At 49.8% G+C, this 60948-nt stretch overlaps 2 protein-coding genes across 6 annotated transcripts; both read left to right on the top strand.

The window, feature by feature from the left end:
* The first annotated feature begins 10896 nt into the window (after positions 1-10896).
* Man2b2 (mannosidase alpha class 2B member 2) lies at positions 10897-38166 on the top strand. 5 transcript variants are annotated; one of them, XM_057772330.1, is made up of 19 exons: positions 10897-11138; positions 11774-11920; positions 13902-14007; positions 17174-17346; positions 19142-19257; positions 21509-21686; positions 22495-22693; positions 24439-24629; positions 25668-25809; positions 27014-27147; positions 27802-28070; positions 28822-29013; positions 29431-29683; positions 30031-30141; positions 30221-30434; positions 33684-33800; positions 34978-35090; positions 36242-36359; positions 37080-38166. In XM_057772330.1, exons 1-19 carry the CDS (start codon positions 11001-11003, stop codon positions 37172-37174), a joined length of 3006 nt encoding a protein of 1001 aa, XP_057628313.1. In that variant the 5' UTR covers positions 10897-11000; the 3' UTR covers positions 37175-38166. The 5 variants fall into 5 exon arrangements, with proteins under 5 accessions (XP_057628313.1, XP_057628314.1, XP_057628315.1 ...); XM_057772331.1 differs by having other exon boundaries at positions 11007-11138; positions 11581-11920; positions 37080-38165; XM_057772332.1 differs by lacking the exons at positions 10897-11138; positions 11774-11920; positions 13902-14007 and having other exon boundaries at positions 17301-17438; positions 37080-38165.
* Positions 38167-46725: 8559 nt separating this feature from the next.
* On the top strand, positions 46726-48602 carry LOC130875911 (MORF4 family-associated protein 1). Its single transcript, XM_057772215.1, has 2 exons — positions 46726-47278; positions 47521-48602. The coding sequence occupies exon 1, from the start codon at positions 46894-46896 to the stop codon at positions 47266-47268; it is 375 nt and encodes a 124-aa protein (XP_057628198.1). The 5' UTR covers positions 46726-46893; the 3' UTR covers positions 47269-47278; positions 47521-48602.
* Positions 48603-60948: the final 12346 nt, after the last annotated feature.

Here is a 60948-nt window from a genome sequence, read left to right as displayed (position 1 = left end):
TCAACATTAGTTCTGAGGCGTGCTAAAAATATTCAAATACAGATGGGGTGTAGAAACCAGGCCTCTTAGACTAGGCAGCTGGGAAATACAAAAGCAGCCACATGAACGAGCCCCAGATTCACTTTATGGAAGGAAAAACTCATTTTCCTCCTTTTCACATTTTTTTTTGTCTTTTCAGGAAACACAAAGCCTGTTATAATTGGATTATTCTTGTCCTATTTATCTAAGTATCAGGTGGAAAATATCCTGCAATTAATCTTTTCAATTCTCTGAACCTATGATTGTAAGAGAGATTTAATTTCATTTGCTGAATGAAACAACTGGAAGGCTCAGGATTCTGTTCAATTAAAGAAGTATTTATCCCAGGCTGGAGAGATGGCTCAGCAGTTAAGAGCACTGGAGTTCAGTTCCCAGCACTCACACCAGGCAGCTCACCACCACGTACATGTAATCCCAGCTCCAAGGGCTCTGACACCCTCTCCTGGCTTCTAGGTACTGCATACATACGCCATATGACACATGACACACAGACACATAAATAAAAGATACAAACAAACCTTTACAAAAGAAAACAGAAATGTTTACCAGCCATCCTGATGACCCAGATCTTCACTCTTAACTACTTCAAGAACTGAGGCAGGAGGATTGAAAGTTTAAGACTGGTCTGAAGCCGGGCGGTGGTGGCGCACGCCTTTAATCCCAGCACTCGGGAGGCAGAGGCAGGCGGATCTCTGTGAGTTCGAGACCAGCCTGGTCTACAAGAGCTAGTTCCAGGACAGGCTCCAAAACCACAGAGAAACCCTGTCTCGAAAAACAAAAACAAAACAAACAACAAAAAAAAAGGCTGGTCTGAATGACTTAATGAGACTCTGTCTCAAAAAGTAGAACAAACCAGGCAGTGGTGGCGCACACCTTTAATCCCAGCACTAGGGAGGCAGAGGCAAGCAGATCTCTATGAGTTCGAGGCCAGCCTGGGCTACAGAGTGAGTTCCAGGACAGGCTCTAAAGCTACACAGTGATATGGGATTCCCCTCCATATGCTGTGAATACCATTGGTTAATAAAGAAGCTGCTTTGGGCCTATTGTAGTGCAGAATAGGGCAAGGTGTGAATTCCAAGCAGAAGTCAGAGAGAAGTCATGTAGCCACTGAAGGAGACAGACACCCTGGAACTTTGCCACTAAACCACAAACCCCGTGGTAAAATATAAAATAATAAAAATGGGTTAATTTAAGATATAAGAGCTAGCTAGCGATATGCTTAAGTGATTGGCCAAGCAGTGTTGTAATTAATACAGTTTCTGTGTGATCATTTTGGGTCTGGGCAGCTGGGAATGAGCAAACAGCTTCCACCTACAATACAGAGAAACCCTGTCTCAAAAAATCAAACAAACAAAAAGTAAAATGAATACTGGGAACAACTGGTCTAGTCTACAAAGATCCTATATCTAAATTATGACTCATTTGCAGGTATTAGGAGTAAGGACTTACCAAACCATTTGAGGGCACATTGTTCAACCACACCAGGATGCCAAGTAGATGGTGCTGGTTGGGGACACCTCTTGAAGGAAGTGACATCTTAAATATTAAAGGTAGCATCCAGTCAGTCCTGTTTCTATAGACACAAATACTAGGACTCTCATAAGATCCAGAACCTTCTCAGGCCTGGGAGAGCAGCAAACAAGTCTTGGTGGCCAGCATCTCTTGAGTGCCAGTCTTGTGTGGGGGCATCAGGATGGAGAGGGGGATGTACTGTTGATCAGCAAAGGCTCTGCCTTCAAAGCAGCAGTGAACGTGATTTTAGCTGGACAACCTGGTGTGACTTGGGGCAAGAAACCCACCCAGCTCCTCCTGTTGGTTTACTCAAGCATAACCTGAGAGCCACAGCAGAACTCACCTCCAACCACCGATTATTAGTTAAAGTTAGTGCAGCAAGGGAACTCACAGGGATGCCTGCAAGGTGTGGGAAACAGGATGGATTCTGCCAGAAAAGTTAGCTGGGACCCCTACTCAGCTCACACTTACCAAACCTGCCACATATCACAGAATATCAGAGGCTTGTGACTATGTCTGTATATTGGAAAACAAGGTGTGGGCTGGACCACATCTCTCTGACACCTGCAGGCCTTTCTGGCACACACGGGCAATAGCAATTCTTGGCACTCTCTGGCTGGTAGCCACAGCTCAGCTGTCTAGCTCTCTGATCGTATGTGTGTGTCTCTCTCTCTGGGGTCTCTCTTTCTGAGGTCCTCACCCCTGTTTCACTCTCACGACATCATCTTTACTAATCATACCTACAGTGACTCACTTCAAAACAAGTTCAAAACTCTGAGGTCTGGGGATCAAGGACCATAACAATATACCTTTGAAGGACACAATTCATGCTATATAAATATTGGGAACATTTTTCGGCATGTGACCTTAGGACTATCCAATGTTTTCCCAGTTGCTTCATGGTCCCAATGCTTTCCCCCAGAGTCCTGCCCCAAGAGATCCAAGACCCTGGGAGCATCTCTTGATTCTGTGGTCTGTGAAGAAGATAATTAGAAGGACATCTTGTCAGAAAGCTGAGTACATCACAAATCCCTACTGTGCCTCTTCCAACCATCAACAACCCTGCCTGGTGGAGATGGCTACCCTACTTGTAGAGGAGTTGTTTGCATCTCAAAGTCAGACCTTTAAGCCTGTCATGCATGGGATCCAGTCCAGTCCAGTTCCCAGCCACACCTACCCTCCATCTGTCTATCACTGCAGGTGTGAGTAGCACCCCAGACTTCAGCTTTAGGAAATCTCCTTGCAAGGCACAGTCTGTCTGTCCCAGTTTGATTTCTGGTGCTATGATAAAAACACTGAGGGAAAATCAGCTTGGATAGCAAAGGGTTTTGGTGCTGGAGAATTGTCTGTATTCTGTCAATCATGTTTTAAATAAATGCTGATTGGCCAGACAGGAAGCATAGGCAGGTCAACCAGATAGGAAGTAGAGGCAGGGTAATGAGAACAGGAGTATGCTGAGAAGCAGGAAGCTCCCTCCACAGTCCCGCCCAGACCACCAAGAAGCAAGATGTAACCTACTTGGCTGAGAAAGGTACCGAGTCATGTGGCTAACATAGTTAAGGATTATGGGGTAATACAAAGCCTGAGCTAATGGGCCAATTAGTTTATAACCTAATGCAGACTCTCCGTGTGATTTTCTTTGGGGCTTGCTGGCTGTGGGAAACTGGGCAGGACATAAACCCCAACAAGCCTGACCCTCATGTTATGGGGTTTATTTGGCTTAGAAGTCATAGTTCATCATCAGTGGGAACCATGGCAGAAATTCATGGCAGGAGTGTGAAGCAATAACCATGGAGGGATGCTGTCATGGGCTTGCTGCCTCTGGCTTGCTCATATCCTTCCCCTAGCCTGCTACCATCTTCCTAGAGATGGAACCCCAGACTTGGGCTAGACACTCCCCACATCGATGAGGAAGGAAGAAAATGCCCCACCGACCAGTCTGAGGAAGGCAATTCCTCAGTTGAGACTCCTTCTCACCTCATGAAGCCTCTGGGGCCTGACCACACCATGGCAAACGTTATGAATTAGAGAACATGGATCCTGACACTTCAGGCAGAAGTCATTGAAAAGTCATTTAAGAAAGCTCTATTGAGGGCTGGAGAGATGGCTCAATGGTTTCCAAAGGTCTTGAGTTCAATTCCCGGCAACCACATGGTGGCTCACAACCATCTGTAATGAGGTCTGGTGTCCTCTTCTGGCCTGCAGGCACATACACTGACAGAATATTGTCTATATAATAAATAAATAAATAAATAAATAAATAAATAAATATTAAAAAAGAAAGCTTTATTGAGGCACCAGTGTGCAGACAGACCCCCCAATAACAACAAATGACTGAAGCCATTCGACACTGTCACTCAGAATTGCTATGCTAAATCAACTCTGCTTACAAGGTGCTTCAAATGTGTGTGTGTGGACATCCAAGTGCACCAGGTGCTCAGCTCAGGAGAGGCCAAACCACTGTCCAGTGTCTTCTTTTCCCTATCAAGTCCATTTATTGTTGTCCAGCTATGCATGGGAGCAGAGCCTGCTTGGTCTTCGTCAGCCTACCTGGAGTCACCAAAGAAAGCTGACTCTGGTTCTCCCAGCAGCTGTCAAATGTCAATAACTCCTCAGCTGGTAGTGGGAGTCTGCACTCATCTTCCTACCCACTCTCTGTGCTGGGATTTTTGACTGACTTGAGCTTGCTCAACGCTGGATGGGTAAGGAGGTAAGGTGGAAAGAATGGTCGTGGGAGGAGTGGGGGAGGTAAATATGAGCCAAATTCATTATATGATGTTCTCAAAGAATTAATAAGAATATTCTTAGATTACTATCCAGAACTAGTGAAATGGCTCCGTGGATAAAGTTGCTTGCCAAAAACCCAATGACCTGAGTTTGACTCCTGGGACGCGCACAGTAAAAGGAGAAGACAGATTGCTGCAAGTTGTCTTCTGACCTCCACATGCATGTTGTGGTGTCCTCATAGGCACACACAGACCTGTGTGCAACTATGTAAATGCAATTAAGAAAAATCACCATAAGGGGCAGGAGAGATGGCTCAGTGGCTAAAAGCACCGAACGCTCTACCAAAGGATCCAGGCAGGTTCAATTCTCAGCTCCCACAAGTAACTCACAACTATCTGCAGCTTCAATTCCAGGGGATCCAATACCATCACATGGACATACATGCAGGCAAACATGAATGTACATAAAATAAAAATAAATAATTTTTAAAAAGAAACAAAAAGAGAATCACTGTGCCAAATCTTAGTAAAGCTATACTGGACTCTTCAACATGATCCTATGTTTTTATGATAGCATGAGGCTCAAGCAGAAAGCAAGAGTCCATGGAAACAAGGAGCATAGTGCAAGAGACTTCACTCATAGTCAGTGGAAGATCACAGGTGAGATAAGGTTGGTAGGCATCGCCTCTCCTGACTTCACACATGAGAGGACATCCCTGGAAGACTCTTGACACAAAGGACATGCTCAGTAAGTGTTGACTCATGTTTCTGTCCCACCAGGTCCCCACAGTCATTAAGTCCCAAAGAAATTACATAGAAGTCTACATTAATTATAAACTGATTGGCCTAGTAGTTCAAGCTTCTTATTCACTCTTATACCTTATATTAGCCCATAATACTTATCCATGTTAGCCATGTGGCTTGGTACCTTTTTCAGCGAGGCAGTCACATCTTTCTTGCTCTGTGTCTGTGTGATGACTGCAGACTGAATCTTTCCTCTTCCCAGAATTCTCCTATTCTCGTGGCCCCACCTATACTTCCTGCCTGGTTGTCCCACCTATACTTCTTGCCTGGCTACTGGCCAATCAGCGTTTTATTAAAATACAATTGACAGGGTACAGGGCATTGTCCCACAGCAAGTAAGCACCATGCATGGTCATAGAGACATAAATGACGACATTGAGAGATCACCCTACCCCACACAACCTCAATGAGATTCATAAGAATTCTTTAAAATGGTTATCCTGGGAGCTGGAGAGATGACTCAGAGATTAAAAACACATACTGATCTTCCAGAAGACCAGAGTCCAATTCCTCATTGCCCAATTATCTTGCAACCACCTGGAACTCCATCTCCAGGAAGATCCAACTCCTCTGGTCTCTATAGCACAGTACAAATGCACGTACCTACACACAGTCACACACACATATACAAATACTTAAAAATAATAAAATTAAAACATAATGCAATCATCCCCATCTTACATATTATAATATCAAGGATCAGAGTGGCACTGTAACTAGTCTATAGCCACACAGCTGGTGAGGGTCAGTTCCAGCCAAGACTCTCAAGGTGTGTATATGTCACTAAGCATTTCAGTAACCCTTCTAACCTAAGTAGTGAAAAAGTAAGGGACCACAGATACTTGATAACTTGATAATATAAGATGGTTTTCTTTTTAACCTAAGAGTGTGTTTTCAAAGAGGGGGGAATGAGGATGAAGGCCCCAAGAGTTCATGGGACCCGTAAGGGTCTCCATGCAGGATTAGAATTTCAGCACCAAGAACAGCGCCTGTCTACATCGCAGCGCCCTCTGGTGGCAGACATAGGGACGAACAGGATGCAACACGAAAGAAGAGTGGGAAAGAAAAGTGGGGGTAGAGGAACAGAAAATGGTGCAAGGCACAAGAACAGAGGCCTCTAAAAGCACCCGAAGGCTCACACTCTTCAGAGACCCTGGTGGTAGAAGCTTGCACAAACCAGACGTGGGTTTACACCGTCGGTCTTCTGTGAGGGTCAGCTTTAATAATTGACTCATTGCATTCTAGAACCATCTGGAAAGAATCCCAGGGAGGGATTTTCTTCATTGAATTGCTTTGTGGAGATCGTCTTAATTAAATCAATTGAGACAGAAGAATTGAGAGAGCACCATTCCCTAGGCAGGGGACCTTGAAATGTGTAAGAGTAGAAACGTCGAGTAGAGCAGTCGAGCAAGCAAGCATGCACGCATGCATTCTCTCCTGCCCTTGACTGTGGGTGTCAGGGGTCTCAGGCTCCTGTCGCAGCGACTGCCTAACCCCATTTTCCCTAAGTGACTTGGTGTCTGGTATCTTCACCGCAGCAACAGAAGCACAACTATGGCCTTCTTCAAGCGCACAGATCACTGTGGTGACCCTGCCACACTTGCTCCACCTGTGCCACCCCCTCCTGCCTATGTCAGGCTCCTGTGCTCCAGAAAGTAAACACAGGGCTCTCTGTACATAACCACAGCATGGCTGACACTCTAATAAGCAACAATAGCTCTTTGTTCTCATCCACCAGAGGCCCTGACCACTAGACAATGGGCCAGCAGACACGGAGTATTCACAAGGAACAGTTTGGGACACTCACCTCATCTATACAAAGAATTCCTGCCAGGAGAACAGGGTGAGATTCCATGTAATAAAACCCCTTCTCAGGGCTGGAGAGACGGTTCAGTGGTTAAGAGCACTAAGCGGGGCGGTAGTGGCACACACCTTTAATCCCAGCATTTATGAGGTAGAAGCAGGTGGATCTCTGAGAGTTCAAAGCCAACCCAGTCTACAGAGCTAGTTCCAGGACAGGCTCCAAAGCAACACAGAGAAACCCTGCCTCAAAAAAAAATAAAAAATAAAAATAAGCAAACAAAAGAGCACTAGCTGCTCTTGCAGAGGACCCAGGTTCAATTCCCAGCACCCACCTGGTGGCTCATAATCACCATAACTCAAGTTCCAGGGAATCTAATGCCCTCTTCTGACTTCCACAAGCACCATGCATACATGTAACAAATAATATACATGCAGACAGAACATTCATACACACAATAAATAAATACAAATATTAAAATAATAAAACCCCTTTAGACTCCACATTACAGAATGCAGAGAAGCCTGGGAGACTGTTGACAGAGGCTGCTAGTTCATTTCCTGTCTGCCCAGACTTGAGATAATCCCACTGAAACTATGTCAATTGCAATACTGTTTGGCTGATAGCTTAAGCATATTTCTAGCTTGCTCTTACATCTTAAATTAACCCATTTCTATTCTTTTATATTTTACCACGAGGCTCATGGCCTACCAGAAAGGTTCCAGCTGGCGGCTCACGTCTTTCTCCTCTGGCAGCTACATGGTGTCTCCCTGACTCTGCCTACTCTATATATATATCTCTTCCAGCCTGGCTATATTCTGTTAAGCCATTGGCCGAAAGTAGCCTTATTCATTAACCAATAAAAGCAATACATATACAGAAGGACTTCCCACACCAGGAGACATGTCCACGACCCTGCATGAAAGCTCTGTCCAGAAGGTAGGGTACCCTCTGGGGCTGAGGACTAAGTGTTTGCAGTGGGTTCACACGATATGTAAAAGGTTTATCTTTCTAACCTGTGGTGCAGAAACCCTCACGCACCCACGCAAGAAAACACAAAGCCATCTTGCCTCTCTCACATCTCACAGAGGACATTGTACAAAAGGGACCAGAGGACTAATTAAAAACCAGTAGCTAGGATTCAGCATTCTAATCTTGGGGCGAGTATGAATTGGAATCATAGCAGAAACTACTGGGATGGCAGATGTGGTCACATGACATTTAAGGGTCCAACAAGAGGCCCCGTATACTCTCCAGCTAACTGGAACAAGAATATATGGCTTTCATAAATGACACACATAGGATATATGAGACTGACGTGTTTTCCCAGCCAGGGTGTGCTCTGCAGCAGACACTGCCTTGGAAGGTTTGTGGCTGACCTGGCCCTGGCAGCTCTAGTTTGAGCTTTTCCCAAGACAAGATCCCAGGCAGATACTGGAAGAAACACACTCAGGTGACATTGCAAAACTGAGCCTTAAAAAGCTTTTTTAAAAAAAAGCGACAAAGCAAACCCTCACCATGTGCCACCACCAGACACTTTTTTTTTTTTTCAATTTATCACTTTGCTGTTTGCAGCAGAACGTGCAACTGAGATCTTGGGGACGGAGGCAGTGGTTAATCCCCAGGCCAGGGTTCCAGAGCCTCTTCACCCTTTGCCTGTGTAACCTTGGACAAGTCATTCTGCCTCTATAAGTCTTGTCCCCATTGGCAAAGTAAGACTGAACGTCTGCCTTTGCCCTCTCTGGTCCCTATGGCTCCCAGCTGCCATAAAGGATCACAGTTTTGATCCGTTCTATTTTCCATTTACCATTCCACATCTCCAGCCAGGACCCTCAGGACCTCAGCCAGGACCCTCAGGACCCTCAGCCAGGACCCTCCAAACCCTCAGCCAGGACCCTCAGGACCTTCAGCCAGGACCCTCAGGGCCCCCAGCCAGGACCCTCAAGACCCTCAGTCAGGACCCCTCAGGAGCACATGAAGTCCCATTGACCTCTCCACCCTCACCTCCCAGTGTCTCCTCCACTAACCTTACCCTGGCTACCCCCAACCCATGTCCTTCAGCAAACACCAGCACTCCCACGGTTTGAGTCTACACTGTTGCTGACCCATCTGCCAGGAATCTCCTCCACCATGACCCCCTCCTCCATCCTCACTGCCCAGCTTCATGGATCTCCTCTGGAAGGACCCCCTGCCCTGGATAGACCTGGCAATCCTCACTCCCTGCAGCAGGCTCTGGGCTGCCAGGGACCAGGATTTTTCCAAGGCCTTCCTCCACCCCTTCCCATTTTCCCAGCTCTCCTCGTCTCTAAGCTGGGCAGCCTAGTGGTTAGGCAGGAAGCTCTACATCTCAAATCCCAGCCACTCCACACGTGAGTACCTCAAGTAAGTTTTGTACCCTTTTACCTGTTTACCCTTGACCCAGGCAGGGACAAGAAACATGGAGGGCCAGGCAGTGGTGGCACACACCTTTAATCCCAGAACTCATTAGTCAGATGGATCTCTGTGAGTTCGAAGTTAGCCTGGTCAACAGAGTGAGTTCCAGGATAGTCAGGGCTACACAAAGAAACCCAGTCTTGAAAAACAAAAACATCAAGAGAAAAGAGAGAAGAAAAAAGGAAAAGGGAAACAGAGGGTTCTCAGGGAAGTGGGTACTTGGTTGGTCCTGACGTGCATGACTGTCCAGGGCCCTGCCTGAGTTTCTTTCCCTTGTTACTACGGTAAGATAGATACTCTGAGAAAAGCAGGGTGCCTGGAGGGAGGAAGGGGGAGCAAATGACACTGGCTCACAGTGCAAGGTTCGGGGGCTCGGCCACCTGTGCTTTTCTCTGATTCTAACTGTGCATGTTTCATGTGGCCACTGTAACAAATCTGCACACATTCAATGGCTCTGGGCAGCACAAAACACCTCGCCTGATAGTTCTTGGAGTCAGAAATCTGAAGTCCGTGTACTAGTCCCAGGTCCTAGTGTGGTACATGCAGGCCATCCCCATGGGGGTCTTGTGGAACTGGTTCTCCTCACCTACCAGCTCCTTGAGGCTGCCCATCATCATGGCTTGGCTCCTCTCTCCCCACCTAAAGCCAGCAATGGCCTGTTGAGACTTCTGGAGACTCTTCCTTCCTCTTTTTCACATCAGTTGCTTCACTGTCGCAAAAAAAAAAAAAAAAAAAAAAAAAAAAAAAAAAAAAAAAAAATGCCCTGACAAACACAATTAAGAAAGAAAGGCTTTGCTTTGCTTCCAGTTCCAGCAGGGAGAGTTCATCAGAGCTGGGAAGATATGGTAGCAGGGGCTTGAGGCTGGCCTGGCAGGAAACAGTGGTCACATTTCATCCCTACTCAGGAAGCAGAGAGAGGAAGAGAGAGGAAGGAGGATGGGGGGAGAGAGTGCTTACTCAGAGAACAACCTGTTTTCAGGTCGTATTTGCCGAGGGGGTAAGTGAACAAGTCGAACAGGCCAGAGTCACAGCTCTGGCCCCACACTTCCCAGGAACCCCAAACCACAGGCCCCCTGCTCACCAGAAAGGGACGACAGAGGTGGCTCCGAGTACTGATCTCCTACTAGCTGTGAGACCATCAGTCCTAATGGGCAGGTAGACAGGCACTTCACTCATTTAGATCTCATTCCCCTCACAGCCCATGTGTCCCCTGTCATCACATTCCGCCTTATGGAGAGCAAAGAGATTAAACACCTGCCCCAGCTCACCATCCAGAGCACCAGATTTGATTCAGAACCTACCAACCTCGACCCCTTTATAGCAATGTCTGTAAAAGCCAGTTTTACTCCACTGAAATGGACTCAAAAGTTCCAAGTCAAGCCACACTGACACTGGGAGTCTGCATGCTGACGATTGTTGTCCTTGAAGGCTTCCAGGTGTGGCGACAACAGCAGTCTCCAAGGCTTGGGGCACCAAACTTGGACTGCAAGGCCACCAGCTAGGGACGAGAGCTGCACCGTGCACTCCAGCCGACAGGGGCGCCGCACCGCGCCAAGCTCGTACCCTACCCTTCGGCTCGCTGCGCTCGCGCACTCCCACCGACAGGGGACACCGCATTCCACGGACCCGGAAGTGGGCCGTTCCGCCCGGGACAGCCGCCCGGGCAGCGTCCCGCCTGCCCAGACATGGGGTCGCTGCGCTGGCTGCCGCTGCTCTGCCAGCTGCTGCTGCTGCGGCCGCTAGCGGCCCACTCGGCCGGCCCCATCCAGGCCTTCGTGGTGCCCCACAGTCACATGGACGTGGGCTGGGTCTACACGGTCCAGGTAAGTGGCGGGCGTTCCTGAGCCCCTTGCACAGTCACTGCCTCCTGCAGGGGACGCACGGCTCAGCCGGGAAGCGGGGCGGCCTGGGCTCCAGCCTCCACCCTGGGTCCCTGCTGTCTGAGCCGCAGCCTCGGTCTGGCTGGCCACTTCCTGCCTCGGAGTCCTGGTATCACATCTTATTGGATGGTCCCCGCAAAAGTCAGGGCAGGGGAGTGTGTCCCCAAAGTGTGGGTTGGCAGGTAACCAATCTCGGGAGTAGACCTGGGGTAGCATAAGGTGGGGCTGACTTCCAAGCAGGTGAATGTCAGCTGACTACTGGGAAGTGGGCTGGCCCTCTGTGGTGCTGACACAGGGGCTAGCTAGTTCAGCTTCCTCTACACACCACCAGCCAGCCAGCTAATCTTGGCGCTGGGCCTGTAACCTCGTGGTTCTTTCTGTTCAGAACCTTGGACAGGGCGGCGTTTTCCGTCCTTTGCCTCAGTTTCCCCATCTGTGAAAAGAGAGTGGTTACTCCTACTCTGGATGCACTGGGGGCTATTAGGTACCAGGACACTTGGTCTCTGGATCTTCTCTTTGGTCCTTTGGGCTCACCACCATCCTCGGCCTCTCTGGAGCTGCTGTGATGGCCTCCTCAGGAAAGCATGCGGGCCTATGCAGCCAATGTCTACACTACTATGGTGGCAGAATTGACCCGCAGGCAGCACCGGCGCTTCATCGCTGTGGAGCAAGAGTTCTTCCGGCTGTGGTGGGATGGTGTGGCCTCTGAGAAGCAGAAACACCAGGTAAGGTAATGACAGGGGATGGCAAGCTATGGGTTCCCAGGTATCCCAGGTGTCACGTGAAAGTCCCAGACTAGATAGGGAGTTCCGGACATGCCAGCTGTGAAAAAGGGGCGCGGGGTGGCGGGGGATGGCTGTGGTCAGGGACACTGCCCAGAGAGAGGGTAATGTAATATTTTCTTTTTCTGTCTGTTTTCGGGGAGGAAAAAAATTTCCCACAAGCCAGCACTCCTTCCCAAGAGTCATGGGGGTTGGTGTTGAATCAACTCCCAGGTGAACCTTGCCCCCTACCCTATTTGCGCACACTGACTCTCTCCTGCCCCTCCTGGCTGTGTTTGGGATCCTTGTGGCTCAGGGGCAGTTAGTGTCACACAATACCAAAAATCCTGGGCAGGTTTGTGCCTGGTCCTGCCACTGGCATCTGTAAGCCATGGCTTCTTCTTCTATAAAATGAGATAGCTGCCCCCCCCCCCGCCCCACCAGACAGCTCATGCCAAGAATGAGTCTGAGGAAACACCTGGAACAATACTTAGGAACTCTTCGTGTTCTTCCCAGCACTCACCTTTCTTTTGCTTTTCTTTCTTACCTCTTTTCTTTTCTTTGAGACAGGGTCTCTCTGTATAGCACTGACTGTCCTAGAACTCTCTCTGTAGCCCAGACTGACCTTGAACTCGCAGAGATCCACCTGTTTCTGCCTCCCAAGTGCTGGGATTAAAGGCGTGTGCCACCACTGCCTGACTGCATTCCCCTTTCTGAACAACCACTGCATGTGAGCTTAGAAGACCAAGCAGGCTTAACAGGAGTCTTCTAGGTCTTACTGGGGCTAGACTGGGGGTCTCATCAAGTCTGTCAAGTCATGCATGGTGCATAACCTCATGTTTGAGGTTCCTTGCATATACAAGATGTGGAGATTGTCATGTAGACTTGCGAAGGTGGTCTGGCACCAGCCTCAAGGATTTACAGTTTATAAATAAACAGGTGTGGTGTTGAAACAGGGGTCTCGGACTTTAGAGCCTTCCTCTTCCAGTGGGGTCTGTCTTCAACTCTCTGTGAGGGGCGTGGCTTTTGGGTAAAGCCCTCTGTAGGAATCTACTGGTGCGGTTCCCTGGAGGCCAGGATTTTGTCTGCTGTGTTCAGTGCAGAATCCCCAATAGCTGGACAGCTCCCCATATGTAGTGGGTGGTTTGGGGTACACAAGCCAAAAACATCATACAAATACCCTGGCAGCCCACTGCCCACTCTCGTGCCCATGATTTTTCTCTACTTATCCCTGTGTTCATTTATCTGACATACATTCATCAGCAAGATCACACTGAAACCAGGACAACTGGCCTGTCTCCCTCTAAGTTGTCAGACACCAAAGAAGACAGGCTGAGGAGCCTTTCCCTGAATGAAAGAATCTGAATGAAAAGTGACCGCTTACAGTGACAGATGGCCCTTGGTTGAATGGGTGTGCCAGGACAGGAAACTGGTGGGACACTTGGAAATTCACACGCAGTGTGGACATTGCACAATACAGTCTGAGCATTCTGTTTCCTGATTGGAATGAATGATAATACTGGGGTTAGCATCACCCCCATTCCTCTGAGGCACACACAAAAGTGCTCAGAGTAAAGCAGGCTGCAGCTGACTCACCATAAGTGCTTCAGACAAGTAGAGAAAGGGTATAGACACAGAAGTATTTCGGTAGAAGGGTCCAGAGCTGTTGCCACCGAGGGGTTCTAGGGAAGAGTATGAGGAAGCATTTTGCTCTGCTCTTGCATGTTTTTTTAAGTCTCAAGTTATTTGAAAATTAAAAACACATTTATGATTACAGACCTGGATCTGGGTCTCAGATAGCTACCGTGGGCTGTGTGCTTCTGGATGTTGAGGACAGGGACAGTGTTCTGATTTTGTGGAGTGAGCCAGGGTGGGCGTTTCATGAAAGCCCCTGAGAAATGCTTGGTACCCATGACCTGACTGTCTTCTGCCTGCCTGTGCCCAGGTCCGCCAGCTCCTGGATGAAGGACGCCTGGAGTTTGTGCTCGGAGGCCAGGTCATGCATGACGAGGCTGTGACCCACTTGGATGACCAGATCCTACAGCTCACAGGTTTGGCTGCTGTACTGTCTTCTTTTATCATTGCTGATAAAGTAGCTGAGAAAAGCAGTTAAGTCATTTGCTTGGCCTACAGTTTTTGAGTTCAGCCGACAGTCCCTGACTCTGTTGACTGTCGGCCTGTGGACAACAGGACTGTGTTGACAAGGACACTGTTGATTTCATGGTGGAGAGGAAGGAACCAGAGACAAAGGGGACCTGCCCTAGTGACCTACATTCTCCAGTCAGGCCCTGCATCCTGAAATTTCCAACCTCTCCCACATGGGCCTCAAGCCCCTGGGAGATAAGTCTAAAGGGCAGTGGTTCTCAACCTGTGGGTCGCACATCAGATGCATGCGTTATGATTCGTAACAGTAGCAAAGTTACAATAATGAAGTAGCAATGAAATAATCTCATGGTCGGGGGTCCCCACAGCATGAGGAACTGTAGTAAAGCATTAGAGAGGTTGAAAACTACTGCTGTAGGGTATTTCCTACTCAAGCCGTAGCTGTCACTCTCCCTATCACGCAGAGGCCTGGAGTAGGTAGAAGTGGATGTCTGGCCTCCATGCCCTGAGTTCTGCCTGCTTCTCTGAACAGAGTGCTTGGGCAAAGGGAAACAGTGAGGGGTATACCTGAGCAGGGGGGTCCAGAGTCAGGTGACCTAGGACCATCATGGCCCCGTGGACCTTGGCTTCAGGAAAGGGACAGATCATCAAACCCAAGTTTCTTCCTTGAGAGATTAGTTTGATATGAATACCTGCCTCTTGAGAGAATTCAGCTGGATACTTCAGATGAAGTACTTTAAGCAGAATATATAGTTCCTTAATGAGTGCTATCTGCTTTCATCACCATCACCGATATGACTGCCATCATCACTACCGCTCTTCCTCCAACATTGTCATCAGCACCGTCCCTACCACTACTGTCTCCACCACTACCGCCGTCACCTTTATCACTCCCACCATCAGTCACCCTTGTCACCATCATTACCGCCATCACCGCTATCACCATCACCACCACCATCACCCTTATCACCATCGCTACCACCATCACCACCAGCACCAGCACCACCACCACCATCACCATCACCACTATCACCATCATCACTATCACCACTATCTCGCCACCATTCCCACTGGCAGGCCATCACTACCCCTAGTTATAACCGCACCATTGTGTCCCTTCTCCCTGCCGTCACCTCCAGTTGTGGTGAGGTACTTGGCTCACACAGTCCTCACGGAGACTGAGATGCCCTGGGACTCTTAGTCTCATTCTGCACATGTGAAAACTGAGACCCCAGGGACTGGAGAGATAGATGCTCAGTGGTTAAGAACAGTTGCTGTTCTTGTAGAGGATCTGGGTTCAGTTCCTAGAATCCACACCAGGAAGCTCACAGCTGTCTGTAACTCCAGCTCCAGGGCATCCAATGCCTCTTCTGGTCTCTGTGAAAACCTGCACTCATGTATACTTATCCACCAGATACACATATTTTTTTTTTGTAAAGTAAACCTTAAAAATAGAGTTGTAAAAACTGAGACCCAGTAAATGAAATGACTCCATCAAGGGCCAATAGCCAGTACTAGTCTCAGGGCCTCGAGACAGCAGCAGGTTCCATGATCTCTGCACTCTGGCATGGGTCCAGCTGCCCTGGGAAAGTGCAGAGGGATACCACAACATATTGTAAAGGTCTTAGCACATTTCTTGTCTCCCTTTTGAAATAAGGAGGAGATCTTCACTTGAGGCCCACCAAGCTTATTAACCCACATGTTATCGTCTTCATAATCCATGCTTTTGGAAGATAAACTTTAGCACATTAGAGCGGTAGGGTTGATTTGAACAAGCTGCACCAGGCAATCCAGGGCAACATTGATGGGATTGAAGGGAGGCATGGGACGACTCCTTGGTGGCTCCTGAGTGCACTTCCTCTTCTTGTTGTTTGCACAGAGCTGGGCTTTGGGTTGCATATGCGTATTCCCTGGGCCGTGGAAAAGTCACAGCCTCATGACTTAGCTATCATTGGTTGAGCTGGCTCTGTAGTCCTGTCAACTAGAAGATGAAATGTCTTGTGGAAGGCAGTTAGCATGCCTCTCACTCAGACTCAAAGCGTCCTCACCACCACAGTGAGGGCTCTGCCAGTATGGGAGTGGTCTAGGGAGTTTACCTGGCCCCAGCATGCTGCCATTGACCATGCAGCCCCGTGCTCCATCTGCCCTGTTTCCTGCACATGCCAGCCTGCCCCACTGGGAGAACAGTGCTAATCCATGCCGTCTGCCTGACCCTTACCCGCTCTGCACAGCCGACCCACCAGACCACAAGCATCCTCCATCCCTTTTGCCCTTCCTGACCATCCATGTTCTCTGTGCCTCAACCTTGCTTATGGCTTACTATTCCACTTCCAACTCCGGGCACCGCCTGGGTCTCAGTCAGAGTCCCAGGCCTAGGGGGTCACTGAGTCCTTGTATAACCCTCTTGCCTTGCAGACTACAAACCCATTGGGTAGCACTTGGGACAAGGTTTGGGAGAGATAGTCAGTGGTTCATTCAGCACACTGAGTTTCTTCTCCTATAACTCTGAACCTAGTGACTATTCCATTGTGGTGGCTTCTGGATAATGTCTGAGTAGACAAATGGCTGGATGAGTCTGGCCCAAAGTGCTTTGCTCTGTGACAAAACTACCCCCAAACTTAGCAACATCCAACAGTGAGCATTTCGTATGCCCACTTTCTGGATGAGAAGCTCCAGGTCCCTTGGAGTTGCCCTCAGGGTGTCAGGCCCTGCTACATCATTGGAGACAGGAAGTTCATTCACCTAGTCCTGAGGGAAATGAGTCAGACACATGAGGTTCCTCTTACAAGAGGTCCCTAATGCCACCAGATCAAGAGAGACATCTAGGATACTGTTGCTGGGGTCTGGGAAGTTATGTTTCAGTTTTGCAAGATTGAAGGTTCTGGAACTGAATGGTGGTATGTACGAATGTGCGGAAACCCAGGAACTGTCCATCTGGAGACTGGTGGTGAATTGAATTCAATGTGTTCCATTAAGAGTTGAGATCAAAACCGTGCTCTGCTGCCCTCCTGACCTGCTCAGCCTCAGAACTGACATGGTACCCAGAGAGCCAGGGTGAGTGTGGTGGGAAAGGCCACCCTGGCCAGCCCAGCTCTGTGACCACTGTCTTTGCAGAAGGACATGGCTTTCTCTATGAGACATTTGGGATCCGGCCACAGTTCTCCTGGCATGTGGACCCCTTCGGTGCATCGGCGACGACCCCAACCCTGTTTGCCCTGGCAGGCTTCAACGCCCATCTCATCTCCCGGATTGATTACAACCTCAAGGATGCCATGCAGGAAGCCCAGGTGCATCCCACGCCTTCCCTGCTGTCACCTCCTCCCACCTTCCTGCTCTTCACTGGGCTTTGCAGCAACTGCTTGACTCCAGCCTGACTCCTGTAGGTGCCTCCAAGAGTAACCTCCTGCCTCTGGGCCTTTCTGCCCTTTAGCTGGGCCTGGGCTAGCTCCTTCCTAGGACTATCCATGGGGATTGGAGCTGAGCTGCATTCTGGAAATGTGGATGAAGGCCTAGAGGGACAGGCAGAGAGCTCAGCTGGGGACATCACACACAAGCAGTTACAGTGGGTTGACTCTGGGCTAGGAAGGGCCGGGCCTGGTGTCAGCTGCATTCAGCCAGCACCTCCATCAACCCTGGACCTGTTTAAGAGGTGGGATGTCAGTTGCACCTGAGTCTTGAGCAGCCGCCCTGTACCCTCAAACCTCTAGAGGCTGTAGGTGCTGGGTCAATGTACATGTGGAGTCATGGGGAAGGGCAGGCTGCTGTCCTAATGGCTGGGCTTGGGGTCTGCCCTAGTCTCTCTCCTTGGCATGCAGCTGGCCATTTTCTCCTCACATCCCTGCTGTGGTGTGCTCTGTCTATGCCCCCACCCCATACTTTTCTTTAAACAGCCTTTCTTCTCCCTTTATCTCCTCTCCTTCCCCCTCTTTCCCCTCTTCCCCACTGCCTTCCCCTCCTCACCTCTCTTTCCTTTCTCTCCCCTCCCTATTCTTTCCCCTGGTCTGGTCTCTTCTACTGGCACTAGAAGATCACAGCTGGGACCACCTTGCAATGCTCAGCAAAAGCTCGGCCACTGGGCTCCGCCCACCCCTTTCCATCCGGACACCAGTCTGTCTGTGTTAAGATCCTTCTTCCTTTTAAGATCTATTTTATTTTTAATTACACGTGAGTGTACCTGTATGTGGATTATGTGTAGAAAAGTCAGAGGGTCAAATGCCCTGGAACTGGAGTTACAGGCAGTTGTGGCTGCCTGACATGGCTGCTGGGAATCGAATTCCAGTCCCTGAAAGAGCAGCATCTGCTTGTAACCATAGAGTCATCTCTCCAGCCCCAGTTAGGAGCCTTCTGATGGCATCATGTTGACCCACCCACTCTACACGGAGTGCCATTGTGCTAACAGAGAGAGCGTATTTGTGCAGGGCGTGGGCAGAGTTACCCTGCCTTGTAGCCGGGGAGAGTAAGGCTCCAGAGGGAAAAGGAGGGAAAGGTGTCCCATGCAAGATTACCCAGGGAGCAGTGGTAGAGCTGGCCACTAAAGTTACACACAGGTAGCTGTGGGATGCAGGAACACTTGGTTGTCACCCACAAAGCACAGGCACTAAACCTGAGCTCACAGATGTTGTGGGTGGCTCTAGAGTCCTGAGCGTACCTTCCCCTTGTTTTTCACTCAGAAACCAGGTCATAGATGGGCCTGAGAGCTTGTCCAGGGTCCCCAAGCAGTGCTGAGCGGAACCCCAAGCCTGTCTTATGCCATCTGAGACTGGAATGCACAGTAGTGACCTCTCCGTGGCTGTGGGTATTTCAAGCAGAACAGAGTGAGCTCCTCTGAGGCCTGACCTGGTGGAGCTGGCACTGAAGAGCAGGTGTTGGGGGGACATGTACAGCTCCAGAAGGCTGATCTCACAGCTACAGGCGGCCCTGGTAGTGCCTGCCTGAGAGGAGGTGATGGAAGCCCTGTCCCTGGGCCTCTGAGACAGACTGAAGGTGTGGGCATGCCATAGAGATGCAAGGGGGTGGAGGGAAGAGAACCAGGGCACCAGTAAGTGTGACCCTTGTCCCTCCACGGTTCTCCCTGGCTGGCAGGGTCTGCAGTTCGTGTGGCGTGGGTCCCCATCCCTGTTGGAGCAGCAGGAGATCTTCACTCACACCATGGACCACTATAGCTACTGCACCCCCTCACACATCTCCTTCTCTAACAGGTAGGTACCCCTGTCTGCAGCTGCCCTGCCTGTCTGTGATGTCTGCTCCTGGGAACAACTGTGCAGGCCCTGAACCCTGTGGATCAGAAGCAGCTTTTTAGCAGTATCCCCTCATGAGTTTTCCCAAGTCCAAGCCTCACAAGCATGAGGGTGCTGATAGAACCCCACTTTACTACTCCAAAAGCCAAGGGAAGTGGAGACATCTCAGTAAGTAGAGATGGCTCCCAAAGTGTCATACCTAGCATTGTCCTCTGACTTCCACATGCATGCACACACAGGTGTATGCACATCTGCACACACACATACAGGATGAAGGTTTTTTAAAATAGTTTTTATTTATTTTTATGCATGAGTTTATGTGCAGCATGTGTGTGCAGTGCCCATGGAGACAAGAAGATGGTGTTGGATCTCACCCCTACCGCCTACCCCAGAACTGGAGTTAACAGGCAGTTGTGAGCTTCCCAGTGTGGGTACTGAAAGCCAAACCTGGGTTCTCTGACAGAGCAGCTCTCGGCTGCTGAGCCCCCTCTCCTGCCCCAAGGATGAGGTTTTGGTATAACACTCCAGGGACATTGCACTTGGTCTTAGTGGGACCCTGCCTGCTCCAGGCCTCAGCCGTTCTCATCTCCAAGGTGAGAAAATTGAGCCAGCCGATATCCAGGAACCCCAGCACCAGGCCTCCTTTTTCACGGTTCCCTTCACAGTGCTGCAGCGCCTCTTCACCCTCCAGCTCTCCTCCCTGCTTCCTTGTGATTTGTCCCTTGCCACAGTGACCAGCCAGCTCCCTGCCTCTGTCTATCTGGCTTGAAGAATGAGCTGAGTTCCAGGGAAAGGCACTGGGCCAGGGGTGATGAAGGATTTCTCAGATGTGGGGACATTGTGGCTGGCCTGGCTTTGTGGGGTCAGCTGGAAAGTCAGTTAGCTAAACCTGTAACCCAAGGTCCTCGCCCCTCTCAGGGATCAGTCACCGTGTACAGGTGTCGGGAACGGAAAGGGGCAGGACCACAGCACAGACCACACTGTCTCATGGAATCAACTGTCAGGCACCCTGTGCTGAAGAGATCCCTGCCTTGACAACAGACAGCCTGGGCTCTGAAGTCTGGCAGGTCCAGGTTCAGACTCTAGTTCCGTCCCGTGCACCTGCAGGTCCTCATGTGAGCTGCTCACCGCCTGGGAGTGGAAAGTAAGCAGAGAGGAGATGGGAGCTTGCCACTTAGCAGGCTGCTCTGCCAGGCACGGTGCCACAAATTATTTCTGTTACTCCTCCCATTGCCTCATTGCTTACCAAGGAGAGACAGGGCTTGGCAAAGGTAGCCTGGCCCTGTAGGCAGGTGGCCCAGGATCTTATGACTGCCACCTAGAGCTGCATGGCATGAACAGAGGTGGCACTTCCTGAACTTCTCCAGAGCCTAGAGACCTGGAGAACCTGTTAGAGATAACCCTGTTGCTATAGAAACCTCTGATGTTTGCTCTCATCAGATTTCGGGGTTGGTCTTGAGAGGAGATTTTTTTTTTTTTTAATTGTTTGATTGCTTGGGTGGTTCTGGTTTGGTGTGTGTGTGTGTGTGTGTGTGTGTGTGTTTTGTGTATTTCAGATTCATTATTTTCATTTTATGTGTCTGGGATGTTTTCCCTGCATCTATGTGTATGCACTAGTGCCTGCAGAGGACACTAGATCCCCGAAATTGGAGTCACAGGTGTTTGTGAGTCTCCATGTAGGTGCTGGGAACCAAACTCAGGTCCTCTGCAGGAGCTGACTCGGGACTACGAAGCCATGTTTTGTACTACTGAAAAGCCCCAGGTTTTTGTTTTCCTGATGCAGTTTCCCTCTGTAGCCCAGGCTAGCCTTGAACTTGTGTAAGCCTTCCTCTTCTGACCTGGTAAGCGCCAGGGCCACAGATATGAGCCATCACTCCAGCTTTAATTTTTATTTAATTGCAATACAATTTTTTTTATCTTAACTCCTGATATTTGGGGCAGTTTTGTACCCAAGATGAATCTTTACCCTGGCCTCAGGTAAGCAAGGTAATGCCCTACAGGAGACAGGGTACAGGTGACCCTCGTCCAATCCCCATTGGATTATCGTGGTGGGGAAGACAAGGCAGTTCATTCAATCCCCATTCGTGGTGGGAAGACAAGGCAGCTGGCTCCGTGTGGCCCTGAAGTGATATTCACACGATCCTGCTGGCAAACCACACTCAGCTGAAGCCTCTGCTTCAGTCTCTCCTGCTGGGCCTCTATCCTCCCTCAGGTCTGGATTTTACTGGAATGGTGTAGCTGTCTTCCCGGACCCGCCCCCAGATGGCGTGTATCCCAACATGAGTGAGCCCGTCACCCCAACCAACATCCACCTCTACGCTGAAGCCCTGGTGGCCAATGTTAAACAGAGGGCCGCGTGGTTCCGGACTCCCCATGTCCTCTGGCCCTGGGTATGGCATGCTCCACTTGGGTGTCCTTCGTTGCAGCCTGGGTGTGGCCCTATGGCAGGAGCAGCATGCATGGAGGCAGACTCTAATCTAGCCTACCTCCACCTGGTTCTCAATGCTCCCTCCTTCCTTGCAGACCCCTTGGCCACACCCACCATTCCACCCTGCCCTGCTGCCCCTCCAGGCTGATAGGTAACCTCCTGGCCATAGCGGCCTCCATTCCCACCACTCATATTATTTAGGACCAAAGCCAGACTGGCCTGCTCAGCTCTACCTGCCTCAGGTTGCTCCTCTGTGCTACGGGTTTACAGTGCTACCTGCCATGAGGCCCAGGAATACCCGTCATCATCACTAACCTTTATTAAGGCACCAATTGCTCTGTGGGGTATTTGTCTCATCCATCTAACTGGCACCTATAGACCCAAGAGGAAGGCATTTCTGAAATTCATTTTGCAACAGGGATCTGAGGCCCAGAGAGGTTATAGAATTGTCCTGAGGCCACACAGCTACTTAGCAAATAGAAAGGAATGGCATTCTCTATGGACTTGGTGACCCACAGCCTGCCTTCCTAATCCACTGCTGCTTGTGGTCAGGATGCGTGAGTCAGGTCTATGCAATAGTGATCACATTATCACAATTAGACCTAGAGATGGTTACTTAGGAAAGGCCTGACCGCTCTAGGAGTGTTTCTGGCGTCCTTGTTGGCCAAGGAGGGTGGGTAGGCTGCAGGAACGGCAGTGATAAGGCTTCTTGCCTGGGCAAGGCCTCCGAAGGCTCTTAGAGATTCAGGCCACTGCTCTTTGTGCTGCAGGGATGTGACAAGCAGTTTTTCAATGCCTCGGTGCAGTTTGATAACATGGACCCCCTGCTGGAGTACATCAACAATCGCACGTCCCAGTACGGCGTCTCAGTGCAGTACGCCACACTGAGAGATTACTTCCAAGCCCTACACGCCTTCAACATGACCTGGGCCACCCATGACCACCGTGACTTCCTTCCCTATTCTTCAGGTATGAGCCTCAGGAGGCTGAGGGGCAACTTGGTATCCAGAGTAGAGCTCTTCCTTCTAGCTCAGCGTGGGCTTGGGGGCAGAGGGGTGCCAGGCTGATTCCCACCTGTTCTTCCCACCTCAACACCTGTCCAGTCGCAGGGCCCCCTCCTGGGAGTGCCCTTCTGCCCACTCTTCTACATGCTCCTCCCTGGGCAGCCCCTGCTCGCACTGATGCAGGCAGTCCAGTGCCTCCCCTGTGTGCCAGCAGCCACACTTTCTTCTTGCTCTATTCTGTCATTGTCATTGCAAGGGATGTCATCTGTTTCCTACCTGTGTCCTCAGGCCTGGCCTCAGCAGGCTTCAGCACTCAGCCTCTGGTCCCAGGCTGGATGAAGTCTGGGACCCATCTAGCCTCATAGGACAGACACTGATGGTGCCATTGTGTCCATGTGACCATCGAGAGCAGAGGCCATGACTCATCCCACCCCTGCTTTCCATGCTCCATGATATAGTGAAGGCACCCAGCTTCAACACCACCAGGCCAGTTCACCCCTCCTGCTGGCAGCTACTGCAAACAGGCCCATCTCCTCTGTCTAGCTTCCAGCAGAGCCAGGGCATGTAGAAAGTACCTCGCCCGCTCTATGGCCCTGCCTCAGAACAATGGCAGAGTAATTTTTTGTGTGTCTTTGTTGTGGGGCTGGGGTACAACTCAGTGGTAGAGCACTTGTCTAGCACATAGAACGTGTAAGTGCCATCCCTAATGCCAGAAACAAAACGCAAATCTCTTTGCTGCGTATGTCACCACCTGTGAGGGGCCCTATGGCCCTGCTATGCGTTTGCCCAGATAGAGAAGCTCAGGCAACATGAGTAGGGTGCTGACTGGCACACTTGAGCAGAAACTCTCAGAGACCAGAGCACAGTCACACACAAGTAAAGGGATAGGAGAGGAGACCCCCGTGAAGGTTCCTTCCCTTCTCCCAATTCCCTCCCTTCCCAAGACCCTGCACACACAGGCCTGGGTTATCCTGCCCCCTTGATTTAGCTGCTATAACCTCAGGCCCCTTATACCACACAGGCATGCAGTGGTTTGCAGACATGGAGGGGAAGGGGGCAGGAATGTGGGCACGGCCACAACAAAAGCGGGATGGTGTGTGCTTTGTGAGACTAGAGTCCAGGTGGGAGAGATCTCACTTAGGCGTCATTGGGTCGTGGGAGTGGGTATGTCATGTGTGCCTGGCTGAGTGGAGGTGGCCTGGTACATATACAAGTCAGTGTGTGGGTGGTGCCAGACTTACAGCTTGGGCAACAGAGTTGCTGTGAATCCCTAGCCTTCTGCCCACTCTCTTTGCTGGTGCTATTTGACTACCCACCTGTGGCCTTTCCTTGGGGCCCTGTGACCATTCAGCTGGAGTCTGGTCCTGGTCCTGGGAAAGACTAGGAAATAGAGGAAGCTAGACCTGGAAGAGGCAAGAAAACAAAAATCACAAGAGTCTGCCTGAGACCTACCTTCCAAAAGAGGTGGCTGCCTCTGCTCTGGTTGCAGCACCTACCTTGTCCCCAGTCTGCCCAGCCTAGCCTGAGGTTCCCATCAAGCCTCAGATCCTGCCTAGAAACCCTAGGTCCTGGTCTCTCTGGGTGAGCCACAGATCTTGGTGCATGCTTCCCTAGGTGACCAGGCAGCCCTAGCACCCTTCGCTGTTCCCAGGTCCACACTCAGCACCGTGGGCTAGATGCTCAGCCTCACTGCATGTACTTACCTCCCAGAACCACAGCAGGCCTGGACCGGCTTCTACACATCCCGCAGCACCCTGAAGGGGTTAGCGAGGCAAGCCAGTAGCATGCTGTACGCTGGGGAGTCCATGTTCACACGCTACATGTGGCCGGAGCCCCATGGGACTGTGGACCCTACGTGGGCCCTGCAGCAGCTCCAACAGCTTCGCTGGGCTGTGTCTGAGGTAAAGTCCCCGGAAGGCTTCAGCGAGACTGGGTCCTCTCAGGTGTGGTATGTGTCTCCCCATGACTAGAGGCTCCACTGTATGGAGAGAAAACTGAAGTCCCCTCTGGTCTCAAGGCTGGTACATTGTGCAACTGGGCCACAACTGGACCCAAGGTCTCAAGGCACTAAGGGAGTAGCTTTCTTAAGCTTCAGTGCTGACTTTACAAAGAATGGAGAGTAGAATAGCGTTGGTATCCTGCACAGATCCAAATCTCAGCCTAGCCTATGGCCTCAGACTCAGGACTTTCCCTCCCTGGGCCCCAGTTCTTATCTGCATACCCACCCCACAGGATGGCGTGGCGATGGAATGACATGGCGGCCATCCCTGCCTGCCTCCCTCCCCTGTACTCATGGGGAAGTGGAGACATAAGAAGTCTGTCATTTGTCACCCCTCCAGAGTCAGGCAGGCCATTTTTTTTTCACCGTTGGCTGTACAGTTTATTTAAACCAAACATGATAACATAGAGAGGAGACTGAGGTGACAGATGCCCAGACTCTGTGGGGTTACAGATGCCAAAGAGCTGTATGAGTCTTTGAACCCACAAATCAGGCAGGCCATTTTACAGACGCCTGGAAGTAAATCTCTGGGAGATGTGCTGGGAAGAAGCAGGTAGGCTTTCCTGGGTGTCAGATCAGTAGAATGTGTGGTTTCCGCCGGGGAATCGCAGTCTCCTGCTCAGCAAAAAGGGAGGGTCCGTTCTCCCTGGTGCAGTGGGAGCATCGTCCCATTCTCCTTGGTGCAGTGGGAGCATCACACCCTACAGCACACACATGGGAAAATAATGATAGACAGAGGGGAAGCTGGGGCTCTGCCAGGAGCACTCAGGCAGGGTATTCCATGAGGTCAGGGAAAGCTGGGCCAGTTCTTTAGCCTCTTGCCTCGGCTTCCCATCTGTAGGATGGGAGGGATGCTTACCTGCTCCCCTGGTATTTTGGAGAGCAGGTACCTCCCAGGACCGAGTTTGACAGCCTTCTTTCTTGACTCTGATGGCAACAGGTCCAGCACCATGACGCCATCACAGGCACTGAGTCCCCCAAGGTGAGCAACATGTACGTGGAACATCTCAGAATGGGGATTCTGGGCGTACGCAAGCTGATGGCCTCCATTGCCCTGGACAGGTCCCCAGTGTCTGACACAGGTAAGCCAGGCCCCTGCAGGGACGCAGTGGCTTTGTCTTGAAAAGAATCTGGGGCCAGGAGTAGTAGCACATACCTGTAATCCCAGCACTAGGGAGGCAAAGGCAGGTGGCTCTCTGTAAGTTCAAAGGTTTAGCCTGGTCTTCATACCAAGTTCCAGGATGGCCAGAACTGTGTAATAGAGAGGCCCTGGGGCAGGGGTGGATACCAGACCCTCACATGAGCCTGAGGCCCTGTAATCCCAGTACCATGGAGTGATCCTGCCAGCTGGTTCAGTGCTTTGGACCTCTTTCCTCATCCTGGAATCCAGGATGGACCACTGGCTCAGTTGGACTGAGCAAGAACTACTAATGAGTTCTGAGAGCTTTCTGAGTCTAGAATGTTCCCCGTGGGCATTTAATGCCTTGCATAGTCTATGAGAGGGAGGCTCACTTTTGAACTGAAGAAACTGAGATTCAGAGGGGCTGTGGCTCAGCTCAGCCTCACTAGCTAGGGTGAGGAAGAGCCAGAGTTCGAACCCGCCACACTGTGCTCCGCCTACATTCTCTGGCCCAGCCCTGCCTGGTCCCGGCTTTCCCTCTCCAGCCCAGCTGGACAACCGTGGCCCAGCCTCTTTGTCCATCAGGTGTCACATGTGTAGAGTGACCCGTCATACAACTGGGATGTTTAGGTTTGAAACTAGGGACATCGTGAGCAGCCAGGGGCAAGGCCCCAGGTCCCCGTGCCCCTGCCCTTCCATCTCTCTGTGTGTGACCCAATCCGGCCTGTAGGTTCTGCCCAGGGCTAGCACAGGAGACACAAGTCTGATAGGAGCGACAGTTTGGAGAAAGAGAAGAACTTGGGTTGTGGCATCAGTGCTAGGTGGGGCGCTAAGGTGGGCATGAGCACATAGGTAGGCTTCCCTGAGCAGGGAGTAGGTTGAAAAGAACCAGAGTGAATAGGTAGAGGGGGCAGCAAGGCCCAGGAGGGAGTTTGAAGACTGAGCAGTGTGTTCAAGAATCACCGCCTAAGAGATGGAACAGAAAGGGAGCCAGACCCACATCACAACAGCCTCCTGTGCTGACCGGGGCACTCAGAGCCTTGGAGTCGTGCGCCTAATCCCCCAGGGGCTCTGGAAGGCCAGGTCTTGCCTACCTTATTTTCCCTCTTATCCAGGAGTGCCCAAAAGCATCAGGGGCTCTCAAGTGACACCTGTTCTCTCTGTAGACAAAGGGCCTGTGGGATACTTTGCTTCTGTGTACAACCCACTGGCCTGGAAGATCACCACCATTGTCACCCTGACTGTCGCTTTCCCCAATGTAAGCGTCACCGATGAGTTGGGCCACCCAGTGTCAGCACAGGTATGGGAGAGAAGTCCTGCTGGAGGGGGTTTGCTGTCTGCCACTTGGTAACCTTGTGCATTCTGCCTGTGCAAAGGCTCTGGGCATCTTAAAGAGGCACTTAAAAGAAGATGTATTTGTTTATTATATATATTATTATTATCATTATTATATTGTTCTGTCTGCATGAATACCTGCAGGCTAGAAGAGGGCTCCAAATCTCATTTCAGATGGTTGTGAGCCACCATGTAGTTGCTGGGAATTGAACTCAGGACCTCTGGAAGAGCAGCCAGTACTCTTAACTGCTGAGCTATCTCTCCAGTTCTGAAAAGGGAACTTTAACAGAGGTGCCAATGTTGGGGTGGGACCTAGGCTGCGTTCCTGAGACATTCAGTATGGGTCACATAGTCCGCTTTCCACCCTTCCCTCTGCCAGGACAGGGAAGGGCAAGACATGCAGAGGAGAAGTGAGTGGAAGGAAGGGCCCCAGAAGGTTGTCAGGCCTGGGGGTTGTCTCAGAGAGCAAAACCAAAGCTGGTGAAGATGTCATGGGAATCTTTCCAGAGGTGGAAGGACATCACTGCCTGGGTGGATGGTGACCTCCTGTTCCCGGGAGTGTGAGGCGGGGCTTATGGGGTGACTGAGAAGACTTCCTTCCCATGCTGCTGGCTTGCAGATTCAGAACTCTACAAAGGACCCTTTGGCCTATGACCTACTTATCCTGGCCACCATCCCAGGCCTCAGTTACCGGCACTACAAAGTCAGGCGCACCCGTGCGGACGAGGCAGATACCCACACCACCCCCATGGCCAGCACCCTCAAGTATAGTCTCAAGCTGAGGAACCAGACTAGTCAGGGAGGCAGGTTCCTGGTGCCTGTGACCAACGACTGCTATACTTTGCTGTTCGACCAGGAAACCAACATGTTACATAGTATCCAGGAGAGGTAAGTTGAGGCCAGCACTGCCTCTGAAGTGTGCTCACCTTCCTGAGGGAAGACCGCTTCCTGCTCTTGTGTTCCTTAAGAGGAGAACCTGGGCCACTGCACAAAGACCACTCCAACCATCTCATTCCAGAGTCCTGACCCATAGACAAAGGGGGACTAGGGGACCCCATGAGTAGTGCTCATGGGGTCCACCTCTCAACTACAGAAACTGAGTTGCTGTTCCCGAAATAGTTTTGCTGTTTAAACACAAAGGGCCTTTAAACCCTTTATTCCCACTCACCACCCCTCATTTGTCCGTCTGTCCGCTGAGCCAGCCAGCCACTAACCGTGCATCTGTGTATACTTATAACTAGGATTCTACCCACCCATGTTCGTTCACCCATTCACCCACACCTCTAGGGATCAAGGGACTTTAAGGCGTGACGTATCTCTGGCCTATGACACAGGATGGCTTAGGTCGGCAATGACAAAACTCCACTCTTGCACTAGTGTGGCTCCTGGACCAATAGCAGACTGAGTAGCAGTCTGGGAATAGTGCTCCCTGATGGCAGCCTGCATGTCACCTCCCTCTTGTGACTTCACCTGACAGTCCTTGGCCCTGTGTGGGACCAGAGATTTTCCCTGAAGCTCTGGTAACTTCCTCGGGCTCTTCCAGGGCGTTTTCTTCACTTCTGATCCCCGGCCACAGCTCTGCTGCAGATGAATGATCTTGTTGAGGATAACACTAACCATTCTCCCCTCACCCCTGCAGACAGAGCAACCACACAGTGCTCATGACCCAAGAGTTCCTGGAGTACCACGCCAACGGAGATGTGAAGCAGGGCCCCATTTCAGACAATTACCTGTTTGCGCCAAATGATACTGCTAAGCCTGCCTGGGAAGCAGTGGGGATGGAGATGGTGGTGGGCCGGCTGGCAACGGACATAAGGCAGTACTTCTACAGGTGCTTCCCCTGGGAGGGCCCACAGCCCCTGCAAGGTTCAGGAGTGGGTGGGTCACTGTGCCTAGGGGACAGCTGATGTCTGCCTGTCCGTGCACTTGGACATGACTCTGGCCCGTGGCTAACCAGTGATAACTGGATGAGAGAACTGCTCTCTTCTACCTGTGGTTCTCGGGTATGCCTGAGCAGTCATTTTGTTGCTACCTGAGTCAAAGCATGGGAGAGGGGCTTTTGTTACTCCACGAATGATCCAGGGCTTGCACAAATCTCCACAGGGTCCATAGTCCTCCCTCTGAGTTACTGTGTCCAGAACTGCCAGTGTCCACCTGCATATAGCTGCCTCCTGGCACCTAGCTTCCTGTATGAGGGAAGGAGCCTCAGCCAGGCCCCACAGCACTCTCTTCTGTGCCCCGTTCCTAGGAATATAACAGACCAGGATTACATCTATGCAATCCACTCTCGTCTGGCCCATGTGCATCCGAGCCCCTCTGGGGAACTGCTCTGCCAACGGATAGAGCAGCAGTACCGCGTGGGCCCCCTGGAGCTGAACCGTGAGGCCATCCTGAGGACCAGCAGTGACCTAAACAGCCAGCAAATCCTCTACTCTGACAACAATGGCTACCAGATGCAGCAGAGGCCCTACAAGGCTTTCAAGAGCAACCCTATCGCCCGGGTATGCCTGCAGCAGCTCCGTGCTGTGCCCCAGTGTGTTTTTCCTGCCCCTGTTAAGCACCTATTCATAGCAATAGAGGCTTCTTGGGAAAGCTGTTGCAAAGGCCCTATGGGCTCTGCACCTTGACAGTGCCAGTTCTGAGACCTGTCTGTTCCCTTGTTTCCTCTTGGCTTTGTCAGGGGTCGTTCTTGATGCCCTGTGTGTTGAGCAGGGGCCTAGAGTCCCATCAGTCAGGCTGCATGGCTAGGAAGCAGCAGTCTGGATGCTGTGCCACTGTGTCTAGGGAACAGTTGGTGTTTGCCTGACCCTGTACTGAAGCTGCCACTGGGTGGCACTTGCGTCTGCAGAATTACTACCCCATGGTACAGTCAGCCTTCATCGAAGATGACAAGAGCAGGCTGGTGCTGCTGGCAGAGCGAGCACATGGTGTCTCCAGTCAAGAGAGTGGTCAGGTGGAGGTAAGAGAGGCCTGGTTGCCCTCCCATGGGCCCAACAGTGTGGTCAGGGGCACGGAAGGACCTCAGATGATTTCTGCAGGTAATGCTCCATCGGCGGCTGTGGAACAACCTGGCCTGGAACCTGAACTACAACCTCACGCTGAATGACACCTCCGTTGTGCACTCGGAGCTCTGGCTTCTGCTGGGGTCTAAACCCATCGCTACTGCCCTGCGCCCGCGGAGTGGGGTGGCACTGCAGCACAGACCTGTCGTGCTGCTCACAGAACTAACTGATGAAGAGGCCCCCATTCATGGTGAGCATCACTGCTACCTAGGATGCGCCCACCCGGGGTGGTGGCCTCTTGCTGGGCAGCTTCGGAAGGGCCCTCAGAGTCTGAGTGTTGACAGTGGCTCCCTTAAGCTCACTCTGCTAGTCTGTGCAGAGCTGATGACTCACACCTGTTGCACTCTCTCTCCTCCCTCAGTCCTTTTGCAGCTCCTTCCCTGCTGTCTTTTTCTTTCTTAGCATCATGCCATTTAAAGACCTAAAGACCGACTGAATCAGGGTGGGCTGTCAGTTATTTTTTTCTGCTGTGTAGTACTCCACTGTGTAAATGAACCACATTTTCCTTATCCATTCTTCGGTCAAGGGGCATCTAGGTTGTTTCCAGGTTCTGGCTATGACAAATAATGCTGCTATGAACATAGTTGAGCACATGTCCTTGTGGCACGATTGAGCATCCTTTGGATATATACCCAAAAGTGGTATTACTGAGTCTTGAGGAAAGTTGTTTCCTAATTTTCTGAGAAATCGCCACACTGACATCCAAAGAGGTTGTACCAACTTACATTTCCACCAGCAATGCAGAAGTGTTCCCTTTTCCCCACAACCTCTCCAGCATAAGTTGTCATCAGTGTTTTTGATCTTGGCCATTCTTACAGGTATAAGATGGAATCTCAGAGTTGTTTTGATTTACATTTCTCTGATGACTAAGGATGTTGAACATTTTAGATTCTGTTGAGAGTTCTCTGTTTAGGTCTGTACTCCATTTTGTTTTTATTGGATTATGTGTTCTTTTGATGACCAATTTCTTGAGTTCTTTGTATATTTTGGAGATCAGACCTCTGTCTGATGTGGGGTTAGTGAAGATCTTTTCCCATTCTGTAGGCTGTTGGTTTGACTTGTTGACTGTGTCCTTTGCTTTACAGAAGCTTTTCAGTTTCAGGAGGTCCCATTTATTAATTGTTTCTCTTAGTATCTGTGCTGCTGGGGTTCTATTTAGGAAGTGGTCTCTTGTGCCAATGCGTTCAAGTGTACGTCCCACTTTCTCTTCTATGAGGTTCAGTGTGGCTGTCTTTATGTTGATGTCTTTGATCCATTTAGACTTGAGTTTTGGGCACGGTGATAGATATGGGTCTATTTTCATTCTTCTACATGTTGATATCCATTTGTGCTAGTGCTGCATTTTTAAAGGGCTCTGCGGCACAGCTTCTGCAGACTCGAGGGCCTGGGGAGCAGGTGGCTCTGTGTGCTTCCTACTTGCTCGCAGAAGTTTGCATTAAAATGCTTGGTTTTTCAGGAAGAATCTTTCCCATGCATCGGGAAGAAGGCAGGCGGCTGTCACTCATGCAAGAAATGTCTCCTCTGTGTAGTGTGTAAGGTGCAGTGTCTGTCCTGCGGGAGTTCTTGGGCTGACTGAGAATGGCTGTGGAGCACTTATTCAGAGAACATTTGTTTGGAGCATGCTACCAAGGGCCTGAAACCTTATGCTTGAGAGAGCATGAAACTCTCTCTCTCTCACCAGGAGTCAGATGCAGAAACAGTCACAGAGTGCTGGTGTTCAAGGCCATCTTGATCTAAATTGTAAGACCTTCTCTTAAAAAGAGAGAGAAAGCCACGTGATGGTGGCCCACACCATTAATCCCAGAACTTGGGAGGCAGAGGCAGGTGGATCTCTGAGTTTAAAGCCTGTCTGGTCTATAGGGTGAGTTCCAGGACAGCCAGAGTTACACAAAGAAACCCTGTCTCAAAAAAAAGAAGAAGAAGAAGAAGAAGAAGAAGAAGAAGAAGAAGAAGAAGAAGAAGAAGAAGAAGAAGAAGAAGAAGAAGAAGAAAGAAAGATAAAAAATAAAGAAAGAATAAATATTTAAATGTTCAAAAAAATAAAAAGAGAGAAAGAAAAGGGAAGGAGGGGGAAGGAACTAGAGTGAGGAGGAGCTGAGGGAGAGGGCAGAACTGTTGTGGGTATCCAGAGAGCAGGTGTTCCTGGCAGGGTTTCCTTCCACTCTCTGTCCTCACACTGCACCCTGAAGATGGCCATGTGAGGTATGGGCTCCCCCTGGTGGCTAGAATCTTTGATGCAGGTGAAGATTCAGTGTGTCTGAGCTTGCTCTCTCTCTCTCTCTCTCTCTCTCTCTCTCTCTCTCTCTCTCTCTCTCTCTCTCTCTCTCTCTCTCTCTCTCTCTCTCTCTCTCTCAAAATCCCTGAGGGCCACAGGAGAATTTACTACAAAGCTGTACTTGAGCTCATGACCTGGAACCCCACAGGCCATCCCTCCTCTCACCGGAGCTGTCTGTCTTCTCCTCCTCCCCTTTCTCTTCACCTTTCCTCCGGGACAGGGCTAGACAACTCCTTGGCTTCTCCCAGAGAACAGCTGTCTCCCACCATGTAAATCAGATGCCTGTTTCTGTCGAAGAATTCCTGAGATAACCAAGTTAAGAGCAAGGAGGTTTTCTTTGAGCTCTCGGGTTCATGGCTTCACTCTGTGGTCACTTGTCTCTGTTGCTTTTTGGCGGCATGGTACGTCATGGTGGGGAATACAGGGCACAAACCTGTTCATCTCTGACAGCTGAAAAGCAAAGAGGGAGAGGAAGGGCCTGGAGCAAAATCCAGTGACCTAACTTCCTCCTAGAGGCCTCACCTTAGAACATTCTACCACCCCAGTAGCCCACAGTCTGAGCACAAAGCTTTTAGCACATGGGAAACAGAAGATCCAAACCTCACAGCATGCAAAGGAGCTGAGACTTTGGCTTTCTAGACCAGACTGATCCTATTTGTTCCCCCTGAGTCAGACGACCCAGGCCTTGGCCAGTCCTTATGACTTATGATGAGAAGGGAGCCGCACCTGTTGAAAGTCAGCGTGGAAGGATCGGGTCAGAGGGGGACCGATAGGTGGCGAAGACAGGGGCAAGGGAGCCCTCTGGATTCAGAATAGAAAGCAGGCTTGTGTAGGCTTGTGTGTGGGTGTGAGCAAATGTGTCCCTCTCTGGGGCTTAGTCTCCTCTGGAGTCTGAAGTGACCAGATGGCAAGTTAACGTCCCTCCATGTCTTAAGCTGTGTAAACTCCGCAGCTGGATGTGGAGAGAGCAGCCTGGGGGCAGCACATGCCTGGGGCGGGGGGGGGGGGGTAGAACAGGGGGCTGAGACCGGATTGTCAGGATCATTGTGCTGTGGGTTGCACAAGGTCAAGTGGACTAGAAGGGGCAGAGGCTCCCACGTGGAAAGCTGAGTGTCTAAGGGAGTTGGTTCCGAAGCCCCTCCTCACTGTCTGTCTACCTTGCAGGACCCAAGAACCCCCAGGCTGTGGCATTACCCCCCAACCTGCACTTGCAGACCCTCAGCATTCCCGGCTGGAACTACAGCAGGAACCATGCCCAGCAACTGAAGAACCTTCGGAGAGGTGAGGCAGCCCACCAGGGTGACTCCTCCCCTAGTCTACCAGGTCCCAGTCCCCTCATCTGGCACCTGCAGAGGGGTGGAGTCAATCAGCTATCTGGGGCAGGGTGGTTGGCCCCCAGCCCAGGACCAGTCACAGAACTCTGCAGATAGATGCCGCGCAGCCCCCAGACAGTGGTCCGCATGCTGCCCAGCCCTGAGGGCTGCTTCATGCTGATATCTGTGTTAGTCAACTTTTTTATCTCGTGACAGAACACCTGAGAAAATCAACTCAGACAGACAGAGCTGATTTAGCACACAGCCGTGGAGACTTCAGCCCCTCACAGCAGGCAGCATGTGGCAGAGCAGCAGCCCAGTGCGTTTGTGGGAGAGAGAGAGAGAGAGAGAGAGAGAGAGAGAGAGAGAGAGAGAGAGAGAGAGAGCTCTGCATTCTGCATTCTTCACGTTTTTCCTTTCCCTTTGTATTCCACATGGGCCTCTATGGGAAGATGGCGGCATTCAGGGTAGGTCTTCCCACCTAGGCTGATCCTCTTGCTCGGAGGACACAGAGAATGTGCTATGCCAATCTCCTGGGTGTCTCTTAATCCAGTCAAGCTATCAGTCAAGATCAACCATCATGCGCTTCTTCCAGACAGTCCTCCTGCAGCCCCTACGTTTCCACTTACCCGCAGAACTGAGACAGCCTGACTGCCTATCAGGAGTTTCATTGATTCACTCAGAAGATGCCCCTTCAGGGTGCTAGGTCCCCAGTGTCTGAGTTCCATAGATGGTAGTGACAATGAGAAGGGAAGCAGGCATCAGGGGTAACACCCGCTAGGAAGCAACACATCTCTTGTGCTCACTTTGTTTGCACAAGCCATGTGGTCACACCCCAGAGAGGACAGTGAGGAACTGGAGGACTTGTGGACAGGCCCAAAGATGGCCACTATAGGAATGAGGACGCGCGCTTCAGCCCCTGAATATGTGAGAGGTCCAGGGTTGGCACAGCCCCCTTTGAATCCTGCCTCTGCTGCCCGTGCGCCAGGTGACCATGGGCAAATGACCGCTGGTCCAAGTGGCAGCTGCTGTCCCTGCAGGAAAGTTGAGATGTGGAATGGAGTCTAAACTATGAAGTGCCAGATCAAGACTATAGCTTTGAGCTTCCTTGATGGGGGTCCTCACTGCCCTGTCCATCCCCACAGGCCCCCAAAAGAAGCCCCAGGTCAACCTGCAGCGTGTGCTGCTTCGCCTGCACCACCTGTATGAAGAGGGGGAGGACCCAACGCTGTCTCAGCCTGCGACAGTGGACCTCAAGGTAAACCGCCCATGGCTACCCCACCCCAGACCAGTCAGGCCTCCAAGAACGCTGTACTCCTGGGAAAGCAACTCTGTCTGAAGTCCCATCCCCAGCTACACCTTTGCCAGAGGACTACTGGGCATGTTCAGAGATGAGGCATGCTGGACTCTCAACAGATGCTCTCCCACAGGCCACATCTGGGTCTTCCATGTTTTTGTACCTTTTGAGGGGTAGGACATGTGGCTTACATGTGTGGCTCTGTGCAGTGGGGAGCAGAGCTCAATGTCAGGGTGCCATCCTTTCATTTCTCTACCTTGTTTTATTATTATCTTTTGAGAGAGGGTTCTTCCGTAGCTTTAGAGCCTGTCCTGAAACTCACTCTGTAGACCAGGCTGGCCTTGAACTCACAGAAACCCACCTGTCTCTGCCTCCCAAGAGCTGGAGTTAAAGGTGTGAGCCACCACTGCCTGGCTGCTCTACCTTGTTTTTTTAGACAGGGTCTCCCACTGGACCTGGAGCTCACTGGGTAGCTGAACTAACCGTTGAGCTCTAGGGAACTTCTTGTCTCTCTGCCCTCATCCCCATCACTGGAGTTACAGATAAAACAGGCACTTTACCTCCCCGCCCTGAGCCACTTCCTCAGTCCATTGCAGAACCTTTCAAATAACATGGAAATCATTTGTGTCGTCAGAAAACCAACCAGTTCTCCCTGAACTTTCTGGCAAAGGAAACTTAGCGTCAGAGAATTGAAGGTCTGTGTCCATGTGCACACACCGATCAAGCTCCTCCAATCTTCTGGGGCTCAGTTTCCCTACCTGCAAAGCTGGGGAGGTACCAGTCCTTGGCTCTAAAGAGTGCACAGAGGCTTGGGGGCAATGGTGTGGGCACAGTGCCTGCTATCTCTGCAGGCTTCCAGGCACCTGCCCACATAGGTATCTGTCCCCATGTGGGGCTTGTTCATCTGGCAGACCTTCCAGGGAGGCACACACCACCAGTCTTAGTTTCCTTCAACTGGGAACAGGTTGGCAACCTGCCCTTCCAGAGGAAATGAGGCAGTTGTATGAGGCACCGAGTCACTGTTGGTGGCCATCCCTCTGTTTGGGTTAAATGAGCTTCATGGATCTGGGACATCAACAGTCTCCACCCCTCCTTTTGATTCTACCCTACAGGTAGCCCTTCAAGGACTAGGGTCCGTAGTAGCTGTGGAGGAACGCTCACTCACAGGGACCTGGGACAAGCAGATGCTGCAGCGCTGGCACTGGAGGACAAAGACTGGCCACCTAAGAGGTTTGGGACCCCTGCCAGGCTGGGGAACCACACAGACCTGCCACGTGCTGGGTGGCCTTGTGTGGCTACTTTCCCTCTCTGAATCTATAGCCTTTGCCACTTATCAGATTAGGTTAACAATAGCTTTGTCTCAGTCCCCTCCTGCCAGGCTCCACACAGGGTATGTGCTGTGCATATGTGTGCGTGTATGTGTGTGCATGTGTGTGTGTGTGTGCGTGCAGGTGTGTGTATATGTTCATATGTGTGTGCGTGCGTGTATGTGTGTATGTGCATGTGTGTATGTGCATATGTGTGCATATGTGTGTGTATATGCATATGTGTGTATGCATATGTGTGTGCGTGTGTGTGTCTGTGTAGGAGAGTTGGGGGTATGTCAGTCATGCAGGGAGGGAGCATGCCCATAAAGAGGCTCCCTGCCAAGGCTGGAACCTTGAATAGAACAGTAAGGTAAGGGTAGATTTTTTTCAGATGGTCCCACTCGGCCCTTAGATGTTCAATGCAGCCCCACAGGGAAAGCAGACTGGTGGGCAGTACACTGCCCTTCAGTGTGGCCCAGGAAAAGCTGAATGGTAAAGCCCACTTTAACAAGAATCCTAGGAGGAGGGGTGAGCCAAAGGCATTGCCACGAGGGAGCCTTAGCAGACTGTAGAAAGCAGCTGTGGTGCAAGGGGAGTCCAGGAGGAAGAGCCAAACAGACAGACTCTTCCTTGTCCTCCCCAGGCCACCCCACCTCCCACCCCAAGTCACCAGGAGACACCATCATCACTGTGTACCCCAAGGAAATCCGGACCTTCTTCATTTACTTCCAGCAGTAACCAACGCAGCTGGGCCAGGACCGTGGAACTGAAATCCCTGCCCCTGCCCCAGATGAACCTCAGAGGGAAGAGAAAGCTGCTCACCCGACAGCTGTGTGGCAGAAAGCAGCCGTGTGGGGACAGGGGTCTCTCATATTTTATTAATAAAAATGTGAGGTCTGGGCTCTTCCTTCCCATCTTCAAGTCAGCCCTTCCCTCCCTTCTCACATGAGTGACTCCTCCCTCTCTCTCTCCCTCCTTCCCTTCCCACTCCCTCCCTCCCTCCTTCCCTACCCCTCCCTCTCTCCCTCAGTTTTTGAAAAGAGCCTTTCTTTTTGAAAAGTTAAGGTGAATGAATTGTGGAAAGTGAAAGACAGCAAGAGTAGGATCAGCCGACCACACAGCTCCCAGCAGATCTTCAGCCCTGTGTCTGAACATGGCATGTCACAGTATGTGCCTGTCACTCTTCCCACACCTGTGCTGATCCAAAACCCCATTATGTGAATATTTTGATGACCGAGAATACACTTCACTAACTCAAACTATTTTATAGAAAAAAAATCTAGCCTTGGAGCTTGCGTGCAGCAAAAGTTCCAGATGTTGTACTGGAGGAGTGGGATTAGCCTCATGCTCTTCTTAGACACAGGCTACAGGGAGTGACGTTATTCAGAGTGACCAGTAGCATGTTCATACTGTTAGCAATGCCTCTGAAGGGGTATCCACCTCTAATTTTAGCACCGGAGAGGTTGACCGAGGACTGTGTGGAGTAGGAGGTCCTTCTGTCTATGTGTTACTTTCAGTGGTTAAATAAAGAAACTGCCTTGGATTTTTGATAGGGCAGAATTTAGATAGGTGGAGTAGACCAAGCAGAATGCTGGGAGAAAGAAAGCAGAGTCAGGAAGATGCCATGGCACTTCTCTCCGAGATGGACGCTGGTTAGACGCATGCCGGTAAGCCACAGTGAAGTGGCGATACAGATTATTAGAAATGGGTTGAATCAATATGTGAGAGTTAACCAATAAGAGGCTAGAACTAATGGGCCAGGCAGTGTTTAAATGAATACAGTTTCCGTGTAATTATTTTGGGTAAAGCTAGCTGGGAGCCAGGCGGCGGGAAGCGGCCTGCTGCTCCTTTTACTACAGAGTGGCTGCCCAATGTGGTCTACTAACTCCACGTAAAACCTGAGAGGACTTAAAAATGGAGAGAGAGAGAATTTAACACAACTTTTTGCTGTTTGCTAGGACGTGCCATAGAGAGATTTCCTGTTTCAGCAATAGCGGCAGAAAAAAAAGCCGCACCATTTTAAAACAGGGCTTCCTGGGCTGTGCCGCCAGTGCAAACTCTGGCTTTAAAGCATTTCAATGGCTTTTAGGAGACTGGATGTTTGTGTGCCCACTCGGGATCAGGAAAAAAGTACTCTGAGACCATGCCAATGGCTCAGCATGGAGCCAACATCCAAAACAGCCTGCCGCTCCGCTGCTCAGAGGCGCAACTGATTCAGAGTCACAAGCGGCTCTGCCATGTTGGACTGTGAGTCCCAGGCTGGCCTGAGCTACATAGTGAAAATCTTGTCTTTAAAAAAGGGGGGTGGGGCTAAGGATGACAGTTGGTAGAGTATTTGCATAGTATCCCCAGACCCTGAGTTCAATCCCCAGTACTGCAAACACTAGGTGTGGCTGTGCACACTTGTAATCCTAGTACTGGGGAGACGGAGGCAGGAGGATCAAGAGCACAAGTCATCCTGAGCTACCTAGCAAGTTCCAGGCCAGCCTCCAGCCTGGAATTCATGAGACCCTTCCTCAAAACACACACACACACACACACACACGTTATTAGTACTAGTGAGAAGGTGTATTGCACCAAATTGCCTCAAGCATCTCTATAGTACAGCCAAGAGTGGTTCGTGAGGCTGGATTTGAGTTGCTCAGCGATGCTCATCCCTAGCACCGTCCACCCCTCCAGAACAGTCAATCCAATTCCATCTTTGCTGGGTACTCTCTTCTACCTTCTGCCAACTACTGAACAAATCCTGACACGCTGTCTGCTGTTGCCGTTCCAGGCACCATGTTCTTCTTTCCTCTTAAGAAGAAACAGATACTTATATATCAGCTAGCCCTAAGCTCCCCCTCACATGTCACCTTGGAACCCCAACTGCTACAGTGAACACAGGCACTGTATCCAAAAGTGGAGCTGCGTGGTTATGCTCTAGAACGGTGTGCATGCAGAGTGCTGGCAGGGAACACTGCCCATCCCTCCACTGCTTCCCTTCTCCATTCCCATCATGGTCCCCGTGAGCTCCGCTCTCAGCAGAGGTCCCTTCTTCCTGAGGACTAGAAGGATGTCCAGGGATCAGGTATATTCATTCAGGTATTAGGGTCTGCTTACCTTCAGTACACAGCTGGGATTGGGCAGTTGGGCACAGTGCCTTTGTGGCCAGCACTGTTCCTCATGTTGTCCCTGTTGCCCAGGGAGCAATCAATATCCCAAGGGACCAGCATTAACAACTCTGGTCTCAAAGAGGAACTGTCTTGGGATCACAAAGTCACCAAGCTTGCTGTAGCCCCCGCTGCTCTGTTATGCACCCGGATGCTAGGAAAGTCAGGTTTCCTGCTGTGCACAGTAGGGCTGAGCAAACTGCAGCAGACAGCAAAGGCTGCAGACTGCAAGGGACTTCCAGACGTGGGCAGGCAGCTAGAGTCGTTCCCTCTCTTTCCTGCCAGCCCAGGGACATGCTCACACCTGTGATGTTTATGGGATCTTATTATTTTCTTTCTTTTTCTGTTTTTAGTTTTTCTTTTTTATTTTGTTTTGTTTTTCGAGACAGGGTTTTGCTGTAGCTTTTGGAGCCGGTCCTGGAACTAGCTCTTGTAGACAAGGCTGGCCTTGAACTCACAGAGGTCCTCCTGCCTCTGCCTCCCGAGTGCTGGGATTAAAGGTGTGCACCACCATCACCTGGCTCCTTTTTTTTGTTTGTTTTTCGAGACAGAATTTCTCAGCGTAACAACCCTGCCCGTCCTAGAACTCACTTTGTAGACCAGGCTGACCTCAAATTCATTGAGATCCGCCTGCCTCTGCCTCCCAAGTGCTGGGATTAAAAGTGTGCACCACTGCTGCCTGGCTATTTATGGGGTCTCAACTTACATCCACTGATGATTTTGCAAAGTGACCCTTGTGGAAATGAACAAAGTGCTCCCTAGCTGCACTGGTCATCATGGCAGTCTCTAGTATCTGGGAAGTGAGATTCTGTGAACTAAGACCTGACTGGCCCTTATATGTAGTATGTACAGGGAACAGTAAGGTACCAGTCAGTGACACAGGAACACAGCTCAGCCACTCCTGCTCTTGCCTCATTGAAGGCGCCAAGCCAGCACTCTACACCCTTCCCAAACCTGTGTGTACATCATGGTGCATGTGCCCCATGAAAGGGGTTTAACCATTCTCCCACCAAATACCATTTCACTAGAACTTCAACAAAGTAGCATCTACAAAATGTGTTGTCTGCTTTAAAAAGACCTGGCACTTCAAGTCTCAAAAGACTGAGTGCTTCAAAAAGCACCCACCACCACCATCACCGAGTACAGCAGCCAGGAGAGTCCATGTAATACAAAAGAACCTCCACACCCAGTAGAGTGCTATAACCCTCTCCTCTCGGGTCTTCTGCCACTGTAGGAGACTCCAGGTGTGGTGATTTGAATGGGCATGGCCCCCATAGACATATGGGATTCTTGGCCCATAGGAAGTGGCACTATTAGGAGGTGTGGCCTTGTTGGAGTGTATGGCCGTGATGGAGGAAGTGTGTCACTGTGGGGGCAGACTTTGGTGTCTCATATGCCCAATGTGGTACACAATTCACATCTTGCTGTGAATCAAGATGTAGAACTCTCAACTCCTCCAGCATCATGTCTGTCTACATGTCCCCATGTAGCACCCCGTTGATAATGGACTAAAACTCTAAGCTAGTCCCAATTAAATATTTTTCTTTATAAGAGTTATGGTGGTAATGGTGTCTCTTCACATAAGAGTTGCGGTGGCCATGGTGTCTCTTCATAGCAATAGAAAGCCTAACTAGGGGCTGGAGAGATGGCTCAGTGGTTAAGAGCACTGACTGCTCTTCCAGAGGACCTGGGTTCAATTCCCAGCACCCACATGGCAGCTCACCTTCACACCAATGCACATAAAATAAAAGGTTAAATAAACCATAAAAATATTTTTTTTAAAAAGGAGAGGAATCTAAATAGACAAAAAAAATTAAAAAAAGAAAAAAAGAAAGAAGAAGAAACCCAATTAAGACACCAGATGTCATTCCATTTCACTTCCCAGGACGGGTGTGTATCTCTGAGGTGGTAGACTTGAGTAGTATATGCCAGGTCTTAACTTCCCTCCCCAACACCAGAAAGAAAGAATAAAGAAGGTAGCAGGAAGAAAAGAGGTCAGTTTCATAAAATATTCCTTCTAATGGAGGAGTAATTTCTTCTAATGGAGGAAGTCTACAAGTCCTTGCAAGGTGACCCTTGTGGCTAATAACACATTTCCAGGACACTGTGTCACAACCTCATCCCTGTTCTGGCTTCCAGTGAGGCCTTCCCATGTGCACATTGACCACACACACACCTGCATTTCTGAGGCTCGCAGTCCTGGCTCCACCTCAGTGATGAGATTACACATATGCGCCACTGTGCCTGGCTTCTCCTTTGTGAGTCTGAAAGATCTGTTCTGCTCAGTGTTTCTATTAATAATTATCTGCGTGTTTGAATTGCTACTTGGGTTCACTTGTTTGGTTCTGGTCCCAATGTTTTGGTGTGAAGACTGCAGAGAGAAAAGGGGTAGAGCCTGTGAGTTTCCATCATGCTTAGGGGCAGACATCAGCTGTCTCAGTCAACAGGAGCAACCATAACAAACTGCTGCAGGCTAGGCATCTATTTCTTGTGCGTCTAGAGGCTTTGAGTTCAAGACCAAGGTACCAACAGATACCTGTTGGAGACTGCCCTCCTGCTTTGCAGATGGCTGCCTTCACAATATGTCTTCACAGGGTACATATCAGAGGGCAGGACTGAGCTCTTGGAACGCTGGCTGTCCAGGAACTTGCTCTGCAAACCAGGCTAGCCTCGAACTCAGAGACTGCCTACCTCGGTCTCCTGAGTGCTGGGACTAAAGGCATATGCCATCACTTCCCAGCTAAGGACATTAATCTTATCATGGGGGTCTCACACTCAAGACCAAATCTAGCCCTTAGTTCCTCTGAAGGGACCCATCTCCTACTAATGGTTAGGATGTCAATAGAATTTGAAAAGGGTCATGTGGTGATTTGAAAGAAAATGGCCCCCAAAGGGAGTGGTTCTATTAGGAGATCTGGCTTTGTTGGAGGAAGTATGTCACTGCGGGGGCAGGCTTTGAGGTCTCCTCCTATGCTAAAGCTATGCTGAGTGACACAGTTCGCTTCCTGATGCCTGTGGATCAAGATGTAGAACTCTAAGCTCCTTCTCCAGCACGTCTGTCCGCATGCTGCCATGTCCTGCTATGATGATAAATGATAATGGACTTAACCTCTGAAATGTAAGCTTGCCACCCCAATTAAATGCTTTCCTTTATAAGAGTTGCCATGGTCATGGTGTCTCTTCACAGCAATAGAAACCCTAACTAAGACAGGTCACATTTAGTACAAGGCCTTGACAATGAAGCATGTCATCCTTGGAGCACCGGCTCTCAGGGCCAGCAGCAGTATGAGGACCACAGTCACAGCTCACTCCCACGTGTCCAGGGCCATGCTGTCTCTGGAAGTCATTTAAGGCAGCTCTATGTTCCAGGTTTCTAAGCACAGTGCATTCAGGATCACTCCTGAGGGCATCAAGAGGGGACAGAAATTGCCACCTCTCGCCCTGCAGGCCAGGACCCGAGCCACAGGACTTGGAGTTGCCGTTCTTCCCCACATGGCCTTTCTTGCCACTTCTAGGACAAACTGTTTTTCAGTCTCCAGCCTGGGGAGACGAGGCTCCACATCAGTAGGTTGCTTACCACTGTTGGTCAGCTGAGAATCCTGCACCCCTGTTTATTTCCCAGCAGCGGCTACCATGCCCTGAGGTGGCCCCAATCAAGCTGATTGCAAAACCGTACCTTCAATTTCTTTATTTTATTGTGACACAGGGTCTCACTATTTCATCCTGACCGTCCTGGAACTCACTATGTAAATCAGTCCTTATCTCAAAAAAAATCAAAAACAAAAATAATTCATAACAGGAATAAACATACTCTTACAATAATAAAAAATTCATAACAGGAATAAACATACTCTTACAATAATATACTCAAAGTTGTGTGAAGCATCTCAAGTCACACATTGGAATTTAGGGTCTTAAGTGCTATATTAGAAACAAAGAAAAGTGCTAAAATCAATTTTACTTAAGAAACTAGACAGAATAAAGAAAAAGGGTAGAGAATAGAGCTGGGAAATGACTTAGTAGGTAAAGCATTTGCCCTGCAAGCCCAAAGACCAGTGTTTGAATCCCTGAACCCGATGAAGCCAAGCACAGTAGCACTTGTATAATTCCTGTGCTCCCTGACCAGATGGGATGTAGAGCCAGGAGAATCAATTGAAGTTTATAGACCAGTTCTCCCATGTAAACAGCAACAGCAACAAAAGACAGACTGCGTGCACACACATGGGTGGGGTAGGGGCAGAAGGACAGAAGGATAACTCAGTAGGTAAGGGTATTTGCTACCAAGCTTAAAACCTGAGTTTGATCCCTCAGACCCACATGTGGGAAGAAAGTTGCCCTCCCCCTTCCATAAGCCCACAAGAGTAACAGCACCTCCTCCCCATCCTACTCTAAATGTAAAAAACAAATAACTAAAAGAAGAAAACTACAAACAGAAAACAAAGTGTCCCCAGAGCTCCACGGGATGAACACTGCACAAGTATGCCTTGTGTCCTGCAGTGAGAGTCATTCGGTCCTAACCTTTTTGTGTGGTGTGTGTGTGTGCGCGCGTGTGTGAGAGAGACAGGGTTTTGCTGTAGTTTTAGAGCCTGACCTGGAACTAGCTCTTGTAGACCAGGCTGGTCTCGAACTCACAGAGATCCGCCTGCCTCTGCCTCCCAAGTGTTGGGATTAAAGGTGTGTGCCACCACTGCCCGGCATTTTTTTTTCTTCTATTCATCTAGAGAACGACCTCATTCTTTTTGAGACAGAGTCTTCCACTGATCCTGGAGCTCCCCAGTTCAGCTAGACTGACTGACCAACAAGCTTGAGATTCACCTGTCCACACACACACACACACACACACACACACACACAGTGCTGGGGTTACAGACATGAGCCACTGCACCCTCTTAACATGGTGAAGGTTCTGCACGTGGGTCTCCGAATTTGCACAGCAAGCACATTAGCTCCCCAGCCTGTCCATCCCCTTTCTCATCATTTTAAAACAGACTTTTAGGTTCCCAGGAAAAGTGAGCAAAAAGTGCAGGGCCCACACAGGCCCTGACTTCTCACACCACCCACATTACACCATTGGAGCATTGTTTCCAGCAACGGGTCCACAGCGTGCAGCGCAAGCAGCAAAGCTTCTGCTTCTGTTAGAGTTCACTCTTGGAAACTGTGGCTTCAGATTAACATGTGATGGAATGTGCGCGCCACTGTAGTGTCTTCATAGCGGCTTCACTGCCCTAAAAGGGCCCCATGCTCTGTCTGTCTGTCCCACCCTCTGGAACCATCCATCTTTCTGTGTCCCTGGTCTGCCCTTTCTGGAAACGTAAGTAGTTAGAATCATGTGATTGACATGCAAGTGGACTGCCTTCATTTAGTAACACTTAACTCCGTGTGTCTTTTCATTGTTTGGTGACTTATTCCTTTTAGTGCTGAATGGTATTCCATGCTCATTCACTACTGAAGGTTGATTGCTTCTGACTTTGCACAGTAACAAACGGGCTGTAACATTACGTGCAGGATTGCAGCAATGCAATGTTCTGAACATATCTTACATTCTAAAAACTGGAACTTTTGCTGAACAACCAAAGTTAATAATACACCTGAAGTCATTTAAGATTGCTAGCTTACTGTGTGCTCAAACTGTTGGTTTAACTCACCTTTAAAAGAACAGTGTAGCCGGGAGGTGGTGGTGCACGCCTTTAATCCCAGCACTCGGGAGGCAGAGGCAGGTGGATCTCTGTGAGTTCGAGGTCAGCCTGGTCTACAAGAAATAGTTCCAGGACAGGAACCAAAAGCTACGGAGAAACCCTGTTTCGAAAATTAAAAAAAGAAAAAAAAAAAGAAGGAGAACAGTGTAAACCAATCAATGGTGGCACATTCCTTTAATCCTAGCACTAAGGATGCAGAGGCAGGCAGATCTCTGTGAGTTGGAGGCCAGCCTGGTCTAGAGTGAGTTCCAGGACAGTCAGAGATACACAGAGAAGTCCTGTCTCAAAACACCAAAAAAAGGAGGGAGAGAAGGAGAGAGAGAGAGAGAGAGAGAGAGAGAGAGAGAGAGAGAGAGAGAGAGAGAGAGAGAGAGAGAGAGAGAGAGAGAGGGGGGGAACAGTGTAACAACCAACTTACTTGCCTTGGATTTCCTATGTAATCAACTTTTACAACATAAAAATGTATATCTAGAATCTTAAATTATGCACTCCTCCATGCCCTTAACCCAGACAAAGCAGCAAATACAAAATTGAAAGTAACTTCCTAAAATCTACCATAAAGGTTGAAAAGAATCATTTATGGTTATTGGTTGATAAACAATGATGCTTGGTTGCTGGGTCAGTTGGAACCAGTGACTTAGTCCCTTGTACAGCTCTGTTAAAGACTTCAGTAAGTGTCCCATTCCTTACCCACACGCTGCTTTCAATGCCAGTCAGTAAAGAGAGAGGGAAACCCTTTGTAGGGACAGACATGCCACCAACAGAGAGAAGAGACAGCTCACACAACAGACATGGAGACATACACAGGGACAAACTGAGTCACAAGACAGCCTTCAGGCAGGTGCGGATTCAGACTCATGCAACAGAGAGACAGAGAATAGAATACACAGGGAACAGGAAGTAGACAGTTCAATCTGGACTCTCTTAGTTAAACAACTCCAAGGGGAAGGGCTTCTAGTACTTCCCTTAATGTGACACTGATGACATTGGTAACTCATAATCACTAGTGTGTGTAATCCATGAACCAGGCTTTGTGTGGATATATGGGTTCAACTCATTTGTTGGGTTATACAGTAGAAGCTGTCTTGGCAATAGTGATCGTGTACACACACACACACACATACACACACACACACACACACACACAGGATTTCCCAGGTCCATGTTTGACAGCCACATAATTGAGTTCCAGGACAGCTTTGACTACAGCGTGAGATCCTGTCTCTAAATAAATAAATAAATAAATAAAACGAGAATAAGATACAGTGAAATGTGATCTTGGCAACGTTCAGAACCACTCCAAGGACCTTGGAGGGATGGGTAACAGACGTTTGCGCGCGGCCGCGAAGGCGCTCGCCCCGCCCCTTCACGGACGTGCGCGCGCCCGCAGCGCGACCGTAAAGAGGGGCGCGGCAGTGTCGTGAAAGGGGTCGCAAGGCGCAGAGCTCTGGTTGACGGTTGGGACTCCATTTTGTTCGCCGCTCGTCAGCTCGGCGGTCGCTCGTCTCCGTGGCCTCTCCTCGGCCGAAAGTTGAACAGCGGCCGAAGTTTTGAGGACTCGGCCGGAGCTCGGTCACTGAGTGTCCCGCAGACGAGCACTGCGGCGGAGATGCGGCCCCTGGATGCGGTGGAGCTGGCGGAGCCCGAGGAGGTGGAGGTGCTGGAGCCGGAGGAGGACTTCGAGCAGTTTCTGCTGCCCGTCATCCACGAGATGCGCGAGGACATCGCGTCGCTGACGCGCGAGCGCGGGCGCGCGCCCGTGCGCAACCGGGGCAAGCTGTGGGAGATGGACAATATGCTGATCCAGATCAAGACGCAGGTGGAGGCCTCGGAGGAGAGCGCGCTCAACCACCTCCAGGCGGGCGGCGCCGACCCCCGCGGCCCCAGGGCGGAGAAGGCCGAGGAGAAGGCACAGGAGATGGCGAAGATGGCCGAGATGCTGGTGCAGCTGGTGCGACGGATAGAGAAGAGCGAGTCGTCGTGAGCGGGCCGCGGTAAGGGAGGGATCCCGGCGGGGCGTGGGCGACTGTGGGAGGAGGCTGGCTGGTCGCTTCGGGAGTGAACTAGGCCCCTCTGGAGAAGGGCTCCAGCAGATTGTCAGTGGGGAGGCCGTGGAAGATTCCAGATTGTGCTGGGAGGCGTGGGGCAGCCTCCAGGAGAGGCCCGGTGTTCGCCGGTGTTCGCTGTCCAGCGGGATTAACATCTTGATGATGAATCTCTCCCGCCCGTGCTTTAGGTCTCCAGCCAATGGATTCTGGTCGAGTGATGGCGATTGGCTGACATGACACCCTGGAGAAGCTGAAACCAGAGAGCCTTTTGTTTTCCCTTTTTTTTCTTTTTCTTTTTTTTCTCCCCCCCCCCCCCCCCCCCCGTCTTGACTCTGTTCTCACTGACACTACGTTTCTGCTACGGTCTGCGGTTGACGACCTCGATATGAGTTTTGATTATTCAGCGGTTCTTTTTTTTGTTTGTTTGGGTTCGGAAATAACTTTGATTTGGAAAATGCGCTCACATACGGGAATTGGGGCCTAGATTGTAAGCCCTTGTGGCAGTTGGATGACGTTCGTTCCTGGGCTTTGGTTGTTGTTTATGCATTTTGAGGTGCTTTGCTCCTTCTTGGGTGACCTGATAGCTCCCTGGAACTTTGGGTCCCTGTGACACTTGTGACCCGGGTTGGAGCTCACTGGCTCTGGAAGTTCTGAAGGAGCTGCGTTCTAGAAGACCAGTCCATGCAGCAATGGCAGAAGAAGGGACCAGACTGGGACTGCGGATGGGCCGGATATGGCTAGGACTGATGACCTGGGAGAAGGGTCGGAGGATAGTATTGTTTCTATCAGGGGGGCTTTAATTTCTGTGTGAGACCAAAGGAGGAGAGATGTATTTTGTGCAAAATTTAAATTTTATGTGCTCCACTATCTATTGTAACCTGTTTGATGAGTTTGTTTGGACAGCCTAACTCATTTCTAAATGAAATGGAACCCAGAATGGGACACACAGTCTTGACAGTCTGTACAAGTTGATATTTTATCCCCATATATTTGAGGAGATCTGGGCATAAAATGAAAGACATTTGCAGTGCCTGTTGTGGGCTGAGAAGGAAATCTTGGAACTGTCTGCAGTGGACCCTAAACTTCGAGGAAGAGGCGTCTTCAAGGTTCATATGTAGTCAAGCTATAAATGTATTGAGTAGCAGACCTGAGAAGCATTTGAGGTCAAAACCCCTACCATGTTTGAAAAATCTTACATGTTAATAAAAGTATTCGTTTGCTTGAAAAGATATAAACCCAGAAATTTATTAAGAAACATTTAAGTGAAGTCTTTCTTCAGTGTTCTGTGCTTATTTGGGATGAACATGAATCCTACAGCTTGGGAGCTCTGGGTAAGCAGACAGGAGTTTCTGCTCTGGCTTCTGTGGGACCTGAGTGAGCACAGGAGATGGTTGGTTCCTGTAGGAAGGAAGCTTTCTCAAGTCCAGTCTCTGCATCTGCCTTCTGTCCTCCACTGTCCTGGAGACTAAGAATCAACATACTGTAGCACATCTAGATGACAGCAGCTCCCTTCAGAAAAGAAGGGCTGGGTTGCTAGCTCCTGGGATTGACCCTCTATGGGAAGTGCCCCTACCAAGCAATGGCCTTGCCTATCACCCTCCGGGTGACTCAGGCCCTGCCTTGTAAGGACATCCCAAACATCTTAGAATTTCATGCGACTGCTGAGTGAACTAGCCCAGCCCAACTTCTGACTGCGTGATGTGTTCCTTCCAGGGGTGTTCATCTCTGAAGAACTCACCTGCATAGTTCCCTTAGTACTGGGTCCTGTGGTACCAGCTTGCAAGCTCTTTTCTAGTTATTTATTTTGATTTTTCGAGACAGGGTTTCTCTGTAGCTTTTTGAACTAGCTCTTGTAGACCAGGCTGGCCTCTATCTGCCTGCCTCCTGAGTGCTGGGATTAAAGGTGTGTGCCACTGCCCAGTTTAGCTTGCAAGCTCTTAACAGATAAAATTGCCTCAGAGCATGGCTGGGTGGATAAACTTGGCCTTGGAGACTGAAGACCACTTCCAGGGTCAGGAAGATGGAAGCTGGGCCAGCACTGAAGTATGAGTTCTAGTACTGGCAAGAAGGGTCCAGTAGGAATATGACTCAGGAGGCAACTACCAAAACAAGCTGTGATTGGCATATGACTACAGATGTCACATTTTGTTTTCTACAGACCCCTTTACTGTCCCAGGATAGCATATTGCATTGGGTTGCTGATTTTTAAAATGGATAGTCAGTGTTGGAGATGGCTCAAAGGGTAAAGGCAAGCCTGCAGCCAACAGAGTTTGGTCACAGGGACCCACATGGTAGGAGGCAGAAACTGACTCCTACCAGGGGTCCTCTGACCTCCACATACCTACTGTGTCATATGTGCATCCTTCATAGATTTTTTAAAGTTTTAAAGCAAGAGATGACTCAATAGTTAAGGCACTTGCAGCTCTTATAGAGGACCCAAGTTCAGCCCCCAGCACCCACATGGCAGCTCACAACTGTGAAACCCTGGCTTTAGGGGATTTGACACCCTACTGAACTTCCAAGACATTAGCACACTCATGGTGCACATGCATGCATACAAACACACATGAAAACCAAACGGTGTTACAGTTACACAATTCAAGGTAGAAGTGTTCTCCTTACTCTCCTAAGCATTTAACAGCCATTTAATCATCTAGCCCTGCCAACACTACATATATTTAACACGACTCCTTCCAGTTTTTGTTTTTAGGTAGATTTTCATTGTATAGCCTAGGCTTGCCTCACTCTGGATTTTCCTACCTTAGCCTCCCGCAGTGCGGGGATTGTAGGTGTGCACCAACTTTTGAGAAAAAAAAATGGTGGTGCACCGTGAACTTTAACACCCTCCTCCATCCCCATCTAACACTGGCTCCGAAGCCTTTCTTGTTATGCCAGATTTGGAGCCCAGGGCCTCCAGCTACATCCCCAGCTTCCTCCCTCCCGCTATAAGGACCGAACAGTAGTCATTGTACAGGTGGTTTTTACATCTAAGTTTGAAGAGAGTTTCCAGATTCTTTCCAGTAACTCCTTAGTTTCTTTTTCATATGATTCTAGTCAGTTGCAACTGACTCCCAAGCCTCATTTGCTCCATTTCACGCCTTCCATCCTGGTTTGCTAGCAGCTGGAGAATCAATCGAATGTTGACTTTGTGAGCACACAAGGAGGGAGTGGCTCCACAATGCTTTCTTGATAGCTGTGCAGCACTGAGTTGATCTGGCTCCATTGCCATAATTTATTACAGATCCCCAGGTCTTTCATGAGCCCCTGGCTCCAGAGGTCACATTATGAAGGGCTGTGCAGAAAGGTTTACTGGGGTTCTTGGCCAGGGTGCAGACACCGTCACAAACTGAGACCAGTGTGTTCCATAATAGGGTGTTATGGGTGTATCAACAAACTTGCTTTGCAGAATGCGGCGTCACCTACTCTGAGGTCAGAAAAGACCCAGGGTGATGGAGCGTGTGACACAGACTGATGAGAAAAGAGCTTAGGTGAGCAGCTCTTGGGCTTCTGTGCACTCCATCAAGTAGAGAGGACTTGGAAGAAAGCGGGTTTAATGGTGGACATTGCAGCCCGTGGCACAGCAATGGGATGAGGGACACATAGATATCTGCTTCCAGGAGAGGCTTCCATGAAGAACTCTGAATCCTGCTGAAGATAGGGGTTCAGGAGCAGCAGAGCAGGGGAACAGAAGGCACCCACTCATTTGTCCTGCTCCCTGCGTCCGGGGTTTTGGGCAGGCACTGGTCTGTTCAGGTTCTGCCAGAGCTACACACTTCCCTGGGGTGGGGTGCTGTGGTCATTAGTGCTGCTCACACATGGAATCTGGGCACACAGTAGGGTTGCACTTTCTGGACTCTGTGTTTAGGTAGGGCCACGTGAATGGCTATGAGGGAAGGTCACACCTGTCAGTTCAGCCAGTCTGGCATGGAGACAGCAGCATTTGAGGTGGTGGTTGGTAGTCAGCTTGTTTTCTTGACACTCTATGGTCAACACGTAACACAAATGAGGGCAATTGCTATGGCCCTGAGCTGGGACTGTATGCTGATGGTGGCATAACCTTCACTAAGGTAGCCAGTGTAAATGCTTCCTCTCCTGCAGTTTTGCAGGAAGGTATTCATCCTGTCAGAGACAGTGCTTTCATCTGGGAGCACAGCCCTGCCCTGCCTGGAGGCCTTGCTAGGTACATAACTTCGCACTGGTTCCCTTTGCACTACCTTCTTAAGGACTCCAAGACAGCATGAAGTCCAGATTCAAGCTGAGAGCCTGGCCTCCCTATCTAGAGAGCAGATAAATCTGGAGCAGCATGGTTTCGCCATCTAAAGATCAGTAGGGTTTGTCATCCCATCCCTACTATAGCCATGTAAACCACGCGGGGCTTGCTTCAGCCTTCTCTCCAGCTAGGTGTGGCTTTACCAAGACCCCTATAGTGTCTTGTGGGCCACTGTTCCTTCCTCCTGTCAAACTAATTCTTTGTCTCTCCAAAGCAGTTTTCTCTAACAGCGAAGGGACAGACGGTCCAGGCAGTCACCCTGCTGGTGATGGGCCCTAGCAGCACCCGATCACGGCCAGTGCAGACAGACGGTGACTCTGCTGGATTCACCAGGGCTTCCTTTAGCCAGAAGAAGTTATGAAGACAAACGAAACAGAAGTTAGGAGTAGGGACAGGGACATAACTGCAACACTGGACCATGGAGTACAGATGCATAAGGAAATGAGCAGAGAGAGTAGCTGTTGACATGAATTGGGCGGGGAAGGTGGGCGGGATTGTGGCAGTCACCAGCCCCAGGTCACTGGGGATGAGTAGCCCAGAGGAGGGCAGAATCTCCTGGCTGTACAGAGGCCAGGTTTTGAACAGGTAGCCACGTGAGCATGTTATTCACCCAGAGTGACTTTGGGACTGAGAGTGAGGGATGGTCATAAATCAGGTGCCAACATCTGCATTGGCAATAGGAATGTTGTAGCTGGGGTGAAAGGCAGAAAAGGGCCAACATGTGCTCCATGTGGATGGGAGGGAGGGCAAAGAATGGGTGTACTTAAGCCGAACTCCTGGCTGATGTTTGCTCGGAGGATATGGAGGTAGAGTGACTGTCCTTCCATCCGCCTTGGACCTTGGGACCAAATAGCACTATGCTCTTGGAACCAACCAGCAAAGTGAGGTGGGGTGGAAGGCAGGACTTCTCCAAGTCAGCCTGTGCTAGCCATGGCTCACTCAGCCCCATTGGCCAGAGGGCTTTGGAAAGAGTGCGGAATGTCAGCAGCGGCTTGACGTAAGAACAGCATCCTAGACTGAGCTCAGCTCTGCAGTGGTGACGGCTATTGTAAATGTAGTTCTGAACTTAGCTCGTTGTGTGGCGGCCACTATGGAAGAACCAAAGATGTAGTAGCCAAAATTGTCACCTTCCTTCCATGTGGACACCATTGACTGTAGGGGATAGTGAAGGGTGAAACAAGCGGTCAGCTGTGGTTACATAGGCACAGACAGGAGGTGTCTGCAAGCCAGGCCACTAAAGCCTGTGGTTGTTCTTCCCTGAAGGCAGTTCTGAGGCCCGGCCCGTGCTCCAGCAGGAAACAAGCTTCAGAAACAGCAAAACTTCATGGGAGCGTTTTCCAGAGGGGTTTATATGAGAACTAGACAGTAGCAGAGCAGAACCGGAGCCATGAACCCACTTGGGGTCACCGCTTTCTACGGAGCCTTTGGTGATGTCTGTGGACTGCAGATACCATGGGCTTCCTCTTTCGTGCTGTCGGAGTGAAAGAGTGTGGTCGGCCTACTGCAGTGTTTTATCTCAGCGCACAACCCTCTGCTCAGAGAGTTCACTAGGCAACACTTTCCCCAGGGGCGTGATTCATAAGACCCAGAGACGCAGGCGCTCCAGGGGACACGTCCCTTCTCTGTGCTCTGTTTGTTAGAGACAAGTATAGCCAACACTCCAGCAGAGGCAGGGAAAGGAACGGTAGAGACCCATGAACACAAGTTGAAAACTACCACAGCCGGGGCTGGAGAGAAGGCTCAGCGATTAGGAATACTTGTTGCTCTTGCAGAGAACCCGGGTTCACAACCGCCTGTAACTCCAGCTCCAGGGGATCCAGTGCTCTCCTCTGATATTCTCCTGCATGAGGCACACATGGTGCACAAACATACATGCAAGCGAAGTATCCATAGACATAACATAAATTAATAATAAAAAATAAACCATTAAAACCACCACAGTCAGCCTATGGCATGCCTGCGACAGGATATCTAAAATACTGTAGATCCAAATAATCTGAGTCACCAATATTAACAATAGTTTCTGGGTTTCAAGAGGTCAAATCAGCACGTCAAAATGTGAAGCACTTCTAACCAGAAGCAAAAGGGAGAGAGTTACAAAGAATAATAGGAACCGATAAATTATTGGCATTTGTCTCTTCAAAATACAACAAGCTGCCGCAAACTTACTTGCCTGAAACAGCACAAGTCCCCAGTTCTGGAGGCAGGCCTGAAATCGAGTGTGGGCAGGGTTGCCTCCTAGTGCTGCAAGATGCAGAGCAGTCTCCTGTCCCTTGTCCCACCCCAGCTCGGACAGGCCTTGGCTTCCTTCTGTTGACCCATCAGTCCTGTCTGTGTTCTTGTGGTCTCAAAGGACACCAGTCATTGGACTCAGGGCCCACCTGAGCCCAGCACAACTGATTGATTGAGCTGCAAAGACTATTTTCAAAAAGGTTGCATCTTGAGCTTTGAGTAAGCATCAATTTTGGGGGGCACCCCAATACAAATGGTAACTAGAAAATTTTTTTAAAGATTTTTTTATTTTTATGCAAGTGTGTGTAGGTTTTTCTGTGTACCCACAGAGTCTAGAGCTGGAGTTACATGAGGTTGTGTACTGGCCAGTGTGGATTCTGGGAACCCAGCTCAGGTCATTTGCAAGAAAAGGGCTCTTAACTGCTGATGCGTCTCTCCAACCTAAAAATTGTTACATAGGTACAGTTTTGTTTTTGAGGCACAGATCCAGCTATGTAGTCATAACTGGCCTACACCTACCTGTGTAGATCAGACTGACTTCAAACTCAGGTATCTATCTGCCTGCCTCTGCCTCTGTGTGCTGGAATTGAAGATGTGTGCCACCACACCCAGCAACAATTTTAGTATGTGAGGAGTTGCATGAAGTCATATCAAAATGCATTTAAAGCAGAATTACAGAATTGGTATTGTAATTGTGCGGACTGGTCCAGTGAGTCGGCAGAGCCAGCAGCAATCTCTTCAGGAATCCCAGGACACTGGCTGGGAGATGGCTCAGTTGGCAGAGTACTTATCTAGCACACATGAAACCCAGGGTTCTATCCCCAGCACCTTAGAAGCTACTCGAGATGTAAAAGCAGGAGGATCCCAAGTTCTAGATTACTCTTGGCTCCATAGTCAAGTTCTAGGCCAGCCTGGTACACATTGGAAAAGAAAGAGAGCTGCATGAAGATTTGGTCATGCAAGCGTGGGGACTGGAGTTTGGCTCCCCAAAATCCTTGTAAACGTCAGGTGGGCTTGGTGGCCTGCCTTTAATGCCAGTGCATGGACAGCAGAGACAGGGGAATCCCTAGAGCAGCTGATGGCTAGATCAGCCTTACTGGGGAAGTCTGGATTCAACTGACAGACCTTCTTCAGAGAATAAAGTAACGGGTGATGGATGAAGAGGGAGGTCAGCTTTGGACACATGCAGAGAGAGAGAGATGACCTTCCATGGACTCCAGGACGCCTCTTTTCACTCCCGTTTGGGTCTGGTGTTTCCAGCCATGCTGTCTGGTAGATGTCTTTAGTCTGGAAGAGGAAAGAGAAAGACTGGTCAAGACAGGTCAAGTTAACCATGTGTTACAGTTTGGACTAAATATTTCTCTGTGGCCAATGTGTCTACGTGCAGAGCGACTGGGATCTGATCCAAAGGCTAAGACAGCAAAGGGGACAGATCCACCATGACAACAGAGATGCAAACCTCCCCGAGCCCAATCATTGCCAGTGCTTGTGGACAAGTGAAGAGTCAAAGCTAGGAGCAGACACAGTTGTGCCTGAGGCCACCGTCATCTCAACCACAGGGCAGAGGTACCATCTGCAGCAGAGCTGGGACAAGATTCACTGTTCTGGCCAGCTGCGTGACCTCCAAATCAGTGACCTTTAAGTCAGCTAGGAGCCATTAAAACAAGGAGGCTGATTTGGGGGTTTCCTGGGTACGGCAGTTTGTAGTAACGGCCAGTGTGGTGTTGACCCAGTGATGGGGCCAGCAGAGCAGAGTGAGAGTCTAAAGGGGCAGACGTGGAGATGACTGTGAAGAGGGACCCCACCGACCAGAGGCGTGGGTAAAAGTCCAGGGTGCAGAGCAAGGAGAGCGGGCCACACACCCAGGGGAAGCTGCAGCTACATTCCTGCCTCAGACACACTGAAGTCACTTCCAGTTGGCTCGGGAGAGGGAAGCAGTAAATACTTTTGCGAATATAAAGGAACATTTTTGTCGTCTCAGGGCAGGAAACGGTGTCTTCAAACAGAAAGGAAAAAGCATAAAAGGAAAGCTTGATGTTGCTTTCTTCAAAACTAAGAACATACACATACGTGTTTATAGCAACAGTTTTCATAACAAGCCTAGGGTGGAAACGGCCCAGATGGCTGTCAGCGGGTGAGCAGATCGACACGTCTCTGAACAAGACAGCACCCAGCTACGGAAAAGAATGAAGGAGCTCACACTCGCACAACCCGATAAACCTTCACAGAACAGTGGACAGGGTTAAAGCAGAAGGCCACACTGTGGGGGTGCTGCGACCAAGCCAGGGCCTGGTCCATGCTAGCCAAGTGCTCTGCCACTAAGCTCAACCCCCGGGGCACATGGTCCCTTCTCTAAAGTGGTGGCCTGTACCGTGTTTCTCTCCCCAATTCATACATGGAAACACTGACTAAGCATGAAAATATGCTCTAAAAGCCGGGCGGTGGTGGCGCACGCCTTTAATCCCAGCACTCGGGAGGCAGAGGCAGGCGGATCTCTGTGAGTTCGAGGCCAGCCTGGTCTAGAAGAACTAGTTCCAGGACGGGCACCAAAGCCACAGAGAAACCCTGTCTCGAAAATTCAAAAAAAAAAAGAAAGAAAAAGAAAAGAAAAAGAAAATATGCTCTAAAGAGGAAATTGAGGTGGGAGAAGGTGAAAGTGGGCCCCTAATCCAGTATGAATGGCGCCTTCTGAGAAGATGAACAGGTGGGAAATCTCGCGACTCTCCAAGAAGGGAGGTGTCAGGAGAAACCAGCCCTGCTATTGACTTCCAGTGTGAAGACTGGAATAGGCCAGTTGTTTAAAGCGCCCAGGCTGTGTGGTATTCTGTGACGGTGCCTGGTCACCTTAGAGACAGTAAGTCTGTGGTGGCCAGAAGAGAAGAACTGGGATGTGAAGAGAGCGGATGCTGGCTCCGTTCCTGGATGACTCAAAGGTTCTGAAACCAGAGAGAGCTAGCGTCTGTCCGCGCACTCACGACCGCAGTTTGCAAGTCCACAGCGTCATGTGGAGGACGTGAGTTTCACCTCAGGTTTCTCAGAAGCAGGAGCAGTCAGTTCAGAGACAGTGAGGGGAATGGAGTGTTCCAGAGCCAGGAGCCGTGCTGGGTAGCAAGTGTTTAATGGGAACAGTTCCAGTTTGGGGAAGATGAGTGTTCCGGGCATAGATGAACAGGACGGGGGTGGGGGGTCGCTTAAGGCTGTCCACAGCATGCCCTGGCGGTTATAATGGTGAGTGTAGGTTGTACACATTCGTCCAGAAGAATTTACAGTAATGTGCTTATCAACTAAGCCGTTATCCTTTATTATGGACAAGGTATGGTAGCACATGCTGGTAATCCTGGCACTCGGGAGACTGAGACAGGCATTTGTGGCTAGCCCTACACTGGAACACTGTCCCTACTTCATATTAAGAGCATGTTCATTTCATAATAAGAGCACTGGACACTCGGAGTAGTAGGGCAGTTTATTTCGTGACTTGCAAAGTCCCAGTCAGGCTAGGATAGCCGGTAGTCAGGGTGAAGTGGAAAACGATCCTTATAATGCCGATGTGGACTGGAGAGATGGCTCAGAGGTTAAGAGCACTGGTGGTCTTCATGAGGACCTGGGTCCAGTTCTCCAGGTTCAGTTCCCAGCACCCACATCATGACTCACGGTTCTCTGTGACTTCAGTTCCAGCTGATCCTATGCCTTCTCTGGCCTCTGTGGATATACACGTGGTATCCAGACATACATAAACCTCTATACACTTAAAATAACAATAGAACTCTAATGCATGACCCTTCCTCTCTTTTTTGATAACTGGGAAGGAACAATCTTACAGATCACCCGGGTCTTATTTTCCTTCTGTCACTTGTTGGTCCATTTTTCAACAAGAATCTTGTATGGCTTGTTGAAGCAAAAACCATAGCACTCACCTCAAAGGGAATAAGAGATAGCTTGTTCTAGAACCATCTTGAGTGACCATGGCCAGGAAACACACATTTAGGTTACCTCTAATTTCATATTCCAACGTAGTAACAGTTTCCTAGAGTTTTTATAGTTTTACAGAGCAGAGGAAGCCATAAATCAAAGCAAGTTTGCAATACACTGGTGGCTGCATCCGAGAGGCAGCTGCATCCAGACAGGGAAAGCTGTTCTATCGTCTCAAGATGCTATCTGGTGGCATCCTTAGCTTTTGGTTTGGTAGATGCTAGTTGCCTGTAAGTCAGTCTAAAGGGTTTTTATCTATTGTCACAAGATGTTAGTTTTGACAAGGAATGACTGCTCCAGCGACTGGAACTTCGTCCAAGATAAGGTCATTAGCCTCTGGGCCTGCAGCATTCCGGTCTCTCTGTGGTGGAAATTCTAATCAGAGAGCTGCTCTCTGCAGATGGTTTTCCTTCACAGCCAGATGCAGCTTCTTACCGGAAGTTTTGTTCACAGGGCTCCTCCTACATTTTACATCCTGTTCATTTTAAAGCTCAGCACACACATGACCATGCAGGTAAGCTTGACCATAATTTCCTACTCTAAACTTATAGTTTGGTAGGGAGAGTAGCTTAGTAGAGTCGGGGGAGGGAGTAGACCAGTAGGTGAGGGACAGTTAGACCAACAGGCATCAGTAGGGGTGGGAGATCAGCAGGCATGGTGCTGGTAGTTAGAGCAGCAGGCATTAGCAAGTGGGGATAGTTATGTCCCAGGACTTAGGAAGTGGGGGATAGTTATGTCCCAGGACTTAGGAAGTGAGGAGGGATAGTTATGTCCCAGGACTTAGGAAGTGGGGGATAGTTATGCCCCAGGACTTAGGAAGTGAAGGGGGATAGTTATGCCCCAGGACTTAGGAAGTGAAGGGGGATAGTTAGAGCACCAGGACTTAGGAAGTGGGGGATAGTTAGAACAGCAGGCATTAGCAAGGGTCTAGAGTTTTCTGTTCATCTGGAGCTGGACCAAAGATGATTCCTAGCACTTTTTGATTGTGTTTGTGTTTTTCAAGATGGATTTCTCTGTGTAACCTTCCTGGTTATCCTGGAACTCACTTTATAGATCAGGCTGACCTTGAACTCAAGAGATTCATCTGCTTCTGCCTCCAAGTGCTGGGATTAAAGGCATGTGCCACCATTACCTGGCTGATTCCTGGCTATTTTTAAGACGAACCTGCAGATATTATTCCCAATAAGTGCACATTTGTAATCCCAGCACTGGGAAGGTAAAGACTGGGATGAGAGATCTTGTCTTATTAAAAAAAAAAAAAAACTGAGGGACTCGCGCAATGGCTCAGAGGTTAACAGCATGTCCTGCTCTTTCAGAGGACCGGAGTTCAGATCCCAGAACCCAAAAGGCTATTCACAACCACCTGTAACTCTAGTTCTAGGGAATCCAGACCTCTGCAGACACACGTGGTACACATGCATACAAGAAGGCAAAACATTCATACACATAAAAATATTTTTTTTTGAGATAGGGTTTCTTTGTAGCTTTAAAGCCTGTCCTGGAACTAGCTCTGTAGATCAGGCTGGCCCTGAACTCACAGAGATCCGCCTGCCTCTGCCTCTGCCTCCTGAGTGCTGGGATTAAAGGCGTGTGCCACCACCGCCCGACAAAATGAATCTTTCAAGAAAATTGATGACGTCTGTCATACACACACACAAAGACACCATATGCATACAAAAGTAAATAAGGACCAATAAGACAGCTCAGCAGGTAGAGCCCAGCTCTCACACCTGATAACATACACTCAACATACAGGACCCACAGGGGCAGGACTGTGAGGAAGGGTAGCTGTGGGGTTGTGGTTGAGTGGGGATGTGTATGTGTCCATGGAACACAAGGTTGTGAGGGTCAGGGACACTAAAGTGAGGAGTCCAGCAGGTGACGTTTTATAACTATGGCCATCAGGCTGGGCTGTCAGTAGACTTGGCTAGCATGTCCTCTGGCTTTAATCTCCAGCACCACTACAGACTATACAATGACAGCCTGGGCTAAAAGGGGAGGGAGGAAGGAGGGAAGAAGGAAACTTACTGTACAGGATTTGTTCTGGACTTGTACAGGATTCCAAGTTGCCCGCAGGCAGACTCTGGTTATTTAGAAAGAGGCAGCGGCCATCCTTTCTGTCTTTCTCCATTTCACGATCCGCAATAAACACTTGGTTTCCAGAAACCTCCTAGTTGCAGGACTTTAATCTGAGATCTTCGGTGCACTAGGCTTGGAAAAGGCAGCGCTGATGACATGTGCATGCACTTATGTACAGCTCCCTAAGTGCCCTGCTGCTGCTGCTGAGCTGAATGCCCAACCTTACTTATGTTTTTAATTTTGAAGACAGGGTATTTGCTGAAATTTCCCGGGCAGGCCTTGAACTTATATTCTACTTGCTTCAGCTTCCCAAACAGCTCCTAATACAGGCTTGTACAACCAGCCATCTGACTAAGGGTCCTTACACAAACAATGTGGTCCTGAACACAGGCTGCTTTGTGGTCTTGTTTTTTGGTTTTCTTTTGGGGTTTGGCTTTTGTTTTGTTTTTGTTTGTTTGTTTCTTTTGGGTGTGTACATGTGCTTGTGTTGTGGGGTATTCACCAGAGAAGACTGCTTGGGCTTGGATTTAAGCCAATAGAAAGTCTTTATTAGCCAGCCTGTGAGTACACTGAGCGCTCAGAATCCCAGTGCAGCCCTGAGCCTTTCTCAGGGTTTTGTTTTATTTGTTTGTTATAAGCATAAAAACTGTCTTATGAGCTGGAGAGATGGCTCAGAGGTTAAGAGCATTGACTGTTCTTCCAGAGGTCCTGAGTTCAATTCCCAGCAACCACATAGTGGCTCCCAACCATCTGTAATGAGATCTGATGCCCTCTTCTGGCCTGCAGGCATACATGGAGACTGAACACTGTGTATGTAATAAATAAATAAATCTTTATATAAAAAAAACTATACTATGTCCTAGGTTGACACCCTTCATCTAACAAGAACAGTTAGTTAGAAGCAGAACAACAGAAGCCAAAAGCAAGGTTACTACATTTAGAGACTTTTCCATAACTGTGGACTTTGATTAGGTCTTTGTTTTCATGTTTGGCAGGTGGTTCTGTGTGCTGAATTTTACAGCCTGAGTGGCGCTTCCATCATGAAGTCAGCTGTGTTGGGTCTGGG

Source organism: Chionomys nivalis, chromosome 6 (assembly GCF_950005125.1).
Source record: "Chionomys nivalis chromosome 6, mChiNiv1.1, whole genome shotgun sequence".
In the NCBI taxonomy this organism is placed as follows: Eukaryota; Metazoa; Chordata; class Mammalia; order Rodentia; family Cricetidae; genus Chionomys; species Chionomys nivalis.
Note: the sequence above shows the minus strand (reverse complement) of the source record. Positions and strands in the feature narration are given on the sequence as shown.

Bases quoted from the DNA above. Each gene is read 5' to 3' on its own strand.
- Man2b2 (XM_057772330.1), top strand. From the start codon at position 11,001: ATGGGGTCGCTGCGCTGGCTGCCGCTGCTCTGCCAGCTGCTGCTGCTG. The intron at 19,258-21,508 runs GTAGGTACCCCT...ATCCTCCCTCAG, and splicing joins CACATCTCCTTCTCTAACAG to GTCTGGATTTTACTGGAATG. The intron at 29,684-30,030 runs GTATGCCTGCAG...TTGCGTCTGCAG, and splicing joins AGAGCAACCCTATCGCCCGG to AATTACTACCCCATGGTACA.
- LOC130875911 (XM_057772215.1), top strand. From the start codon at position 46,894: ATGCGGCCCCTGGATGCGGTGGAGCTGGCGGAGCCCGAGGAGGTGGAG.